This window comes from Macaca nemestrina, chromosome 9 (assembly GCF_043159975.1).
Source record: "Macaca nemestrina isolate mMacNem1 chromosome 9, mMacNem.hap1, whole genome shotgun sequence".
Taxonomy (NCBI): Eukaryota; Metazoa; Chordata; class Mammalia; order Primates; family Cercopithecidae; genus Macaca; species Macaca nemestrina.
In genome coordinates this window covers 15,833,873-15,905,961 of record NC_092133.1, presented here as the reverse complement: position 1 = coordinate 15,905,961, position 72,089 = coordinate 15,833,873, and the positions used below count along the sequence as shown (strand labels likewise).

The window sequence follows — 72,089 nt, the reverse complement described above, 5'->3', positions numbered from 1 at the left end:
CCCAACGACCTCAGAGGGATGTCTTTAACTCCTATGGGAACATGAGGTGAAGAGAAATTAAGGGCTTGTTTAAGGTCATTTGGCCAACAAGTGACCAAGTTCAGATTTGAACCCCGAGCCGTCTGACCCTGAAGTCAGCCTCTCTTCATTATGTTACGCTGCTCCATGAAGCCCCCGTGTGCCAGGCCCTGGCCCTAGTGCCGTGGATTGGAGGGAAAGACATTCAGACAGGGTTTTTATGGGTGACACATGTTTTCTTCTCCTGGTATCTGCAGGCTTTTGTGGGGACTGTCCTCTGTGTCCCTGCCTTGTAGCTGGCCACATGGTGAGCAGGGGTTTACTCGATCCTCTTTCACGGGTGCTATGATGTGCATTTGTCTCTGCAGAGCCGGCCCCTCCCGGCTCTCTGGTCTGGCAGCCCACTGACTGGCCCTTGCAGCTCCACTCAAATACCTGCTGATGGGCTGTGGATTGATCGGGCCTCAGTTGTGAGGGTGTGGAGGGACTTGCTAAGCTGCTCCTGACAACTGCGGGACTCGTTCCCTCTCTAGGCACAGCCTGAAGTCACCGGCTCATAACACACCTCCCCACCCACCGGGAGAAGAGAGAGAGGCAATCATGTCAGAGCCTGAGATGTGAAAACTGCTTGTTTGCCACCCCCCTTTCCCCCCGCTGCCCTTTCCTCTGGCCTCGCTGGATGTGACATTGGCTTTCATGGAAGTCAAGGCTACTCCAGTCATCCACCTGCCTCACAGGACGATGATGATGATTCGCAAAGGTGGCAAATGTCAGAAAAGTTCCCCCTGGGGAAGGAGGAGAGCATTATATTTTAAGTAAATGTTTGTTGGCTTTGGCTGTTGTTAAAATCTGGCTTGAACATACATCTGAGTTTCCCGTGGGTAAAAGGTGTGGTGGTAGCTGAGGCGCCCTTGAGTTTGGGGCTGACACGTGGGCAGACAGAAAGCAGCCCCGTCCCTTCCTAGTGGTGGATGCTGCATATATCCTGGGCTTCAGGGTAGAACTGATGACTCTACCCAAACAACGTTGTTAACCCTTGCTTGTTCACTACTTACCAAATCTCTATGGAGTACCCATGATGCCCCAGGCCCTGGGAGAGCTGCGGAGACTAAAGGACCACTCGCTGCCTTCTTGACTTGTAAAGACTCCTGGGCATGAGAGGTGTGTACTCATCAAATATTCCCATAAATAAGCATTGGAGGAAAAACTGGGCCAAGGGCCATGAAGCAGAAGTCAAGGTTGCAGTGAGCACTGAATGGGCCCCCTATTTGAACCAGGCAGCCAGAAACGGCTTCTCTGTGAAGGGTTTTTTGAGCTGAGCTCTGAAGGATTGAGGTAGAATTAAGTGATGAAGGGAGAGGAGGAAATGCAGCTCGTGTGGAGGGACAGGGACAGGAGCCATCACTTCATTTAAGGCAGTCAAGTAAACTAAATGTGGCCTAAGAAGGACTCCATACTTCCCTATTTGAGTCCTTGTGGATGAACTGTAATCTAGCTTAATAGTCAGACAAGGCTGGGTGCTGTGGCTCACGCCTGTAATCCCAGCACTTTGGGAGGCCGAGGCGGGCAGATCACCCGAGGTCAGGAGTTCAAGATGAGCCTGGACAACACAGTGAAACCCTGTGACTACTAAAAATACAAAAAATTAGCCAGGTGTGGTGGCACAGGTGCCTGTGGTCCTGGCTACTCAGGAGGTTGAGGCAGGTGAATTGCCTGAACCCGGGAGGCAGAGATTGCAGTGAGCCAAGATCACTCCACTGCACTCCAGCCTGGGCAACAGAGCGAGAATCCATCTCAAAAAGAAAAAAGACAAAATTGAAAACGTAACTTAGGAGTACGCACCTATAACAATAACTGAGTTGGCCACACTTCAACCACTCATAGACTGCTAGGTGTTCAAACTGTTCAAATAAGGCCAACGCCAAGCTGTAACCAATCCAGCTGTTCTGTACCTCACTTCCAATTTCTGTACGTCATTTCCCTTTTTGTGTCTATAAATCTTCTTCCACCACGTGGCTGCGCTGGAGTCTCTGTGAATCTGCTGTGACTCTGGGGACTGCCTGATTTGCAAATTGTTCATTGCTCAATTAAACTCCTTTACATTTTATTTGGCTGAAGTTTTTCTTTTATCAGAAGGTTTGGGAGAAGGGATAAGGTGAGGGCAGAGCCCCCCAGCGTGAGGCAGATAGAATATTCCAGAACTTGACAAGATGGCAAAGGCTGGCTTTCCACAGAACTGTGAGGCGGCCTCTTTTCAGCCTTCTCCACCATGTCTGTCTCCTCCACCTTTTCTCTACCATCCCTGCTCTCAAGAAATGATCACAGGTCCTTGGCTTAAATTTAGAAAAAAGTTCCTACTGTGTACCTGTGAGGGATAGAGATGAGTAAGATGTAGTCTCTATCCCAGGATGCTCACAGCCTCCTTCAACTGCCCCTCAGAACCATCTGCATGACCCCAGCTGTAAGGCCCACGAGGGGAATTATGGGAAGTCAAGGAAGAGCCCATGGGAGCCAAGGGGGGGTGGCTTTCTGCGGATGGGGGCCTGGGGATAGGCTAAGGGAACCATCTGGGACAGGCAGTCCCTTACCCCTTTCCAGAGAGGCTTGTCTTTCAAGCCTGATGTCTGGCAGGAGGACAAAAGGAATTTTAGGAAGCAGGCAAGAGAAGGTTTTTGGAAGGCCAGGGCCTTTCAGGTGGAAGAAGAGCCTGTGCTGTCTGTAAACAGAGAAGCCTCTTCCCTCTGGTTAGGTATTTTTTTTCCCTCCTGGGAGACCTGCACTGTGCTTTGAGGAAACCTGTTAGTACAGGACTCGCCTTTCGGCGGACAAAACCGGAATGGATCCCCAGGTCTGGTCTCTAAAGACTTTTTGAAGTAGGTGGGACAGAAATGTCACCAAAGCGCTCATTGCTTCCTTCTAATGTCTTTGAAATGCCTCTCAAATCTCCTTCTTTGGCCTTTAAGGAAGACAGACCTACCAGTCACTCAGTCTGCCTATGCCTCAGTTGCCTTCTCTTATAACGAATCCACTAATCCCCGCCCCATTGTATGCTGTGGGAGCGAGGATCGCACACGATCATACGTGTGAATGTAATCATAATCCCACCAGCGAGCGTTGAGAAGCGGCCGATGCAGAGACAGGGACCCTCCCGACAGCCCTACAGTTGAGTTATCTTATCCTCCTGTTCTTCCAGATGAGGAAACAAAAGTTAGAGAGATTAATCCCTCGACAAGTCACACAGCTCATATCGGTGACTTTGCAGAGCCTGCCCCCTTAGGCTCTGTGCTATCCTAGGTTGTATTTCCAAGTGTTATTCTAATGCTGTGAGTTTTTGCTCATGCGTGGTGTGTCCAGGAAATTGATTGCTCCAGTCACTGGGGGCATTCTAAGAAGAGTTCCTAAACCCCACCCCCCACCAATCCCCAAGCCTCCTAGGTTCCATTTTACAGATGGGAAGGACATCACTGAGGGCAGGGGTGCAGAGAGCAGTGGGTAAGTGAATTACTCCAGCCCAGAAGGAGTGCTGGTAGCTTGGAATAGTTGCAGTGCAGACCGGGTTTCCACTCGGCTGCCTCAGCCACACTCCTAGAGCCCAGCTGATAATTGCTCATTATGTGCTTAATCTGGGCACAGCCAGGCCTGGCAGCAGAATTGCATCACATCAAAGAGAGCTCTTCAAAGCAGCAGAAAGCTGGCCCCTGGGGTAATTAGCAGAGGGCCTATTCTTTCCTGCTTGGGACAGTTGGAAGGTTTCGGGCAAGGTCCAAATGGCATGAAGCGAAACTCTGAGTCGTCAACTCTCTGGTGAACTCGGACAGGCAAGGCTGATGACTCAAATCATGCCGTTTATTTATTTCTTCTTTTATAAACTGCTGAGACTTTTTTTTTCTGCCAGCCTGGCCCAGATGCCCTGATCAACTGATTGTCCTCTGCCTCCTGGAACACCATGTACCCTCTCTCTAGGTCGCCGTGTTCTAGGAGGAACCGAAAGAAAATACATTCACGCACGTACACACATCACCACCATGACTCAAGAGGAAAACCTGGAAGAATGTGACAGAACCTCGCTTGTGCATAGAGGTGCTCTGAATCACGTCACCATGACTCAGTTTCCCCAGTTACCTGAGCTGAGGGGCCCCAGGTGGCAGTCCTGGCTTGAGAAGTGTTGGTTCATCCATCAAAGTGGAACTTAAGGGGCAACAGGCCAGCTACAAGCCCCCTGAGAAAATCAAAGAACGTGACTGGTTGCTTGGCATGACCTGCCTTCTCCCTCGCCCGGCTGGAGGGAGAGGCAAGATGATGTTATGTCTCTAATCCCATTTGCAGTCCTCTTTCGCACAGCCAGGTATCCCACTGGCATGGCGTGGAAGTACAGAAAGTGCTAAGAGACGTTATAATGGAGTTTGGTACCTCTTTTTGATGGCCTGTGGGGCACTCAGGCTAACAGCCTGAGTGAGTTTGACATACAAGCTGAACAGTGCTGAACTGGCCAGTGGTGTTCCAGAAAGCCACGGCGAGTCTGTGGCCTGGTGAACACTGATTCCACGGCTGCTTGGTGCAGACGGATGTGGATGGTTTCTCAGCCCGGCTTTAATAAATGACGAAGTTTTCACTTGCTTGCAAGTTTGGATGAGAATTACTCTTACCCATCTGTTAGCCATATTTAAAAAATGGGCATCTTAAATAATGAGGTTATTGGAGTGGCAGCATTTCTCTGAGCCGGTGAGAGAGACATTCTCAGATGTAGAACAAAACCCATGAGACTGGGGGAGTTGAGTGGAGGCCATGGTAAACAGGGTTTTTGTTTCGTGGAAATAATACCATGTACTTTATATTGGCTGATAACACAGACTTTAACATTGCCCTCATGCATAATTTCTGAGCATGGAATTTTTGGTATCGGTTATTTTGTCAATAGTGGGAAACAAATGATTAAGCAGACACTTCAAGATTTGATAGAGAGAGTGACCATTATTATTCCCCAAAGAGGGGCCCCTAGGACCCCAGGAACAGATCCAGACACAATTACTTCTAAGACAATTAAAATTAACCAGAGCCAATGTGGATTCATCTTTAGGAAGCACTTCCCCTGGTTTCAGGTTCTCTATCCCACACTCGGCTCTGCACTCATGTGCCTCTCCTACCTGGTGGATTTGGGAACCCCATTCTGAAAATGGAATCCTTTAAAGTTGCCTTACAAAGCACCTGCAGCCCTGGCTAATGCTCAGATGTGAATATATTACGCTCAATATTCCCTGGGTATTTGTGTTAACGCTATGAGAGATCATATAGAGTGCTTCTGGGAGTGGCATGGCATCGTGGAAAGAGATGTATGAGTGGGCTTCGAGCCTGTCACTGACCAGCTGGCAGAACTTGGGCAGCTTGGCCTGTTTCCTTATCTTTAGAATGGATATGGGGTGGGATATGTGATTGAGGCTGGTGTGAAGCCATCTGAATTGAGGGTGCCCCTTCCTTGGTACCCCCATGGCTTCTGCCTCCTCCATTTGTAGGCACCATCTACAAGACTTTTTCTTTCTCTTCAGGTCAGGTCCCCAGAGGGCAAGATCTGAGCCTAACTCTTTTCTGTGTCTCAGAGCAAAGTGTCTGGCACACAGCAGGTACTCAATAAATACTTAGTAAATAAATGAGTATCTATTTGCTCTACCTTGGAGAATGGAGACATGCATAGAAGAACGGATACAGTCAGGACCGACTAAATAACTTATTGGCCAAGTGCAACAGCAGAGCATTGAGAATATGCAGGGCCGTTCTGAGCGCTGGGCTTTGCATAGCTGCATGGGTTGCCCCTTCATCAACCCCACCATGAGCCCACTGAACTCTGTGACCGAAGCATTTCCTAGGGCTGCTCTCACCAAGTCCAACACACACGGAGTGGCTTGAGCAACAGAAATGGATTGTCTCGCAGTTCTGGAGGCTGCAGGTCCAAGATGAAGGCATTGATGGGACTAGTTTCTTCGGAGGGCCTTGAGGGAGAATTTGCTACAGGCCTCTCTTCTTGGCTTGTAGACAGACAGACCCTGTCTCCTGTGTCTTCACACCATCTTCCCTTCTCTGCATGGCTATGTCCACATATCCTCTTCTTAAAAGGACACTGGGCATGTTTGATTAGTGCTCACCCTAGTTACTTCATTTTAATTCAATTACCTTTTGAAAGATCCTATCTCCAAATAAGGTCACAGACTAAGGTATTGTGGGTTAGGACCTCAACATATGGATTTGAAGCGGGGGTTACAGTTCAGCTCTTAACAGGCAGCATCAAACATAGACACACCTAGCATTATTATTCCAAATTTGTCTTCGACCATAGAGCTATGGGAAACATCTAGTTTTTTCATTATAAAAATAAAATAAAGAAGTAAAGCTCACCATTCAACCCACCCCTCCGCAGTTAACATTTGGATGCCTGTTGTTTGTTTAGCCTTGCTTCGACATGTGTGTACCTTGATGGTACTATCTGAGATTATGCCATTTATGATTTACTTTTTTTTTTCAGTTTAAGAATGTACGCCCCTCTCTCATCCCACTGCGTATTTTGAATCTCTCTTTTAAAAAAAGTTCTAAAGAGGCCATATCATATTCCAAACGCATTCATGGTTCTCAAGTGAAGTCACTTCCCAGTAACTTTTCTGCCTGGGTTGTCACACAGATGTGGCTACCTCTGGAGCTCACCTTGGGGCACTCCTTCAGACCATAGGGCCATGAGCCCACCCAGCCCTTGCCAGTCAAGGCATTTCTTGACACTCAGTTGAGTCAGCCATGTGAAGCAGAAGGGAAAGCTTGGCGAATAGGATTCTGTCTTTGAGAAGGAGTTTCCGTGTGTCCGCAGTGGCTGAAAGCTGATTACTATGGATGCAATGGCTCAGCACTCATTTCTTAATATAGTTCCCTCAAGAAATAGCCATTTAGTCCACCAATTATTTTCTCTCTTTTAGGGATACTTCCTTAATTGCAGAAGTATCTAAAAATACAGTTGGCATAGTTGGTAGTCCTGTGTCTTGTTTAGAAAGACTGGTAGAAAGGATGCAATTAAACTGTCAAAATGTAATTGTTGCTCATATTTAATTGAAAGTGGCTTATTCCCATTTACTTTTCATGGTTTTAGAGTTACAAGCAAAGAAAGTTGCTAGGACAACTGGTAGTTACAAAATGAAGACTGGAGGCTCTGAGTGCATGGGAACAGCTGAGAAGCTGCTACTCTCAAATTACTTTGCTTTAATAACACGATATGTTCCTCAATTTTCCTAGATACCTGAAGCACAGAATTAGCCAGTTTGGGGCACAATGGGCCATTTTGATTTAAAAAATACACCCTGAACTGGATAGTAACTCCATATCCCCCCAGAACGTGTGTGTGTGTGTGTGTGCGTGTGTGTGTGTGTGTGTGTGTGTATGTGTATGGGTTTCTGCTGTTTGTGTGGCTGTCTGCCTCTTCATAATTTAAAGATCTATCTAAACAGAATGAACATTCTCAGACAATTCTTTCTAAGAGAAAAGTCACCTCTCCACACTGAATGGTTATCTAAATGCCATTTATTCTGGAAATGAGTACTAAACACTGATTTGGTACATTGGGGAAGGTTCCCTGGAGCCAGAGACAGATGCAACATGGTTTTTCTCCTCAGGCAGCTCAGACACAAGTCAGGGAGACAAGAAAACAGATTGTTTTAACTGTATGTCCTAAGTCCTGAGACAGAGGTAGGAAGTAATAGCTGTGTAGCCACCAAAGAGGGAAAAACACCCCAGACGACTGCACAGATTTGCTAGGATGAGGCAGGAACCTGTCATTCAACCCAGTGAATCTTTGATGGCCTGTCATGCTCAGAGCACACAGTCCAGGCCCAGGATCAGCACAGAGCTTCTGCAGTCGAAAGGTTCAGCAAATGAAGGAGGTAAAATGAGAAAAAAGATGACTACTATGCACACAAAGCACATCAAAATGAGTAAAACATGGCCGTGGTGCCTGCCCTAAAAGGAGGTAGGGAGTGGAGATTAGTGAGTGGGAAAGAGGGCTAGATTCATTGATCAAGCCATTTCTTTTTTCATAGTTTTTTCCTTTTTATTTAAGAAAATAGTGCATCTTAGAAGGACACAATGTTACCTGTGTGGTATTATTGCCCCCAAATGCATAATCTGTGTCTAATCATGAGGAAACATCAAACAAACCCAAAATGAGGGACATTCTGCAAAATAACTGGCATATAATTTTCAAAAATGTCAAGATCAAGAAATGCAAAAAATGTCAAGTTACGGTTTCACGTAAAAGGGAACTATGAATGTTGAATTTCTTGATTTGGATAAGTATATAATTCACATATTTAGGGGTAAAGAGGTGCAATGTCTCCAATTACTCTAAATGGGAGGAGGAAGGAGAAAATAACAGAGCACATGGGGTCTAATGTACTGAATTGATGAATCTGGATACAGGGTGAGGGTTTATGGGAGTTTCTTGTACTATCTTAGCACCTTCTCTGCAAGTTTAAAATTACATTAAAATACAAAGTTAAAAAATACAGACTCATTTCAGTAATTGTGGAAAATAACTGCTTTGGAAATGCACGTGGCAGCTGATATGGTTTGGCTGTGTCCCCAACCAAATCTGATCTTGAATTGTAGCTCCCATAATTCCAACATGTTGTGGGAAGGACCCGGTGGGAGGTAATTGAATCATGGGGGTGGGTCTTTCCCGTGCTGTTCTTGCGATAGTAAGTCTCATGAGATCTGATGGTTTTATAAAGGGGAGTTCCCCTGCACACAGTCTCTTGCCTGCTGCCATGTAAAACATGACTTTGCTCCTCATTCACCTTTCACCATCATTGTGAGCCTCCTCAGCCATGTGGAACTGGGAGTCCATTAAACCCCTTTTTCTTTATAAATTACCTAGTCTCAGGTATGTCTTTATTAGCAGCTTGAGAACAGACTAATACAGCAGCCAAAATAAAAGAAAATCACTTGTATTGTCACCCTTGAGAAACAACCACGTTGAACAATTGGTTTCCTCCCAGTCTTCTGTCTGTGCATCTTTACACAGCTACTGTGCCCTGTACAACCTGCTCACTGTGAGTCGCATGACATATTTTGAGAAATTCTGTGGCTATGGATACATCTCATCAAAGAGGTCTGGCTTGCTTTCTAACATGTTTGGTTTGGCAATAGGGATTATAATCCTGATGTGTGGGCGTTTGACACAGAGTTTTGGCAGCAGCCGCCAACTGCTTTTACCATAACAGCCAGGTGCTGATCATGTCCTGACACTCACAGACTCTGGAAACAGTCCCCACACCATCCTCTGACTACAGACGTCTCTTTTGGTCTTTGCTTTTCTTTGAAAATCAATTGGAATGTGAAACTATTTTAAGTTCCTCCTCTCTCAGAGCTATTCTTAAAGCAAGATTTGTCAGTACTATTGATGCTTTGGGTTGGACCGTTCTTGCTGGGGTGCCCTGTCATTGTAAGATGTTTAGCAGCACCTCTGGCCTCTCCCCACCAGATGTGAGGAGCATCCCCCCTGTTTTTCCCCCAGATATTGCCAAGTGTCCCAGTTTGAGAACCATTGCTCTAAAGGTGGTAAAAGAGAGGGGATGGGACCCCCTCCATGGCCTCCTTTCCTCATTGGAATGGGTGGGGTTGGATCAAAGGGGAAAAAGAGTCCCGAGACTACGTCTTAACTTCTGACTCAGCTTCCTCAATGGTACAATGGGGTTAGTATTAATATATGTCCTGTCTACTTCTTAGGAGTTTTAAATGATGAATTATCTGCAATGAATCTACATAGGGCTTGTACAGAGTTGGTAATGAAAAACATTTTAGGGCTCTCCTGGCATGAGAATAAAACATATAGCAAGGTCACTTTGTAAACTTGAAAGAATACTTAAATGAACTCAAGGGCTTATTATTCTAATCTCCAAGTTGCTTGCTGGCTCTAAGTTGTCTAGATCTAGAAAATTGTGGCAGGGACAGAGAATACCATGTGTTCACCAAGCCCATTTTATTTTTCTTCTGGATGCACAGAAGGCTTACTTCCCAGCCTCCCTTGCAGCTAGGTGGGGCCATGTGACTGAGTTCTGACCAGGGAAATGTCCATGGAAGTGAAGTTACTACCTCCAGGTCTGGCCCCTAAAACCTCCTGTGCAGCTTTCACACACTCTTTTCATCCATTAGCCAGATGCGATCCAGTGGAATCCTCAGGGTCCTGAGACGATGAAGTCATCAGACAGCAGGAGCCTTGGCCCCTGCCCACAAACTGAGACAGAAACAAGAAATAGAACTTAGTTGTATTAGGTAAGCTACTGTTTGTGAGGCTGTTACACAGTGATTTACCTATCCTGACTAATACAGGTGTACCAGATATCAGTATTGAGGAAAACCCCATGGAGAAGGCAGAATACATCAGATTCTCTGAATAGTCACTTGTGGGCAGAATCCCTGGACTTCTCTGAGTAACCAGGGGATTCCTGCCTCTGTGCCTTTGGTCATCTCATTCCCACTCCTGGAAATCCTCCCTTCACTACAGCCTCCATTCATGGTAATCTTGTTTATTCTTTCCAGTCAACTGAAAGACCACCTCTTCCAGGAAGCCTTCCCTAACTGCCTGGTGAAGAAGTTATCTTTCCCTCCCAAGAATCACACTTCCACTCTTTAATGCTCTCATTTTTATAGCTATTTGTCAAGCTTTTCTTTTTATCAGAATTGACCATTTTAAGGGCATATTCCATCTGCTATTCACCTTGGCAGCTATGCCCCCTTAAACATAACAGCATAATGAAATCAAAACATGAGCATACTGTTCAGTGTACAGCCTTGGTCAACAGCACACCAAAACCATCAAGAAGCAAATTATAATGACTCTACTCACACTTACACCATTTGTGGACCAAGCAACCAGTGCAGGGCACTGTGACAGACCCTTACCCTAGATCATCTCATAGACCCCTCAGTGGCCCTGTGGGGTTGGAATCTTTATTTATTTTTTCACTTTTCGAGACAGGGTGATGCTCTATTGCCCAGACTGGAGTTCAGTAGTGCAATCTGGGTTCACTGCAACCTCTACCTCCTGGGCTCAAGCAATCCTCCCACCTCAGCCTTCCAAGTAGCTGGGACTACAGGCGCATGCCAACATGCCCAGCTAATTTCTGTATGTTTTGTAGAAATGGAGCTTCTCCATGTTTCCCAGGCAGGTCTTGAATTTCTGGGCTCAAGCAATCCTTCTACCTTGGCCTCTCAAAGTGCTGGGATTACAGGTATGAGTCACAGCGCCCAGCCTGGTATTTTTATTATCTTCATTTCTCAGTTTGCCTAAAGCCACACCATAAAGCCAATGCTCAGTGCACTACGGAAGCTCTGCCTCGCAACCTACCAGGTGCCAATTATTCCCCCTGCCCTACTGCCTATGAGGATTATCACAGGGCCCCGAGGAGATGGTTGAACAGTGAGACTTGACCCTCATCTGGGAAGTGGGGAAGAGGATGGAATGAGCTAATCTACGGAGAGCACTTAGCACAGCTGATCCTTTGCATGTGCTTTAAAACACTCATGATCATCATGATTTGGGATCCAACCCATTCATGCTTCACCCCAACCAAGAGACACAAGAAAATGCCAGACATTGATGGAGATGGAAGGTGGAGATTATGAAAGAATGAACAACCATCAGCAGGTGCAATTGGAATTTGATTTGGAATGAAAAAGCTGTGATTTTCCAAGATTTCATCAGACAATTTCCTGCTATCTAACACTGGGCTTCAAATAGCCCTTTTTATAGCCCTCAGAGTAGGATAGCTCCTGTAAACACCTCCTTTGAAGCCCTTTCAGAAAAAGTAGGATTGCATTATTAAAACATGTTGGTTTTTTTTTTTTTGCCTTTATGCTTAACAGGTATGACTACATTTGTACTAAAATATTTATTGCCAGCAGCTTCCAAGACAGACAGATGGACAGCCTGCAAACTTGTTGCTGTCTTCACTCTTTAATGACCAAAGAGCAGCCTTGGACCTGATTGCTGTCCTTATCCATTGAATGGTCTGAGGATGTCAGTGTGACACATGGAGTTGACTCACTTTCAGACCCTGGAACCCCATGGGGATGAGCAGAACATTGGCCCTAACTTGCAAAACCCTAGCCAGCCCGGTTACCTCTTGTGTTCACCAGCTCTATTTCTTTTCCAACTAAGACATTATTTCAAAAGAATGTCACCTAAAGGGAGTTTAGACTCCTGGCTAAGTATCTGTCACCTGGAATGTTTTTTAATAATGATACCAGCTATTTGGCCAGTCAGAACTAGTATTGAACTCTGGCACTACCTCTTACATCTGTGTGAACTTGAGCACATAGCTTAAGCTCCCTGTGCCTCAATTCCAATCCCTAGTATGGAAAAATAATAGTTTCAACTCCACCTAGTTATTGTGAAGCTTGAGATGATGCATTTAAGGCTTACTGCAGAGGGACTAGCACATAATAAGTGGTTAGTAATGATAGTTATCATCGTTGCTGCTGTTATTATTATCACTGATACTTGTTGTGCGCAAAAGCTCAAGATGCTTTTGTACCCCTGAGGTTATATGCATTGGGTCCTTTGGTTGAGGACTGCCTGGGTACACATGCACACTTAAATGTGTGCTTGGGAATGTGCCGGCACACACACATGGGCATGCACATGCACGCAACAGAGTCTTCACAGGACGTCTTGTCCTGATTCTCAGGCTTATCAGTTGGACCACACCGGCCAGCAAAGCTTGGATTTCTCTCACATGCTCTCCACCCATCTGCACTCCCCTTGGCACTTCATTACCTTTGATCCATCTGGTTATTGCAGCAAAGTGCTTACCTCTCCTTCCACACCGTCTGTCTCCTCACTGTCCACTCCAGCTCTCAGCAGCCCATAATCTTCCATCACACTTCATATGTCCACTCCTGTCTCCACACATCACTCCAACTCTCTTTCTGGAGCTCCCTCTTTTCCCCCTTCTTATTTTCTCATCCACTCCATCATTTTGATGTGGTCTCTGTAAGCCTCTCCCTTCTACACCCCTGAAAGATGCAGGCATCTTCCTGCCAGCTCTCCCAAATGTGTTTTCCCTCCCTGGACTCAGCTGGTCTGATGGGTCCCACAGTTTTGCTGGCAGAAGTCCACTGTTTGCGTCCCACCCAGTCTGTTTAAAGCCCTAAAGAACTGGCTTGCTGTTCCCAATAAAAGCGGCTTATATGTATTGAGCCTTTATTATGTGACAGCACACTGCCTACATTATCTTATGTAGAGGTATGGCAGGCACTAACATTGTAGGTGACAGCAGGGAGGCTCAGAGGGGCCAAGGTGCTTGGCCAAGGCCACAGGACTAGTAAGCGGTGGAACAGGGATTCCAATGTGGTGTGCCTGACTCCAGGCCCTCATTTTTAACCCCAGGCAAAATCCCATGGCCAAGATGGTGGAACAATCAGGAGTTTGGCTCTCCTTGTGATATAGTTTGGATGCCCCACCAAATCTCATGTTGAGATGTAATCTCCAGTGTTGAAGATAGGGCCAGGTGCAAGGTGTTTGGGTCATGGGGCAGATCCCTCATGGCTTGGTGCTATCCTCGAGATAGTGAGCTCTCTTGAGATCTGGTTGTTTAAGTGTAACACTCCCCCAACCCACCACCTTGTTCCTGCTCTGCCATGTGAGATACCAGCTCCCCTTCTGCCATGATTGTAAGTTTCGTGAGGCCTCCCCAGAAGCCAAGCAGATGCCAATGTCATGCTCCCTGCACAGCCTGCAGAACCATAAGCCAGTTAAGCCTCTTTTCTCTATAAATGACCCAGTCTCAGGTATTTCTTTATAACAATGCAATAACAGCCTAACACACCTCATTCCCTGTGCATGAATCACAACTCCCCCTCAACAACTCCACTGTGCATGGAAGTAGGGCAAGAAAAGAACTGATGCAACCTCAGAGATGGCTTCTCCAGGAGCTCTTTCTAATGTCTTGCCTGCTCCCTACCCTATTAGCTAAATCATTCCCACTTGTCTACATGATTGCAATTATTATTATTATTATTATTATTATTATTATTATTATTATTGAGATGGACTTTTGCTCTTGTTGCCCAGGCTGGAGTGCAATGGCGTGATCTTTGCTCACTGCAACCTCCGCCTTCCAGGTTCAAGCGATTCTCCTGCCTCAGCCTCCCAAGTAGCTGGGATTACAGGCATGCACCACCACACCCAGCTAATTTTGTATTTTTAGTAGAGATGGGGTTTCTTCATGTTGGTCAGGCTGGTCTCAAACTCCCGACTTCAGGTGATCCACCCACCTTGGTCTCCCAAAGTGCTGGGATTACAGGTGTGAGCCACCACGTCTGGCAGATTGTAATTATTTCTTTACCTACCTTTCTTCCCTTCCAAACTGGGGGATACTTGGCATTCAGCCTATAGTAGGTGCTTGAGAAAGGCTTGTGATATGAATGAATGAATCTGCTGGAGATGGTGTCAAAATAACCCAGGAACAGGGTTCAGCCTCCTCCTCACCCTCAGTCTGGTTTGCTTTGCAGTTTAGCCCCAACTCCCAACCCCCCATCACAAAAATGTCAGCCCAGAATTTACTCTTGGGGATTTCCCCAGGACAGGTGCCACAGGTGGGTATGTCATTCAGGCCACCTTCTCTTCCAAATCCCACAGCCCAGAGCTGGCAGCAGCCTCTCTCCAAGGCATGGGGGGCAGCCTCACTCCTGCCCTGGGAGTCATCTAGGCCTGGCAAGGTGGGTGGCAGCCATTGCTATGGGCTACAGGATTTCAAGGCAGTTCTGTGTGCATTGGGTCAGGTTTCCTGGTGGCGGGGTGGCAGCCCATTAAATTTTCCTAGGGACAAGGTGGTTGTGTGGCTCCACTGGCAAATATATCAACTGCTGAGACCTATGAGCCAGCAGCTGTTCTTGCTTTGTATACACTGCCTTACCTCATCTTCACAACACCTATGAGACACATTTCATTAGGCCTGTTTTGCAGATCAAGAAACTGAGCAGCAAAAGGTAAATGACCTGTCTGAAGCCAATAAGCCAAGAAGGGGCAGAGTGGGGTCCAAGACTAGCTTGGCCAGATGCAAAGCCTATACCGTATGGCTCCAGAGAAGAAACAGACAGCCTGGGACTGAAGGACACACATGGTATTCACTAAGCCACGGGTGCTCAGGTTCCCAACTGACAGCATCATGACAAGGTAACAACTTCGCATGGCTGGATAGCAAAATGGCAGCCACTTTCTCTGTGGCTTCTGTGCCTGAATCCCTTCCTGAGCTCATCCTCACAGAAGTCATTTTCTTTGCACCCATATGGGCCACAGGGTATGCAGGGCACATCAAAGTGAAAACCACCAGATTGTGGGCCGGAGTAGGAGATGACAGAGAAAGATGAATAAAATGTAGCAAGTGATCACCTCCTTTGGGCCCAGAGGAGAGAGGAGTTAATGCCAGCAGCGGCTCTGGGAAATCTTCCAGGAACAGGTGGCGGCTGAGGTGGGTCCTAGAGGATGGCAAGGTTTGGGATTGTTTGCTTCAAGTGTTGCTCGTGGCCTGGTACCGTTGGCTCCTGGACATCATGTGTCGGAGGCCCCATCCCTAAGCACTTAGGCAACAAACAACAATTTTCAGTGTCACAAGCATTTCTTCCAACAACTCCCCTGAAGCAGTGTGGGGTAGTGACATAGGGCTCCCACTATGGGTACACTGAGTAAGTCCTAAGCCTTCCTAGCTATGTGATTTTCTGTGCCTCAGTTTCGCATCTGAAAAATGGGGCCAGTATTAGTAGTCCCTACTTCTAGGGCTTAGCACATAGTGAGTGTTGATGACATCAAAAGATTATAATCATTACTCATCATTATCATTTCTGCAGCCAGCTTCCTGGTGGAATAGGGAGGCTAAGTTGCCATAGAACAAATCCCAGCCTCGATTTCCTCCACTGGGCATCTTTAATCTTCACAGCCCCTTTGTGTCTGAGTCTTCTCTTAGCTCCCTTCTGGAATTGTAGGGTGGATTGTGTGTGCTCCATAAAAGGCTGTGTGTACAAAAGCAGAGCTAAGAGGACAGAGACAGATGCAAACCGTTGTGTTGGCTTCTCAGCCAGGAGGGACTTGACTTTTTAAAAATTGCATTATCTTAAATAAATCTGATCTCAGCTCTGATTTAGTAACTGGGTGATTTCAGGCACCTTATTTCTATTAACCTCAGTTTCCTCTTAACTCTTATGGGGTTAGGGAACATATAGGAAATATATATGTCAATTTCTGGCATGGTAAACTGTGCATAGATGCACTTGGTGTGCTAGCTACTGTCTTTTTACTCCTCATTCCTGGCCCTCCTTCCATTTTCTCTTCCTCTTCCTCCTCCTCCATCTTCTCTTTCTCCTTGCTGGAAGCCTCCATTCTGTGTTTTTTGTCCTGGATAGGTTAAAAGTTTCAATAGGCCCCCAAAGTGTCCTTCCTTAGGCATTATGAGCAGCAAGCATGACATCAGGTGGCTTTCCATGGCTGACCATCTGATTATGGGAAGAAGGTGATAGAAGACGCTTGGGCCCATGGCTGGGCACAGAGCTCTTCAGATCTAAAAGTAGGAAGTTGAGACTAAACAGAGGCTGCATCTTGGGTACTGAGACTCTGTAACCCCCATCATAGGGAAATTGCAGCTGTCAGGGCCACGGAGCTCCCATCCCAGGGAGAGATGGGAGAGCCAGAGCCTGCAGTGATGCAAAAAGGTGATATAACTCAACTTGGAATGATTTGCAGTTACACCCATGGAGAGGAGAGCAATCACTCCCAGGAAAAGTCCACTTGTTCTCTGGTGCTGGTTGCTCTCCTTATCCTATTGCAACGTCTGTGTGTCTGTTCTTTTTCATTCATTCAGCAAATGTTTATTGGGTGTCTGCTATGTATCCTAGGTAACAAAAATAAACCAGGGATTAAAATAGATACAGATTCTGCTCCTATTGGAGGTTTCTATCTAGTGGGGACACACACACACACACACACACACACACAAGTATACAAACATAACTATATAATTGCAAATAGTAACAAATGCTGCAAGGGAAACAGACAAAGTGAAACACCCTAAGACCAGGGGCACCTATTGAAGAAGTCAGGGAAGGACTCTGGGACTCGGTGACATTGATGCCAAGAGCTAAAGTATGAGGAGGGACGCACGGTGGGAAGAAAGGATGAACGGAGCTGAGGGAGCAGAACCGCCAAGCCCAGCCCTGGGTCAGGGAAGGGGTCGATGTCCTGGGGAGACTGAGAGACAGAGGGCGGAGGCAGAAACAGGAGCTGTCAAGCAGAGCCCTAGAGGCCACGGCAAAGCGCCTGCATGTCATTCTCAGCGGGGATTGGGGCAGCCACAGCAGGATTTTAAGTAAGGGATGACATGGATGTCAATGAGCAGGTACAGCGGCTCACAGGCGATGGGAACTGAATTTCGCTGCTCTCTGGAGGTGGTTTTCAGAACCTACTTCACATTTGTAAGATGTGAAGGGCACTGGACTAGGCTGTGGTAAGAATATCATAAAAACATTTGATCTCATCCATCAGAGAGCAAGGGGCTGCAAGGAGTGGGGCAAGTGGGCTATCTAACCCAGATGAAGACTCGCAGTGCTGAAATTCCAGGTGCGTCTGCTAATTGAACACTTGAGTAGCACTTACTATGGGCTAGCACGTCCCTGTGGGGCAGGTAGAGTTGCTAGAGAATGCTGTCATTTTTCTAGAGGACGTAGAAACCTTATTTATGAGCCTTACCCATTTGGAACTTAGAATCTACTTCTCAGAGGTTCTGTGAGGCTAATAGGAAGTGATGAGCGCTACATGCCAGTATCATTCTTAAGAAATAGCCATTTTCCATCCCTGCTTTTTTTTGTCTATAGAAAACAGTTTTCCAAGCAGAAAAAAACCAAACCAAACAAAACAAAAACACATGTAATTAGAATTATAGGCAATTTCAAACTTAGTTTAGGCACACATTTCAATCCTGCTGCAAACACCCATTCAACACAATTGTCAGACTAATTATAAATCATTCCTTTTTATTCATTAAGCCAGAGTCCCTGAGGGCCTCCACAGAGGTGTGCTCTATTGGATGGATTCAAGGCCCTCTCTGTTTGGCGGACCTCCTTTGTCGTCTGGTGTTGGGGGACAGGCCTAACAGGTGTTTTACAGCTCAGTCAGGCCATATCAGGTTCTTATTGAAAATGCTTAAATTTCAGAAAACACGCTTGGCCTCACACCATAGCCAAAACCATGAGGCAAAGAGATGTTGTCACAGCACTCTTCTGAACTCAAAAGGATAAAATGTATCTTTCTTTAATATCAGTTCAAATTGGAAAGGTTTGAATGTTTAATGATTTTTAAAAACTGTTATTTCTTTGTGCTTGACAAGATTTCCCCTTTGGAATGGGTCTGTTTGAGTGAAAGCTCTTAACCACTGACTGGATTTTGAGGTCTGAGATTATATTTTCAATACCTACCAGAAGTTAGCTGGTGCAGCTGCTTTGCATGAAAAAATATGAATATGGGGTTTTGGCTAAATTGTAGAATTTTAAAACACCGTAATACTTTTAGAAAAAAAACAACTATGTCTAAAATATTATTTTAAAAATGTGAGCATATAATGAACTTCAATGCTTCGATACGTGGTTCAGCCAGACTAATTCAAATGAATTTACATTGGTCACAATATTTACATTTAAAAGGCATGATTTTCTGAATGCAATAATGATATCAAAAGGAGTTTGAGGTCCTTGGGGGTATTTTTTCCAACACTATCATCGTGAAGTTTTGCTCAAGAGTCTTTCTTGATAGTTACAAAAGAAATGGTATAACCCTCACAGGGTCACAGCGCTGACATCCCTGTTTCACTGGAGGGAGAACATGTGGCCTCTGCCTTTAGGGTGTTTAAAGGGCAGGAGAGGAAAGCCAGAGGAAACAGACACTCCAGGCTCCACTCTGCTCCATTATGGGACCACATTCTCAAAAACACTCGTGTGTGTGTGTGTGTGTGTGTCTGTGTGTTGTGTTGTTGTTGTTTTTAACCTATATTTTTTGGAATTTCATGATGAGATTGCTTAGTTTAACTGAAACTTAGAATGATTTCCTCACTGGCCAAGAACGATAAAACGAGATTCAGTTGTGAGTTCTGGCTTTCAAATGGAAGCTGGCTTGCTTAGAGATAGATAGGTTTGCTTATCTGTCAATGGGCCAGTGAACCTGGCCCAAATGCAAATGAGGCAACGCAAAACAAAACAAAAACAATGATAGAGAAAGGACAGAGATGTAGATCAATTGGACAGAATATAGAGTGCAGAAACAGACCCGCACATACATGGTTGATTGATTTTTTTGACAAAGGTGCAAAGGCAATTCCATGGTGAGAGGATGGTCTCTTCAATGAATGGTGCTAGAGCAATTCAATATCCTTGTACTAAAAATGAAGCTGAATCCAGGCCTCACTTCCCAGGCAAAACTGACTCAAAACAAATTACAGACTTAAATACAAAATATACAACTATAAGGCTGTTAAAAGACATCAAAAGAACATCACTTTGCCATAAAGTCATCAAGGTTTTATTCATTGGGCAGAAAATATTTTTTAGGTACAACACCAAAAGGATGATCCGTTAAAAAAAATAAATTTGATCTCATCAAAATAAAAACTTATGTTTTTCAAAAGACAGTTAAGAAAATGAAAAATAAAACCTCCACACATCAGGAAAAAAATATTCACAAATGACATATCTAATAAAATACTTGTATGCAGAGAATATACATAAGGAACTCTCACATCTCAATGAGAACACAAAAGCCTATTTTTAAAAAATGGGGCCAGGCACGGTGGCTCACACCTGAAATCCTAGCACTTTGGGAGGTCGAGGCAGGCAGATCACGAGGTCAGGAGTTCGAGACCAGTCTGGCAAACATGGTGAAACCCTGTCTTTACTAAAAATACAAAGTTAGCTGGGGGTGGTGGCATGTGCCTGTAGTTCCAACTACTCGGGAGGCTAAGGCAGAAGAATCACTTGAACCTGGAGGCGGAGGTTGCAGTGAGCTTAGATTGTGCCACAGCACTCCAGCCTGGGTGACAGAATGAAACTCCATCTCAAAAAAAAAAAAAAAAAAAAAAAAAAGAACAAAATATTTGAATAGAAACATCAACAAAGAAGATACACAATGCAAATAAAGTTATAACAATATGTATTAGCCATTAGGGAAATGTAAATTAAAACTATAATTTAGATACCTCTCCACACTTCTTAAAATGGCTAAAAAAGAAAAAAAAAAACTGACATACCAAATTTTGGTAGAGATATGTAGAACTGGAACCCTCATACATTGCTAGTTGGCATACAAAATGGTACATCCACTTTGGAAAGCGGTTTGGTGGTTCCTTGTTATGTTAAACACACACTTGTCAGATGACTCAACGATCTTACCTACTCCTAGGTATTTACCCAAGTGAGAGGAAAATTTATGTTCGCACAACAACTCTGTGTAAATGTTTATAGAGGCTTTATTTACAATCACAAACAGCTGAAAACCACTTAGCTATTCCTCTACTGTGGCATAGATAATGGAAGATCCATACAATGGGTCATGACATTAAAGGCAGGCCAGATAACATCACTCATCATGTCCCGTGAATATCAGGAGGTACCCACTGATGCAATGGGGGCACCTCACCTCCGTGGCGTTCTCCCTGCCAAACCCTTACTCTAAATGAGGAAAATGTCAAACAAATGCAGATTGAGAGACATTCTACAAAACACTGACCAGTGCGCCTCAAAACTGTCAAGGCCATGAAAAACAAAAGACTGAGAGATGGTCACAGTTTTTCTGGGACAGAGAAAGGACATTCATGAAAAAAAAAAAAAAAAAAGAAACTGGCAGAATTCAAATACGATCTGGAATTTAGGTGAGAGTAATATATCAATACCAGTTTCATAGTTTAGACAAATGCATCACGGTAACATACGATAGTAACATTAATAGAACATGAAGCCATGTGAAGGGTCTATAGGAACTCTGTATTCTTTGCAAATTTTGTAAATCTATAATTATTTCTTTTTTTGTTGTTTTGAGACAGGGTCTCAACTCTGTTACTCATGCTGGAGTGCAGTGGTATGATCACAACTCACTTCAATCTTGACCTCCTGGGCTCAAGCGATCCCCCCATCTCAGATTTCCAAGTAGCTGGGACCACTGGTGCACACCACCACATGCAGCTAATTTGTTTTGATATTTTGTAGAGACGAGGTCTCACTATGTTGCCCAGGCTGGTCTTGAACTCATAGGCTCAAGCACTCCTTCTACCTCAGCCTCCCAAAGTGCTGGGATTACAGGAGTGAGCCACTGCACCTGGCTGCTATAATCATTTCAAACTTAAAAATTATTTAAAAATAAGTATGCCAGGTGCATAGCAGGCACTCAACTGATGATGAGTATTACTATTCTTTTGAGGAGAAAGCATTGGTAGGAAAAGCAAATTATAAAATTGCCATCTTACATTGCATAGCAATTCAAAGATGCTAAATGGCTCCTACCAACATTATTTCACATATTGAGTCTTAGAAAAGATGAAAGTATTATCTGACCCAATCCTCTCATTTTTTAGATAAAGAAACAGAAGGCCAAGAAAAAGATCCAAGAAGAGGAAAGGTAACAGTAATGTTGCAATAACAGAAATAATAGTAAGAGTTTTTAAAAAGTTACAGTGACAACAGCAAATAACACCTCTATCTCAGTCACTGTCCTAGGAACTTTGTGCCCATTTATAACAACCCTACAAGATACATTTTATATAGTCTTTATTTTACAAAGGGGGAAGCTGAGGGTCAGAGAGGTTAAGTAACATGCACAGGATCACACAGCTAGCAAGGCCTAAGGCTGGGCTTTGAACCAAGGAAAAGAAAGGGAACTAACACTCACTGGGCACCTACCACATAGCACAGGGGTCCCCAACCCAGGTCATGGACCAGTATTGGTCCATGGCCTGTCAGGGACCTGACCACACAGTGGGAGGTAAGCAGTGGTTGAGTGAGTGAAGTTTCATCTGTATTTACAGTTACTCCCCGTTGTTCATGTTACTGCCTAAGCTCTGCCTCCTGTCAAGATCAGTGGCAGCATCAGATTCTCATTAGAATGCGAACCCTATTATAACTGCCTATGTGAGGGATCTAGGTTGTGTGCTCCTTATGAAAATCTAATGCCTGATGATCTGTCTCCCATCACCCCTAGATGGGACCGTCTAGTTGCAGGAAAACAAGCCCAGGGCTCCTGCTGGTTCTACATTATGGTGAGGTGTAAAATCATTTCATTATAGATTACAATGCAATAATAATAGAAATAAAGTGCATAAAAAATGTAATGCTCCTGAATCATCCCCAAACCATCCCCCCACAGCCTGGTCCATGGAAAAATTGTCTTCCACAAAACCAGTCTCTGGTGCCAAAAAGTTTGGGCACCACTGACATAGCAGTCCAGGTGCCAAATATCTCCTCAATCTTAACTCATTGAACTCCTTACAGATCAGTACCTTTATCCCAAATTCACCCATGAGGAACTCAAGGTTTTTGTGATTGTTCTGCCACAAAGCTGCCAGATGGCGGAGCTGGGACTTGAACTTGGCTCCTAGTGCCCTCAACTGTAATTGGCTTAAGACTGGTAGAACAGGCAAGCAAGAGCAGACTGGAGGCCTTGCCTTTTCATTCACTTTTTGTTCTGCATTCAGGACAGCTTAGCTAACCTAGCTGTGCAGCTTTTATAGTTTTCTGTTTTACATGCAGAAAAGACATCTTCTGTCTATAATTCCCTAAGACTCAGGGAAATGACCTAGGGCTTTTAAGATCTCCAGGACACAGAATGACAAGCATATTCATTTTCCAAATTTCCAAACTCACCCAATACCTGTATTAACAGAGTCAGTAAGATGTTAACGTACAACAATATTAGCTGAGGCTGATGTCCGATGTTCTGGCCAAGCCCTTACTGTCCGCGGCTGAGAGGGTATGAAAAGTGTAACATGTATTTAGACATATTGGGAAAAAGTACAAAGCAATCATCTGTTTGTATCCCCCTCCCATATGTGGCCACAAATGGAACACATTGAAAAGGTCATGAGAGATCAGGAGATTTAGTGAACTGGGCACAATACGGCTTTGTGGTCCAGTTTATTTTCTCATGACAATGTAAAATATAGATTGAGATCAACTAAAATCCCTCATATTTGGTTTTATAGCTTAAATTCATAAATTCTCCACATTCATTAGAAAGTGATGTATTATCTGCACCCACTTGAAAAGATAGTATCCCAAGGGATGGATACAAGAATATTAAAAAAAATTCCTGATCAAAGAAATATTGCTTCTTTCTTCCTTTCATTGAGCAGATGTGCAATGTGTCCAGAGAAAGAAATAGAGGAATTCCTGAGTGATTTATTTGATGAACCTAGTTTTAACTGAGGTTATTGCATGCCTGATATCATGACGGGGGTTATTAGTTTCTAGTTGAAAATGACCAGAGAGAGTCCCGTTCACTTCATCAATATGGTCCATTTATAGGTTGTCAGGGAGGCGACATCGTGCAGCCACGGCACTTTGTCTTGGAGTTATTTCTCTATTAGATGCTTGCTTGTCTTCATCACGAAGACTTCTGGCTATTTAAGAAAACCCAGATCCAGGAAGATATGTCTGTTCTATCCCAGCATTTAAGACATTAAAAGCAGATGCATCACTTAGGAAAACGAGTCTTTTATTCAAAGAGGCATCACAAAAGCCCTTTTTGCCACAGAAAAATAAAAACAGATCAAAAAATGAACTGTTTCCTAGGGTGAGAGTTGACTTTGCTTTTGCTAAAAGAGGTACTTCATATATCCAGTGGTTCCCAGATTTTGTGAAGCAACAAAATTATTTTTAAAAATTGGTGTACGGGGCTCTATGTAGGATTGACAATTCTTTATTTTGCCAAATCAAATCATTCAAATCTTTTCAGAAATTTACATATGGCCTTCATCATTCTGTAAAGAAAGGACATGTTAACACACACATGAAATTTTAAAAGCACATAAAAATTTTAAAAAAGAACAAAATCTCAGGGAAAAAAGCATTACTTTCTAGTAGAGACAGCATAAAGGTCTCTCTCTATAGACTCAAGAAGCTGCAATCACTTATCTGTGCTGCTCTGCAGACAATCTTTGAGAACCCCTGGAAACTCTGGTAAAATCTGCAAGGAGCGAGATTGATGTTAGAGATGAAAACGTCATGTTCTGAATTTTTTTTGTAATTCTAAAATACTTGACTAAATGGTTACAGCATGAACAGTAATAATGAGTAGGTAATGCCATTTATTAAGAACATACTAGATGTCAGCTCCTTACTACGTGGGTGACATGTGGGTGTCTTTTAATCCTTGCAGCAACTGGTAAAATCAGTATTATTATTGCCACTTTATGGATTAGGCACCCAAGGCCTGGAGAAGTCACACATTTTGCCCAAGGAAATTCAACAGAAGTAATGGAGATGGGATCCCAATTCAAGTTCCTCTCAATCAGAAGTCAGGGCACTAGCCACTCAGTACCCTGCCTCCTTCTGATTGTGTTCTACTCTACTGGCTTATGGGCTTATTTTCCCACACATACTCAGTGTCTTTTTTGCCTTCAAATCCTCAATACTCATTGCAGACCCTGACCAACAGGAGACACTTAATACATGCTTATTTTTAAAGAAATGAGTAAATGAAGACTTCTTGTTTTGGAAATTTGTTTTGCACATAGGGTGGTGTGAGGATTAAATCAGATCATATAACAAAGCACTTAAAACCATGCCTGACATAACACAGGAAGTCCCTGATATATATAAGTGACTGACTTTCATTATGGGTGTTGAGAAAATCAGCTCACCTTTCAGAAAGCTCTCCTGGCTTGGTCTGCTGGAGAAGTACTAGCAGCCTCACAGAGGAATCTTCTAGTAGAATATCTTCTACGTAAAGATATTAGAAAAAAATTCAGAAATGATAATTTATAAAACACCCATGTGTCCTTTTTTGTTCTTCTTTTGCTATACTATTATCATTATAACCTGTCATGACATTTTATATATATTTATCATAAATATTATTCTGTAATATATACTATGCATACTTGTATTATATAATTTTATAATATATAATTATATGAAATAGATTCTATAGAACATATATAGATTATATATAGATGAGAATATATATATTCTACATATGATATACATAGAATATTGATATATATAGATGGGAATATATATATTCAATATACATCACATATATTGAATACTGATTCTCTGGATAGGTCATAGATCATATATAATATAAAGTCCCTTCTCTTGTGGATAAAGGATTTGCAACTTAACAATAAATAAAAGCAGTCCTGAAGGTCTTCTTGATGAAAGGATTTTTAAAACAAACCTTGCTTTGTTAGGCCCCAAAGGAAACTTACAAGTGTTTGAGCATTGCGGTTCTTTTCCATAGAAGATTGGAAGTACAAACTCTTCCTTATTTGAAAAAGCAGAGTTGATTACTGGTATTTAGAAAGAACTCCCTGACCTTCTCTGTGGATATTCTTTATGGATACAGTCTTAAACTCAAGCTTAGAAATTTGTTTTCATTTATGTGTACGGTCCCATGGAAGCTGGAATTGCAAGTCAGACTATATTACTAGCATCAGGGCATCCTGTTATTTTCCCAGAACTTTGCTGGAAATTTTCCAAGATGGTAATGAGAAAACTATTACAACAAGACCCTTTTGACTCTGATTTCTCTACCCTAAATTACAAGAGGTCCAAGGACAATCCTTCCCAAGGCACAGTCCAGGAACAGATTGAGAAGGCGATGTCCTTGCTGTATTTTATTTCAGTTACTGATACTCCCCTGATTTGTCTGCCTTCTTGGACAGATGTTTCTCTGAGCAAAGCAGCCCTGGCTGATGAAATGATTTCTAAGTCTCTTCTATCAGCAGGATCAGGGGACAGGAGACTGGTTACTCTTCAGCCCTTCAGATGAGTAAAAGTGTTGAAAGTCAGGGTTACCGTGAAGCAGAACTTACAAAAGCCTTCAGTCTACGAAGTTGCACTGTGGATAAAGACCTCATTGCATTTTGCCTTATAAAATAATTAGGGGTTACCTCAAAATAAAAAGGACAAAAGGGAACATTTAGGGAAAATAAATTTCATGCCAGTTTATTTTTCCCCAGTCAGAAACAGGCTAATTTCTGGCACATGGCACCCTGTGTTCATGCTCGGTGTGGTTTCAGTGTAGTAAGCTTTAGACTCTGGTGCTGGGAGGTAAACAACCATTTTCCAACCTTACCTGTAGATGGAAAAATATAAGTGGCTTCAAAATAATGAATGATTAAATATTGCTTCTAACATGCTAGCAGATACATAATGTCTACATTGAGTTTCTCAAAAATAGTTTTATAGGTATACATTTTAAAAAGAACTATAGGTCAATTCATAGATAGACATATATTTTTCATAGATAGATATATTAAAAAGAGTATTTTTTCATAGATAGATGCTTTCCAAAGAATTATGGGTTAAATAAAAGCATCTTTTTTACATCCTCGTTGGGAGAAAATTATGCAGAAAAATCCTTCAGCAGCATACATTTTTACCTCTACAGGCCACTTCCTTTCTTTCAGGAACAATATATTTGAGTGCCCCAGAGTATGTCTGCCATTTGCATGCAGAATGTTCCTTCCAACAGGAGCAATTGGATGTTATACCTGAAACCATGTTCAAACAGGAATGATGTTAAGGGCACAGAACACAAAGATGACTTTGCTTTGTTGTTTTCAACACAGATTCTCAAAGACCTATGGCTCACAGGCCCCAGCCTTTTTGCAGCAAATTAAAAACAAAACTTAAAAACAAAACCAAAAACCCATCTTTTCTATACTAGATCAGGCCCTAACAGTTATTTTTTATTTAGACAAAAACTTGATTCAGAACCAGCTTCTCTCCTCCTCCCTCTCACCGCCTCCCTTTCAGTTTGCTTTAAAGGTTTTTGTTTTTGTTGCTTTTTCAGCCAATTCCCTTTGCACTTGTGAAGGATAATGAATTGGTGCTCTTAGAGGAACTTGAACTTCTCCGATAAAAGATGTTTAAAGTCGTTAACATTGACATGATTATCTTCAGAGTTTGGCCCTATTAACTTGATTATTGAACCACTGTTTATTGTCATTGTCACAGTGCTTAACTGCGAAAGGTCAGATCAGAACGAAAGAACCCAAGATAGAATGACTGATCTTTAAATAAAATAGCTGCTGTCATATGCTCCCATTTCACGACAGAAGACACAAAACGCTTCTGAATTCCACACCGGGAAATCGCCAAGTTATGTTGAGAATCTGCAAAGGTGAGCAGGTATCAGTGTCCTTAAAAACGCCCATGCTCTTTGAGCCAGAAATTCTACTTCTAATTCCAACTCTGCCAAGGAAGCAGTAAAACACATAAAGAGTTATGTTCAAAGCCGGTCATTTTAGCTTTGAATAGCAAAAAATTGGCAACAATCTGAATGTCCAACTGTTGCAGATGACTTAGGTAAATTATATTATCAAACGTAATGCTACAACTCAAAATCATAACTTCAAATAATATATCCTAAATATGGGAGAAAATTCATGGTTTATTAAATAAATTGTGCATTTCAAAAAATTACAAGGACTGAACCCGATTTCATGAGAAATTACGTATTTGTGTTTGTGTAATGACAAAATCTGAGGGCTTTACCAGTGCTAACCACTGGGTGGAGGGGGGTATTCTTTTTATTCATTCTAAATATTTTGCTGGAGTTCCTAAATTTTCTGCCACCATCACCTATTTCTTTGATAACTAAAACAATAAAAAACCAAAAACCAACCCAAAAGCCAGAAAATGTGATTTTTAAAAACCAGTAAGGATGCAAGCCCTTGAGCTGATGTAGTTATCTGAAGCACAGATCCATAGTCCACACACAGGCAAGCAGAACTGCAAACCTGTCTCACAGCTCCACTATTCCAGGACCTGTCATAGAGTTGTCAAAAGGAAGTCCCATAACATGCTTTGACAGCTCCGCATCCTTTATTAATGCCACACGTACTCCTGTAAGGTTATTAAGTGATGTACAATAATTGTCTGTATTCCAAAGTGGACATTTCACTCCGCTCCTGTGGCTCTAGTTCGGTGTCATTCCTCACAACTGCATTTTAGGAATCATCTCAGTGGTCTGTTTCTCTCGCCCCTCTCTTTTAATGCAAGTCGACCTAAATTGGCCCCGGTAAGAAATTAAATATAATTACCTAAGGAATCGCACAGGGCAAAATGAGATCGCACGGTCTTCCTAAGTGGAACAAGGCGTGGAGGCCCCTCATCCCCGGTCCTCCCCAGAGTTAATTTGCCTGTATTTCCTCCCTCACTGAGTGCGCTCACAGGCAGCCTCACAATGACCTGTTTAGTTGGCAGTGGAAAATTATGTCATTTGCAAGCTAGCTTTCAGCTGTGATATTTTATAATTGTTAAGATGAAAACCCGATAATCCTCTCCCCCTTCATATAAACTGCAATCCATCTTTAAACCTGTGATAATTCCTAAAACCTGCCGCTTAATAAACTAACAAACCCCAGGCCTATGTGATTTTGCGGGGAGTCAATCTTTGATCAGCCAAGCTGAAATGGGTCTGATAAGGGGACGCCCTTCCACTCTGGAGTCGCCACTTGAGTGGGTTATTGCTGTTTCCTGCCATCCTCAAGTGCCAAATAAGCAGAAGTCTTCCGAGCTTCTTATCTCTTTCACTTTCTTCTCGAGATCTCTGTCGCTTTAATCCGGCGTGTCTGCTGCTGGTTAACAAGGAAATCCTATGTCAATTATCGCCAACAACTTCCTGCTGCGAAGCAGCGGGGAATCAAAGCGTTTGAGAGCCTTTTCACACCGGAGAGTGGTGCAGGGCCTAATTAAATGGCCCTCATATCCTGCAGCCTGGTGGAGGCCGCATGATAGATAGCTAATGAAAGATAGCCTAATTTTTCGCAGAACTGTTTGGAGGCTGGTGGGCTGTCCTCTGGGCTGTGCAGGTGCTTCCCGAAGTAGGGCTGCGTGGGGTGTTTTTTTTTTTTTTCCACTTCCGCCAAATGTAGTGGGCCTGTGGTCCGCATTGGACAACAGGGAGCCCGCCATCCGGAAGGTGCATCTGATTAGAGCTGCTCTGGGAATCAGAGGCCCAGATGGAGTGGGAGAAGGACGGGACGTCCAGGGAGATACCGAAAGACATGAAGTTCAGGCCTCAAAGGAGACCACTGCCCCGTGGGATTATTCACCTGCCTCCAACACAAGACATTCCCTTTCCCATCCAGGATTTCTCAGCTAATATGGTGCTGTGTTTAAAAAAAATCTGATTTTATAAAAATCACTGCAAATCATTCTCTTCAAGTGGCTTATTCCTGCTGAAGGTACACATACTCTATAGACAAACTAAACGAAAAACAGACTTTTTTGTTGTTGCAAGAAATGCATTTTCTCTAGCAATTTCTCTCTATCTAAAGCAGTGGTTCTCACCATGTGGTCCTGAACAAGCAACATCAGCTTTACCTGGGAGCTGGTTAGAAACGCACATTTCTCGGGCCCCACCCCAGACCCAGTGAATCAAACCCTCAAGTGGTAAGACGGTCATCTAGGGTTTAACAAGCCTTCCAGGTGATTCTGAGACATGCCAACATTTGGGAATCATGCATGTCCAAGAAACTCCTTTGTAGATGGCCAATGTAGGTTAATCATGAATATCACCATTTGTTTAAAAAATTCAGCATGTTACATAATGGGACACCCTGTGTTATTTAACCTGACTCCATGTCTTTCTACCTTTTATCACATGCTTGTGTCCAAGGCTGGAATCATTTCCTGAGTTCTGACCCATGATGTAGTACTTTGCTGAGTGAGGAGACTTTTGTTTAATTTGAGGAGGTGGGAGTTGGGATAGAGAAGGGGGGTGGAGATTGTATCCACAGAAATATTTGAATCTATTTTCTAGAGTTATGATTCTTAGACTTTGGATTTTTCAAAAATTCAGGGCTGGGTGTGGTGGCTGAGGTGGAAGGATTGCTGGGACTACAGGTGCACAGAGCATGGTGGTGCATGCCTATAGTCCCAGCTATTTGGGAGGCTAAGGTGGGAGGATCCCTTGGGCCCAGGAGGTCAAGGTTACAGTGAGCCCGGATTGCACCACTGCACTCCAGCCTGGGCAACAGGGCAAGACTCTATCTCTTGGGGGGGAAAAAAAAAAATATATATATATATATATATATATATGGTATTAAATAGGGTTTGTTGCTCTTTATTTTGTTATGAATAACATTCAACACCCCCCTCAACATTTCATAAAAGAAGGAACATTTTAAAATATCCAATAGAAAACAGTAAGGACATAATTTCCACAGAAAAGCCAATCCTTTAAGTGGAATCAGTTTATGTTTATAAAAAACATACTGTCCTTCATTTACTCTTTTCATTGAAGATTCACCTGCCAACTGTTGTCTAGAAATGGCTAGTGCAGCTTTTGGTTGGAGGGAGAGGGTGCAAAGAATGTGAAATCAGTGGTTCTTAACCTAGGCTGCACCTTAAAATCACCTGGGGAGCGTTACAAACTACCTAAGCCTGGGCATCCCCCCTAGGGATTTTGATCTAATTGGTCTAGCTTGGGGCACAGACATCAGACTGTTTCAATGTTGATAAATCGCCTGGTACTCCAGAGCGTCTGAACGTTCCCCCGGGGGACCTTACTCAAACACCGACTCTGGTTCTATAAGTTCTGAGGTTCTGGTTCTGAGGTTCTTCATGTCTAACCAGCTCGCTGGCGATACTGTTGCTGTTGGTCTTTGTACCACATTTTGAGCAGCAATGCCTAAAGCCTCTTACCTGTAAAGGATTTCCAGGTACTTAGCAGAAAGCCCAGCTTCTCTCCCAGTACTAGCTGAGGGGCCTGTGCCCTGATTTTCTGGAGGGGAGTGACCATCTTTTCAAGGTCAAACTGAAAGCAGAGGCAGGGCTGTGGCTGCCCCAGCTCCAAGGCTGCCTGGATCCCCACCCCGGAGGCAGCTGCCGACTTGCTGGTGTGACCTCAGGCCCCCTCCTGGCTCACCATCAGTATACTGCGGTTACCCTGGCCATTATGTGGTAAACCAGAAGGCCTAAATTTGGCAAAGGGATGCATGTGATATTGGAAGGCAAAGAAACAAAGTAAGGAGGACTAGAAAGTTATGTAGCCAAGTCCCTGGTCAAATTCTGTTGCCTTCACAATCACTCCAAATTTGCCTTACTTTGCCATAGAGACCAGGCCTCAGGACTTCCTGAGGAGAAACCGACATGACCAGGGTGAGATGCTCCACACTGTTGGACGTCCACAGTGGAGAGCTGGGTGGAGACTTCCACCAGCCTCAGGGGCATGGACTCAAGTTCCTGTTCCTTCATCATAACCCACATCATCTGTGAAATTAGGGCTGTTTCTCCCAGCCTTTTCATTTATCTCAAGCTTTGTGATACACTTCCCTTTTCTTTGTTCTTGCTATATCTGTGGTCTTGGTCAATTTACTTAACTTTCTGCCATCTCCAGTGTTCTTATCTGTAAAATGAGGGTAATAGTAGCCACCTCGTTCTGAGGAATTCTCAAGGGTTAAATGAAGTAATAGTTAGCAGAGAGTCTTCCACATAAGCTCTCTGGAAGTTATTTTATCATACAAAGGATCATTCCCTTGGTTGCGTGGGACATTTTGAAAAGCATATGGATTAGGGGTAGAAGAGACCTCAGAAGGTGTCTGGACCATTCCACTCTATTTTACAGATGAGGAAACTGAGGTTCATAGAGGTCACATGACTGTCCCAAGGATACTCTTGGATAGTAAAAGCCCAAGCATGGCCTGCCCCAGATCTGTTTTGGATTTTCATACATATGTATTGCATATATTTGTAAGTTGTCTTAAATCCTCTTTGAACCAAGATCAGTTAAAAAGAGACTGCTGATTTGACAGCCTTTCCACACCATGCCTCCTTCCTCTGAGATAAGGGTCCTCAGGAATGGTAAGTCCTGGCCCTCACTGGGCTCTTCCCCACTCCTGGGCCCACAGTAGACACTAGACCAGTCACGTCTGTTTTGCCTCTGAACCCACAACCTCACCATATTCAGCATGGGCTTCTAGAAAGCCTTTACGAGCTGGCCGATCGTGATCCACGTGTAAACCCTTCCCAGACCCCGTTTCCCCTTTTCTGATTTCTATAACCACAGGCCTTGGGAGCAAGCTTTCAGAATGCACCTAATTGGTTTACCTGCCACCAGGTAGAATCAGGTAGAATCTAGGCCTTCTGCCTAGACCACTTGGTGACCACTTGGTCACCTGGCCACTCCTGGCTGCCAGGAGGCTAGGAAACACAGTTTTGTTGACATGAAAAGAGAAACAGTGAATATTTGGTGAATCCCCACAGTCTCTGCCCTGAGGAATGACATTGTTGTTCATTCTAAAAAAGCATTCCATTAATTAATTCCCATGGTGGCTGAAGAATCCTTTACCCATCAGCCTGGCTTTTTGCCTTCTAGTTCCTTCCCTGGGACACAGTGTATGTGCTATAGTGAGGGGCGTATTTCTTACTCCTGTAGGACTAGGAGCGATAATTTATAAAATGGCCATAAACCTGGTTACATGATTGAGTTATCACAAGAAGATGAACACAAGGATGTGTTTGTCTTCCCCTAAATGGAAGAGGGAATTTAGCATATGGTATCCCAGTGGTTGAAAGTGGTCCAAAGACAAATGTCTGATAATACATGAATTTGCAACAGCAACGGGGTATTTGGTGATCTCAGATTCTTCATTAGGCTTTTTGTCAGCTGAAGCGATTTTATTTGTTTATTTTGTTTTATTTTATTGAGACGAAGTCTCACTCTGTTGCCCAGGATGGAGTGCAATGGCATGATCTCGGCTCATTGCACCCTCCGCTTCCCAGATTCAAGTGATTTCCGGCTAATTTTTGTATTTTTAGTAGCCGTGTTGGCCAGACTGGTCTCAAACTCCTGACCTCAAGTGACCTACCCACCTCAGCTTCCCAAAGTGCTGGGATTATAGGTGTGAGCCACTGTGCCCAGCAAGCTGAAGGGATTTTAAATGAATAATAATAGTCATTTGATATTTCTGGTTATATCCAAATAAGTAGAAAAGTAGACTCCTGCTCAATAATGGTTTTAATGCAGTTTAACTCGGGAAGGTTCATTAAGGCCTTACAGTTTTTGCAGAGAATATTTCCATAGCAAATCACATACCCGCCGTTTCCTTGAAGATGGATGGAATACACAGCAGTTTCAAACTTGGGAGCAAATTATAGTCCTCTATTTTGAAACCAAAGATGACTTAAATAATACTTTTTTTCTTGTTAATGCCAAGAACCCAAGTAATTTGATGTCTCAGTCAGTTGCAGTTGCTGCACTTGGAATTTGAAAATATTTCAGAATCTTGAAGTAAGTTAGGAGCCAACTACAGTTTCAAAAAAATGACTGTGTCTGTGCTTATGCTGAAAGTGCAGGAAAACCCTGCTTTAGGAAGTTTTGCCAACAGTCAAGCGCAGAGCACCCTACAAAGGAATATCTAGGACAAAGTGTGGTAGAAACTCCTACTTGTGGCTTAATCAACCCCTGAAGAGCAGAGTCATTTAGATAAAAACTCCCACCCCATTAAACCATTTCAGTAAGTGTTACTGAGGACATCAAATTAATTTCTGAGCAAATAAGCATCCTTCTCATTTAATGCCCTTTACCCTTCAATATAACAGTCAGTATCAAGAGAAGTTAATTCCATCTCTAACCTTGAATCTATCCAAGGCTTTCCTATAACTTGTATAGAGTCATGTCTTTCTCCTTTTTAAGATTATTCAACATGTTCTTTTCATGGAATAAAATCCAAACTCTTCATAATAGCATTTTAAGTGCTATTTTAAGTTTGGCCCTCAGCTCACTTTATTATTATAATTGTTACTACTGAGAAAATTACCCCGACTACCATTATCACCTCTATTTCTGGTACTTCTACAAAATGCACCTGTCTTTGACCAAACTTTCACTATACACAATCATTCTGCAAGGACCTCTATGTGGATAAACTTATCCATGACCAGGTACTATTGTTATCTGTACTTGACAGGTGAGGACATTGAGGCACAGCACAGTGAGGTTAATTGCTCAACTCATAAGTGAAGGAACTTGGGCTGAGATTCAAAACACTTGTGTATGAAATAATTGCAAATTGGCTGCTGTAGTTCCAACCATCACATCTGCATTCCAAGAGGAAGGAGAAGAGCAAAAGACCTTCTGCTTAGATACCACTTAGTCACCTGGCTATTTCTGGCTGCCAGGAGGCTGGGAAATACAGTTCTGTTGATACAAAAAGAGAAAGGGTGAATATTTGGTGAATCCCTGCAGTCTCTGCCCTGAGGAATGATATTGTTGTTCATTCTGGAAAGGAATTCCATTAATTAATTCCCATGGTGGCTGAAGAATTCTTTACCCATCAGTGTGGCTTTTTGCCTTCCAATTCCTTCCCTGGCACACAGTGTATGTGGTATAGTGAGAAAGGTATTTCTCACTCCTCTAGGAATGGCAGTGATAATTTAGAAAATGACCATAAACCTAGTTACATGATTGAATTATCACAAGAAGATGAACACAAGGATGTAAATTTCACCTTTTAGCTATGATTCCATTTGATCCGTGGCAGTATAAAAATCACTGGATTTTTTTTCAGGATGGAAGATAAACACATTCAAGTCATCCGTGCCCCCTTCCCAAACATTTCACCCGTGCCACATCTGCCTTCCTGGTAAAGGTACGCAGCAGTGCCGCAGATTCATGTCTTTAATGGGATTCTGCCTACTAATTAATGTGAATATGTTGATGTCAACTCACTCACATGTTCATGACCCTTACCCTTGGCCCTTACCTGGAAAAAAAGAAAAAGTATCATGGTGTTGTAGGACTAGCAATTATTAAGAACCTTTAAGATTTTCTTTCCTTTTATTATTTTACTCAGCAACATTCAATTGACTTCTGCCCAGCATTCTAAGCAACAAGCCTATTTCACAGATTGGGGTCTCCAACCCCCAGACCATGGACCAGTACCGGAATCAGCTTCTCATACGAGTGCAAATGCTCTCATGAACTGTGCATGCGAGGGATCTAGGTTGCATGCTCCTCCTTATGAGAATCTTTTTTTTTCTTCTTCTTTCTTTCTTTTTTTTTTTTTTTTTTTTGAGATGGAGTCTTGCTTGGATGCCTAGGCTGGAGTGCAATGGCGTGATCTTGGCTCACTACAACCTCCATCTCTCGGGTTCACACAATTCTTCTGCCCCAGCCTACCAAGTAGCTGAGATTACAGTCACGCGCCACCACACCCAGCTAATTTTTGTATTTTTAGTAGAGACGAGGTTTCACCATATTGGCCAGGCTGGTCTCGAACTCCTGACCTCAAGTGATCTGCCTGCCTCGGCCTCTCGAAGTGCTGGGATTACAGGTGTGAGCCACCGCACCCAGCCTCCTTATGAGAATCTAATACCTAATGATCTGCCACTTTCTCTCATCACCCCCAGACAGGACCATCTAGTTGCAGGAAAACAAGCTCAGGGCTCCCACTAATTCTACATTATGGCGAAGTGTATAATTATTTCATTACATATTACAACGTAATAATAATAGAAACGAAGTGCACAATACATGTAATGCACTTGAATCATCCTGAAACCATCCCCACTACCTCCAGTCTGTGGAAAAATTGTCTTCCACAAAATGGTTTCCTGGTGCCACAATGGTTGGGGACTGCTGCCATAGATAACCATACTGGAGACTGTTCCTGCATTGAGATGTGAACCAGTTGCTATTAGAATATTTTAACAAATAAGAATTTGAAGACAACTCGGAGTATCCTTCCAAACTCTAATTTGAGTGTTTTCATTTTAAGCAATTAATTGAAAATGTCAAATACTTTTCTTTGTGTGTGAATATATATACATACATAAATATCTGTGTTATCAACTTTTATTTAAAGGTTTGTTACAGATTCAAAGGAGAAGAGGGGTAGAGTGAGAACCATTTTCCTATTTGAATTCTGGTGACTTCATTTAGCATTTGGGTGTACCAATGACTTGAGGACAGAGCAAACAGAAAGAAATTTTCCCACAAGAATAACTCACAGCTTTAGAAGCAGACAGTGTTTGAAACCAGACTCAGCTGTTTACTGATGTATTTCCTAAACTTTTCTAAACCTCAGTTTTCTCATTTGTAGAATGGGATGAATAAGAGGAGGATGACAATGATAATAGACATTTATGGAGGATTTCTTCTGTACTAGGTGCTAAATGTGTTATATATAATCTCACTAATTCTCATCATAATCCAATTATGTAATTACTATATTAGTATTTTCGTGGTATTATCTGTATCAGTTATCTATGGCTGCACAACAGCCCCTAAAAACTTAGTAATTTTAAACAACCACCATTTATTTAGCTTACTGGGTGTTTTTGTGTTTTTAGTAGAGACGGGGTTCACCATGTGGGCCAGGCTGGTCTTGAACTCCTGGCCTCATGTGAACTGCCCGCCTCAGCCTCCTAAAGAGCTGAAATTACAGGTGCAAGTCACCATGCCTGGCCATGTTTAATAAACATTCGCTTCCTCCGCTGAAAGCCCATTATCCATTTAAATGAGCAAGGAGACTCTCTAATTCCTAATTCAGTATAAGAATTGGCACTATCTGAAACCACCTAGGAAATGAGCACTCAGACCTGGCTGGGAGGAGTCTGGGATGTGTGAGGGGCCCCCGTGGGCCTCCCACTAGGGCAAGTTCTGCAGTTACAGAGCAAAAGGAGATGTGTTTCAGGATTTCTGCTTTTCTACGATTACTTTATGGAAAATCTTTTTCAGATCTCACAGATCCCTGAGGAGTCTCCGTTTGGACCTGGGAAAGCTGTTAGGAAGTCTAATTAAAAGAGAACAATCATGATATGGGGATTAGTCTAACTGGATAGGGTCAAGCTGGGCACTGTTTCTTCCTTTTCTAAGTTAGTAGGGAAAATTTCTTTAACAGGAAAAAAAAATACATTAGCAAATGATAGGCTCCAAGTAGACCTAGTTAGGTAGGATTTTCACAAAGAGTAAGATACCAGCTTTGAAAAAAAATATAAAGGAAAATAAATAACCATGTGTTAAAGTTATGGGACTGGCAGGACAATAATAATAATAATAGTAACCATAATAAGTACTAGAAAGCAGGTGCTACTGGGCATAAATGCAGTCATGACCCACCCTGGTTTAACTGTCTCTGTCAGGGCCAGTGCCTGTGTATTAATGATTAGAGGAGAAACACTTCATGCGCTTAATGTTGTGGGGGGATGTTTTCTGGTAATAGCCAGTTGATTTTACTTGCTAGCTGAACAGAGGAGAACAGAAACTATATTAATGACAATAATAAAACTAATAATAGCTAGCACTTACCAGGTGCTTACTATGTGCCAAGAACTGTTTTGAGTGTATTACCTTTGTCTTCTCTTTGAGTCTTCACAGTCTTTTATGGGTGAGGAAATTGAGGTCTGGAGATGTCAAGTCACTTTCCAAGGCACGCAAAGCTTAATTTTGGCAAGCTGGGATCAAACCATGCATTGTCCCCGGGTGGGGACAAGCTCATTTTGGAAAAGTGCTTTGGGGCACAGGGCCTGTTCCCTTCATCATCCCAGTCATTGGCCAGGGAAACTTTCAAGTTCAAGCTTTTAAGTTCAAAGCTTGAAGCAATGAGGCTCTCGTTACTCCCTGCCTGAGGATAGAGCCCAGCACACCTATTTCTCATGTGGGTAGCACTGAACTTTCTCCAAACTCATAGTTTTCGAGTATTTCATCTGGAATTTATTTTTGTTTATGATGTGAGTTTTGAGATAGAGCATTCCATCCAGCCCTGATAGCCAGCCAGTTATTCCTGCATCATTCATTTATGAATGGTCCTCTTCACATGGAATTAAAATGCCACCTTTGTATGTATTTTGCTGCCATATAGACTGCAATCTATTTCTGAACCTATTTTGTTCTTGATCTTTCTTTTTTCCTCTGTCAGTGGTGCATTAGATTATAGTGTAGTTCAGTATTTTGTGTATATATATATATACATAAAATATATACATGTGTGGTATATATATATAATATATGTGTGTATGTGTATTTATGCATAAACTTAAAATAGTATAGTGAGTTGCATAATTTTGTAAGAGGACCTCCCAAATATTTTTCCCTTTTAAACTTCTCTTGGTCATTCTCAGATAGGTATTACTCCATACAAACTTTAAAATAGTTTCATGCACTCCCAACGTCCACGAAAGAAGCATTGGATGCTGGTTTGAATTGCGTTTCATTTCTAAGTTAATTTGAGGACTGATGTTTTTATGGTATAAAGTTTTCCAATACCAGGAACATACTATGTCTCTCCAGTTTTGGGGGTCTTATTTTAGGATCTTCAATAAGATTTTATGGTTTTATTTATATAGGTTCTGTGCCTTTATTATTAAATTTATTCCTGGTTAATATGGTGAATAGGATTTTTAAAAGATTTCCATTTCATAACTGCTTTTGTCTAGTGTGGCAGGCACTGTTGTGCTGGCCCACATTCCTACAACCTCCCTGCTTAAGTGTTCCCAGGTTTACATTCTCATTGAGGTGCCGAGAATTAAGATGTTCTAGGAGACTGTTGGGAGATGAGGAAATAATCCCCCAGCTACCTCACCTCTTTCCGGGTTCATGATTATGCACACGGGGGAGGTTTCCAAGGACCAGCTTACTGAGGAGGAAAAACCCAGTTTGGGGCTCACAGAGAAGTCAGCCCAATATATCATGGCATGCTAAAATGAATGCTGTCACTCAGGGGATGACCTGAAATTAATAAGGGCAGAAATTCAAGAAGCATACCTTGCCACAAACTTGATGTGGAGGGAGAAGTGACTTGAAGTAAGGATATACGTAGATTCCTGGGAAGTGGTATATGGTCTGCCTGGTTGGTCAAATATCTGACAAGAACAAAATTAGAAAATCAGAAACAAAGAGGTCTTGGGAAGAAGCATGTGGATGGGCCAAGGGTGTAGGCACAAAACATGCGGATCTTTGTGATCCACGTCAGTGCCCAACAGGGGGGATCCACCACAGAGAAGGTGTGAAACATTAATGTGGCTAACAAACATATGGAAAAAAGCTCATTATCACTGGTCATTAGAGAAACACAAATCAAAACCACAATGAGATACCATCTCACGCCAGTTAGAATGGCCATCATTAAAAAGTCAGGAAACAACAGACACTGGAGAGGATGTGGAGAAGTTAGGAATGCTTTTATATTGTTAGTGGGAGTGTAAATTAGTTCAACCATTGTGGAAGAAAATGTGGCGATTCCTCAAGGATCTAGAACCAGAAATACCACTTGACCCAGCGATCCCATTACTGGGTATATGCCCAAAGGATTATAAATCATTCTACTATAAAGACACATGCACATGTATGTTTATTGCAGCACTATTGACAATAGCAAAGACTTGGAACCAACCCAAATGCCCATCAATGATAGACTGGATAAAGAAAATGTGGCACATATACATCATGGAAAACTATGCAACCATAAAAAAGGATGAGTTCATGTCCTTTGCAGAGACAAGGATGAAGCTGGAAACCATCATTCTCAGCAAACTAACACAAGAACAGAAAACCAAACACTGCATGTTCTGTCTCATAAGTGGGAGCTGAACAATGAGAACACATGGACACAGGGAGGGGAACATCTCACACCAGGGCCTGTCAGGGGCCGGGGGGCTAGATGAGGGATAGCATTAGGAGAAATACCTAATGTCGATGATGGATTGATGGGTGCAGCAAACCACCATGGCATGTGTATACCTATGTAACAAACCTGCACATTCTGCACATATATCCCAAAACTTAAAGTATAAGAAAGAAAGAAAGAAAGAAAGAAAGAAAGAAAGAAAGAAAGAAAGAAAGAAAGAAAGAAAGAGAGAGAGAGAGAGAGAGAGAGAAAGAGAGAGAGAGAGAAAGAAAGAAAGAAAGAAAGAGAGAGAGAAAGAAAGAGAGAGAGAAAGAAAGAAAGAAAGAAAGAAAGAAAGAAAGAAAGAAAGAAAGAAGGAAGAAAGAAAAGAAAGAAAGGAAGGAAGGAAGGAAGGAGAGCAAAGGGTACAAGGCAGGTGGTGGGGTGGTGAAAACTGAGGTCAGTTAATTTGGATATTATAGGAACAATATGCAAATCACATGCCAAACAGCACCCATTGTTTTGAGTCAAGAACTCAAGCAGTATTTGAAAAAACATTGAGTTACTGTTTATGCAATTTAACAAAACCCCCAATAACCAGAAGGTTTACCATATGGGGCATTTTTGTTGAAGAACTTGTGACAAATCTTTGGAAAATGTATTAATCACTTCTCTTACCTTAGAAATACAGGAAAACAAACATCACAGGCTCAGTCTCTGACAGTTGGAATATCGATCATAAGATTTTAAATGGCCTTGGTATAGAAAATGAGATTTGGTTTTTAGAAACAGATTCTGATTTACAAAGGTGTTTTCTCCATTTGACCAGACTATTAAAAGTGGATATACTAGATTATAAATTGTTTTGTTTACCTCTGTATTCCTAGTGCCTCTCACAGGGTCTGATGTGGGAGGGGAGGGGACAAATAGATATTTGTTGAATGAATAAATGATATCCAAGTTAATCAAGCATTTTAGTTAGTTGAGGCTAGTTATGTAGCTTGATGAAATCTGCCATTTGTTAAGGAATGAGGGTAGACCATATGAAATTCCAAGCCTGTGACTTGGTAGAATATTTTCCTATATTTTCTTGATAGAATATCATCTGAATTCCACCCGGTGTGAACTTCTTGATGATACAGCACAGTGATTCAGGGTTCAAGACTTGCAGAAACAAACCTGTGTTCAAATCTTGGCTCTACCTCCTGCTAGCTGTGTGATCTTCGGTAAATTACATAATTTTTCTGGGCTGAAATGTCCTCACCTATTAAACGGGGATAATGTATTCCTAATAGTGTTGATATGAAGATAAACTATGATGACAAAAGAAAGCACTTGGCTTAATGCCTGCACATGGTAAATGATCAATAAATGGTTTTTATTACCATCATTATTATTAGTGAATGTATTTATTTTGGTTGCCTCTCTCTAGAATATTTAACTTTCTGTCATTTTGAAGTCAATTTTCAGTGACAGATGACACAATGTTTTGCTTCTGAGTGGGACTATTTATGAGGAAGACGCATAAGGGAAACTTTCAGGGGTTGAACATGTTCTATGTCACAATCTGAAATGTCTGAAATGTCATCAAGATGAACATTTATTATTAGTGCACTTCTGTTTGTATATGATAACTCAATATAATCTTCCCTGTTTAGGGTTGGTGTAAAGATGAGGGAGAAGCTGTTGAAATACCTGGCACCATAAAGAAAAGGGACGAAGCATTGCATTTTCTCTTAGAGGAGCCCCCATATCTTCATATAAATGCCTCTCCATCTACCCCACCCTCTCATTGTGCCCCCCCCCACCATCTAATCTTTCTGCCTTTGGAATTAGGAGAACACCCACACAACCTAGCCGGCCAGGTAGATGTGGTCTTGGAAAATGGGAAAAAGGAAAGTTGATGGGTCATTTTATGAGCCGCAAAGTATAGCGTTCTACTTTATACAGATATAGTGTGCATGGAGCTGGGTTGGGGAGGTCAGCACCTGCTTTGGGCTGTGAACTTCTTGTTGTTGCCAAATGAGTTGGTCAAGATAGGATGTTAATTTAGTAGAATGATTGTCATTGCTGCTCATGAAAAGGTCCGGGAGTCCATACTGGTGCACGGTCTACCACAGTCTCTCTTCCCTCTCTCTCTTTCCCTCTCTCTCTCACACACAGACACACATTCTGATATTTGGGATATTCATTTTCTTTAAATCCTCCTACTATAAACAGGGATCTCACTCACCAAGTTCTCTGTAGCATCTTTGTCCCTCGGTAGAAATTCATACATGTTCCCTATGCCGGCTGCATCTGTGGAGGTCATGTATACCCGCAGAATGAGCCTGGACTTTTTCTATGGAAGCCACTGAAATAAATGCCAACCTTGGCACAAATGAATATGTTTAAAGGCTCCAGTTTCCACATGCCTACCACATTTCTTAGTGGGGGGAGGAAATTGGGACACTTTCCCTTGGATATATGATTGAATTTTTAAAAATCTATCAACTTGGTCCTTATGGCCATTGCATGGATATTACCATGGTTTAAACTTTCTGGAACCTCTTTTAGCGTCATGGAGCATAATGGAAGATGGTCTTTAATCACAACTCTGGCCCCACCGCCACCTCCTCCACACCTATCAAAAGCAGCACCAGCAGTGTGAGGATCAATCACCCCAAACTGTTTTTAGACCTGTCTCTTCCTCAGAAGAAAAGGCATATTTGCTTCGATTCACGCCATACAACACTTTATGAATATGCTTTCCTGTCTGCCTATGTAAAGGAAAGAGTGGAAATAAAGGACAAAACCAATAAAGACCCAAACCAAAAGCACATGTCTTGAAGGGGAGCACACCAGGCCAGCAATGGCTGTTAAACAGATGAATCCACTGAAATGTAAAATATTCTGCAAAGTTTTGGCAGCTTTGAAATGCTACACTTTTTAGCTCTCATCTGTTAATCATCTGAGGGGACTTTCACAGCTTGCCAGAAGGGACCATCTTCTTTCTCTTCATTCCCACAACTGGAAGTGCACACGATTCAGCAACTGAAGTGATAGATAGGATGGAAATACAGCCATCAAAGCACTAAATGAAAAAAAAATAACTGCAGGAAGAGAGAGAGAGAGCGAGCTATTTTTACCCACCTTAACGTCTTCTTTTTTATTATTATTATTATACTTTAAGTTTTAGGGTACATGTGTGCAACGTGCAGGTTTGTTACATATGTATACATGTGCCATGTTGGTGTGCTGCACCCATTAACTCGTCATTTACATTAGGTATAGATTTGCCCACCTTCACTTCTAACTGAATCTCACTGTATATATTTTTCAGCATATAAGCTTTTGAGTTAGTTTCAAGGTAAGTCAGAAAGCTCTAGTCATATCGATGATATAATGCTAGGAAAGCAAAATGACATAATGAGAAGAATTAAAGTTCTACACAAAAATATTTGAAGATTCTCTCAGGAAATTGATCTCCTTTATGTAGTATTTTTTAAAAGCAAAAGAAATCATCAACAGCACTAAATTTAAAACCAAGATAAAAAGCCTCCCCACCATTATTCTAATTAGTTCCCTTAGGACAGGGCCATTCCAGATGCCTAGGAATGGCCCAGAGACCACTGTTTTCCAAGAGAAAATAGTAACTCCAACCAGAGAGATCATCCGCTGTAAATACAATATGATGCATTTAAGGCACATCACATAGGATAAACTAGACCAATGCACACCTGTGTCAGGCGTGCAGTTTTGTCATCAGCAACTGAGTCTGCAGTGACATGGACCAAATGACTAGGAAGTCAGCCAGAGAACTCTGGATGGTTAGATTACCTCTGAGAAAGACCTTTCTACTATTGGAGGAAGAACTTCTAACTGTCCAAAGATGGACCAGGCTGGTGGACCAGTATGGACATGACTAGATCGGTAGTTCTCAAATTGTGCTGCCCATTAGACTCTCCTGGTGGAGCTTTAAAACAATCCCTATTTCCTGGCTGTGCCTGTCTGGGGTGAGGCTCAGGCATCAGTATTTTTGAAGATTTCCAGGTGACTGCAGCCACCTGTGGGCTAGGTAAATGTTTGAGAGCTCCAGTGGACCTGCTCAGTGCTTCTCAGACTTTAAGATGCACACACAGCACCAGGGCATGTGGTGAAAATGTGGATTCTAGGCTGGGCGCAGTGGCTCATGCCTGTAATCCCAGCACTTTGGGAGGCTGAAGCAGGAGAATTGCTTGAGCCCAGGAGCTCAAGACCAGTCTCAGCCACATGGCACAACCCTATAAAAAATGCAAAAATTAGCTGAGTGTGGTGGGCTGCACCTATAGTCTCAGCTACTTGGGAGGCTGAGGTGGGAGGATCACTTGAGCCCTGGGACATAGAGGCTGCCGTGAGCCATGATCACACCACTGCAGTCCAGCCTGGGTAACAGAGTGAGACCCTGTCTCAAAAAAAAAAAAAAAAAAAAAAAAAAAAGCAGATTCTGGTTCAGTGAGTCTGGGGTGGGGCCTGAGATTCTACATTTCTAAACAGCTCCAGAGTGAGGCCGCTGCTGCTGGCCCAGGAACCACACTTCGAGTAGAGAGGCCAGGATGACTCAAGATCCTCTTCACCCCGGGGTTTCTATAGGATTCAGCATCATTCTGAAGGAAGAGATAGTGGGCTATGAGCAAACACAGAGCAGCCTGCCACCTTCGCTGGCTACAAGCTGGAGGCAACTCCCTTCTCATTCATGTGCCTCAGTTTCTCCATTTAAACAAAAGAGGAATTTTTTTAAAGCTCTGCACAGCCCCCTCTAACCTTCCCTCTCTGAGGCACCATTAAAATAATCAAAGCCCCTAACAAGGGAGAGCTCACAATTTTTAGAGTCCCACAGAGAAGCTGACCAGCAGGGAAGGCTTGCAGGGAAACAACAGTCGGCATTCTCTCTTAGCTATTTGGGCTCCTGAATTATACCTGCATCCTGGACCTATCGTGCCCTGCATTTGTGCTAATACTCATTTATCCCAGACGAGTTTGAAAAGGGAACAGGTCAGCTTTGAGGGGGACTCACGCATTCCTTGACTGACACATTTGTATTGAGTGCCTAGAATGGCAGGGCCTGGTGAAAAAGGTAAGAAGATTTCGTCCTTGCCTAGAGGTAGAGGTCACAGAAGACTCTGAAAGCTGTGATGGAAGTCTTGGCAGGGGACAGGGGCACAGAAGCGGTGGTGGATAGTTCTTTCAGACGGGCATGTCAGGAAGGCTTCAAGGAGGAGGTGACTGAACTGAAAGGTGAGTGTACAGCTCAGTGGACAGGGCAGCCTGGGTAGGAGTTCAGTGTGAGCTGCAGTGGCCTCCTGAGGCCTAGGGTTGGGAGGCACTAGAAGAGAAGTGTTTGAGCCCCATGGAGAGATGGGGATAGGGCTGATGGAGACAGATGGACAAGATGAAATTTTATTTCTTCCAAATCAATGACTTTTAGGATCTATTCAGCGTTCATCTGGATTAGAGGTTGAATGGTGCAGAGGGAAAGGTAGAGAATAAGGGACCCACCCCCAGGCCTGAGTAGCATTCTTTTATTGTTCCAGTCATTCAGTGCTGGCCCCAGCTCACAAAAGGAAGCCCTGCAGATAAGCGGACTCATTCTTGTTAGAAAACAATTTCACAGGTGCTCACTGGGCCGGGGACATGTCTCTCTCTGGGTATGCTTATTCCCTTCAGTAGACACCATTGGCTCCTGTGTCACTAGATTGGCCAACAGTCTCAGTTTTCTCACAACCAAGGGGTTTCCTGGATGTGAAGCTTTCCATGCTAACACTGGGAAAGTCCTGGGCAAACCAGGAGGAGTTGGTCACCCTGCTCATCACATCCCCTGGGGGCGACTCTGACTTCAGCTGTGGCAGACAGGAACTGGGTGTGCTGACAGGGTCCCTCCTCAAGGGTTTCTGCCCCTCTCTTTTCTGTAGCAAGACTTTCTCCAAAACCCCAGGAGCCAAGCTTCACAAACCGCTGCTTTATTCACATGGGAAAACCAAGGTTCAGGCATAAAGCAGGAGGAATATGTCACCCACCTGCTACTTTTGCCCCACATGACCCTGGGGATGTGATCAAGGACATCCTATCGAGATGGAAGAGTTTTCCTGCCATCAGCCATCATTGCCATTTATAAACACAAGTGGAAGACGGCTTTTGGAGGGTAGCTTTATTTCTCCACTTTGCCCACAGAGCTTGGCAGCATTTAAAATTCAGTCACTGTCATCGGCAAACCCCTTTGAGCAGAAACAATTCCATCATTCTCTTCCTACTTGCAAAGATGTTTAAGATTAAGATCTAAATATTTTAAAGGTATCTATGAAGATTGGATTCTTTTCTTAGTGATGACTTGATGAATAAATGATGCCCTAATTTCAGTTTAATTATTGTCTAATGCTCTCTAATTCATTTCAGATTGGTGTTTAACTTCTTTCTCAACTTGACAACCTTTCAGGCAAAACTGATCAAAAAAAGCCAAGACTCCTTTTACACAGGCACGGATTAGTTGTCTCTAGATATCAAATAAAGAAAAATAGCTGTTCAAATCCCTAATAGTTTTGGCACTCTGTAAATTTAAACTCATCCAAAACACATCTTTAAAAAATATTTTAAAGTAAGGGAAGGATTTTGAGCTCAGAGTCTGAGATTTTGTTCTGCCAAGTTTGAGCATGGAGCAGATTTTTACGGTTGAATTATAAGCCCCTGAAAATAGGTTTATTATGGAAGTGTGAACACACAACTATAGCCTACAGCAACATGAATGGCCCCCTTATCATAATGCTCCGATCCTCTCTTTGTGCTGAATTGGCAAAGCAAGATACCTGCTTTGGCCTTTTTGCTAATACATGTCAATGTCAGTTAAGAGCTTGTGCCCCTCTTTAGGGAGATGCCTCAAAGTTTTTAGTAATCTTGAATTGCTAGGGGCTCCTATGTCCCCATGTCAGGAATTAATCTACCATTTATGATAGAATAGTTGATGACCTCAGAAACATTTTCTTGTGGAAGGAGAAACGGGGGCTTTTGGAGGAGAGTGTGATAGCTGTGGTTGCGTTGATTGCCTGGGTCTTTAATGGCCAGCTATGGAGCAAGTTTCTCAGCAGACAGAAAGGACAGGTGCACGTCCCCGGGGCATGTTCCTGGGCCTGGGAAAGAGAGTATGGGACACACAGGGGGAAACTATTGTTTGCCCAAACTTTAAATGCTCTGCATTCTTTTGCCTCTGAAGTTTTCCCTAAAAAGCCTACATGTTTATTTTCTGGCACTAGTTTTTTCTCTACTACAAAGTAAAACATTTGGAATTCTATTGCATGGTACTCATACAATTTTCATAACAGAATTAAATTAGCCTCAGCTGCAGAGTGAACCTCCATTGTGATTGGCTCCAAAAGGCAGTCTCTGTCAAGGGAGTCCATTCTCCAAGGCTGGTCACTGGGTAAAAATCATCAACACCAGAGCTGCCTTAAACACGTGCCGAGTTAAACCTGATAGGGGGATTTTTGACTTTCACCAACTCAGTGCAGGCATACCTCAGTGATATTGTGGGTTCAGTTCCAGACCACCATAGTAAAGCAACTTGCAAATTTTCTTTTGGTTTCTCAGTGTGTATAATAGTTATGTTTACACTATACTGTAGTCTATTAAGCGTGCAATAGAATTATGTCTGAAAAACAGTCTACATATCTTAATCTAAAAATACTTCACTTTGCTAAAAAATGCTAAGGATCATCTGAGCCTTTAGCAAGCTGTAATCTTTTGCTGGCAAAGGGTCTCGCCTCAATTTTCTCAATGATGATGGCAGCTGACTGATAAGGATGGTGGCTGGTGAAGGTTGGGGTGGCTGTGGCAATTTCTTAAAATAAGATAACAATGAAGTTTGCCCCATTTATTGACCCTTTCATGAAATATTTTTTTAGTATGCAGTGCTGTCTGATAGCATTTTACTCACGAGTAGAACTTCTTTCAATATTGGAGTCAATCCTCTGAAACCCTTTTGCCGCTTTATCAATTAAGTTTGTAAATATTCTAAATCCTTTGTTGTCATTTCAGCAATGTTCACAACATTTTCAGCAGGAATAGATTCCATCTGAAGAAACCACTTCCTTTGCTCATACATGAGAAGCAACTCCTCATCTGATCAAATTTTCTCCTGAGATTACAGCAATTCAGTCACGTCTTCAGGCTCCATTTCTAGTTCTAGTTCTTTTGCTGTTTCCACCACATCTGCAGTGACTTCCTCCACTGAAGTCTTCAACACCTCCAAGTCATCCACAAAGGTTGGAATCATTTTTTTTCCAAACTCCTGTTAATGTTGATATTTTGACCTCCTCCCATGAATCACAAATGTTCTTAATGGCATATAGAGTGGTGAACTCTTCCTAGAATGTTTTCAACTTACTTTTCCCAGATCCATCAGAGGAATCACTATCAATGGTAGCTAGAGCTTTATGAAATGTATTTCCTGAAAAACAAGACTTGAATGTCAAAATTACTATTTGATCCAGGGGCTGCAGAAAGGATATTGCGTTAATGAAAACATTAATCTCCCTGTACCTCTCCATCAGAGCTCTTGAGTAACAAGGTGCATTGTTAATAAGCAGTAATCTTTTGAAAAGAATTTTTTTTTGGATAGTAAGTCTCAACAGTGGACTTAAAATATTCAGTAAACCATCCTGAAAACAGATGTGCTGTCATCTAGGCTTTGTTGTTCCATTTATAGAGCATAGGCAGAGTAGATTTAGCATAATTCCTAAGTGTCATAGAATTTCTGGAATGGTAAGTGAGCACTGGTTTCAACTGAGTCACCAACTGTGTTAGCCCCTAATGACGCATTAGTCAGCGTATCCTCTGGAGCTTTGAAGCCAGGCATTGACTTCTCCTCCATGGCTATGAAGGTCCTAGATGACATCTTCTTCCAATAAAAGGCTGTTGAGTATAGCCACCTCCATCAATGATCTCAGCATGATCTTCTGGATAACTTGCTGCTGCTTCTACATCACCACTGTGGCTTCACCTTGCACTTTTATATTATGGAGATGGCTTATTTCCTTAAACCTTACAATCCAACATCTGCTAGCTTCAAACTTTTCTTGGGCAGTTTCCTCCCCTCTCTTAGCCTTCATAAAATTGAAGAGAGTTAGGGCCTTGATCTGGATTAGGCTTTGGCTTAAGGGAATGTTCTGGCTGGTTTGATCTTCTATCCAGACCACTAAAACTTTCTCCATCTCAGCAAGAAGGCTATTTTGCTTTCTTATCATTCTTGTGTTCCCTGGAGTGGCAGTTTTAATTTCCTTCAAGGACTTTTATTTTGCATTCACAGTTTGGCTGATTGGAACAAGAGGCCTAGCTTTCAGCCTATCTTGGTTTTTGACATGCCTTCCTCACCAAACTTAATCATTTCTAGCTTTTAATTAAGTAAGAGACATGTGACTCTTCCTTTCACTTAAACACTTAGAGGCCATTGTAGGGTTATTAATTGGCCTAATTTCAATATTATTATGTCTCAAAGAGTAAGGAGGCTCAAAGACAGAGAGAGAAAGATGAGGTCATAGCTGGTTGGTGGAGCAATTAGAAGGCATTTGACACTTATGGATTAAGTTTGCTGTGTTATATGGGTATGGCTTATGGTGCCCCAAAACAATTAAAATAGCAACAACAAAAGTCATTGATCACAGATCACCATAACAGACATCATAATTATGACAAAGTTTGAAATGTTAAGAGAATTACTAAAATGTGACCCAGAGATCTAAGGTGAGCATATACTGTTGGAAAAATGATGCCAGTAGATTTTCTTATTGCAGAGTGGCTGCAAACCTTCAACTTGTAAAAGACACAAAATCTGTGAAACACAATAAAACAGAGCACAATAAAATGGAGTATGGCTGTGTAGTCTAATATCAGTGAGCCAGAAATGTACTAAGTAGACTCTAAGAGAATTAGGTTTTGGTTACACATCTCTTCGACCTCTCTGCAATCCTCAGCCCAGGGAAGCAAATGAGGGCATGAGACACTTGGCATTTGTTGAGTGCTTACTATGTGCTCAGCACTATTAAAAGAATTTTCTGTGTATTAATTCATAAAATTTCTCCCAACAACCCTAGAGGTAGTTACTATTATCTCCATTTTACACATGAGGAAATACTCTTAGCAGAGGGGAAGAAAGGTTATAGGAGCTTCAGCTTTGCATACCAGCCTCCCCAGGTTTGCACTGCAGCTCTGCCACGTAATAGCTGTGTGCCCCTAGGCTAGTTACTTGGGCTCTCTGGGCTTCAATTACCACTAAAATGTTATTTCTCTAAAACGGGAAAAACAATATGAAATTACAGTTAAAGGTGCTTGAGATAGAAATTTCTCTTTGATTACGTGGGAAAATTCTATATTTTGATTGTTGAACACATTTTAAGATGATCTTTTTCAGTTTATTGCTCATAAGTTTATGCTGCCATACTTGTCTCCAAACATCACGTTATACTTATGAAGGGACTGTGGTGTGTTTAGGATGGAAGTGAGGAGTGGAGGAGGGGAACGGAGGAAGAAAGGAACCAGCAGCAAGTGCTGGAATGACCATGTAAACCCGAAAATGCTTGAGAGTGAAGCCAGTGTGGAGGGACGCAGAGGCAAAAAAGAAAAAAAGAGCAACAACCTAGCCCCACAAGGATGTCATCCCAGCATATTGATCCAGCCCTGCTTGAAGCAGGATCTATTTTTTGGGCCTTTCAGTTATATGATCCATACATTTTTATTTTTGGCTGTGGCAGTTTGAACGGATTGTATACAAAATCAAAATAATACCATCTAAAATAATATCCTACTTCATTTCCTTTCACCTCTACTCTTCAACAGTTCAAACCTAATTGGAGAGACAGCATGCTATCTAGCCATTCATGATTATTCTTGCCTTTTATCCATCATCCATTCATCCATCCATCCATCCATCCATCCATCCAGCCATCCATCCATGTATCCACCCAGTATCTATTGAGCACTCACTTGGAACCAGATGTGAAAAGAACAAAGATGAATGAGAGAATGCATCTTTTCCTTAAAGAGCTGCAGGCACATTCACAAAACTGCATATCTGGTAAAACAGCTACTATTCAATAGCAATGTACAGTTAGAGGGGCGGCCTTACAAATGGGATGGTGTGACTTTGGGAGAAGTTTCTCAACATTTCCATGTATTGATTATTTAAGTTTACTTAAAATATTGTACAGGTTATATGGTACATTCTAATACAATCCCCACCTTTTTCTTCAGCTCTCTGAATTGAATGATGCACATTTTTGAATGAATGAATTCTCAAACTTCAAGCCCTCTCCATGTGCATACATCTTCACTGCCTCAAAAGACTCCAGCATGAGGCCGGGGAAGAAAAGTGTCAAGTATGTTTAATATTTAAACAGTTTAGAACCTCCCTATATCTTCTGCCATAGAGACATGGATTTATTTCCTGGTGAGAAGGAGAGATCCTTTCTCAAGAGCTCCTAATAGAAATCCTTCAATCACTCTCAGTGAGTGGCCTTTAAACACAGGTAGAGACCTATCATCAAATGGATGTTATTTAGAAGATATGTTTAAAAGACTAAAGAAGAGACTGGCCTGTCCAGCTGATAAATTATTTTTCAGCCAATTTCTCCCTGCTAAGGGTACCTAAATCTTATCACAAAAATGATCAAACATAAGGCAACTTTATTAGGAATGCATCCTTGATTTGTACCATTTGAGATGATTGTGGGCTTATTATTTATTTTGCAAATGAACTCTGAAAACCTTTCATGTGCAGTGTTATTTGGTAACAAGATTTGATTTAGAATTCACATTGAGCATAATAGGCTATCAAAGGAAATGTTGCATCAGAATCTTTTGTGCTGTGTGTGTGAAATATTCAAAGTAATTACGAATATGACAACATTTAAATCATACATTTAAGAGGAAAATGGTGCAAAAAATTCTTGCTTGATATTCAGATAATATGAGCAGCTTATAAGCCTTTGTGTTTTACTTATCTGCATTGTAAATAATATTAGGAGCATCCCAAAATCATGGATTATTTATAAAACACAGATCAAAAGTCAATGAGTTTAAAAAACAGAAAGTTAGACTTTTTAGTCTTTTTCCATAAGGCAGCAATACTTTTTCATATGCTCGTCATCTTTGGACAAATATGTTCATAGCAACATCATTAAACATGTGATCACATCATTAAACATGTGATCACATTAAACAGTGGTGTCATTTGCAAGTTTTGGATGGGTGAGGGTGGGTCATTTTAGTGGTGCCCAAACATATCAGGGAAGGGAGAGAAGGGAGAACTGTCAGTTTTTAGAGAGTCATTTTTAGAAAGACTTGGGGTTAAATTTGGGGGCTACGAAAAAAAGAAAAGCTATACTCCTGGATTATTATCTCCCCTCATATCATTATTTTCCTCTCTCACAGTCTACAATTCAGTACCTAAATCCTGCAACTGGGTACCTGTCTCCAGCCTCTCAACCTCTTTGTAAGCCACAGAAGAAACTTCTCCTTTGGATCTTAGATTCCAGCTGTGTGCTAAAGGGGGACAGCGTGGGAGCCAAAATAGGGAAGAGATGTCACCTGGTAGCACTTTCCATAGGACGTGTGTTGGTGGTGGTGTTTTGACACTGAGCCGCCTGGCGTTGGAGGCCTCTAAAGCAGTACTTCTGAGGCTCGAATGTGTAAGAGTCCCCCGGGGCTTGAGAAATGCAGATTCTAATTCGGATGGTCTGAGATGGGACCAATTCAAACAAGCTCCCAGGTGATACCGATGCTGCCAGTCGTCAGCCTGCACTCTGGATAGCAAGCCTCTGAAGAATAATGAGTTGGCATTCAAGATAGGGAAGCGCTGGGACATTAGGAATAGTGTGTCTGTATGTGCCTGCGTGTGTATGTGTGTGTGCATGTGTGCGTGCATGTGTGCATGTGGTGGCAATGGCCTCCTAAGACGTGGCCTGTTCTTTGCCAACTCAGCTCACTTGCACTGACGAGTAATCCAAGCAGTGTAAACATGTTTGACTCCTTGGACTGTGAGCTATTATTTGAGTCTCACACTACGAGATATTATTATTGCAAACCCTATTTTACAGAAGAGGTACACAGAAGTTCAATGTCCTAGCCAGTGTCACAGGGCTAATAATAGAGATAGGACCTTTTGGGCCCACCCTGCCAGGATCTGCACAACATGCCTTTAACCCCTAGGCGATCCTTCCTCTGAGAATGTGTTTCAAGCTCTTTCCATTCTCAGGACCTTTGCACATGCCGTTCCCTCTGCTAAGAGTGTCCCCCGCCGCCTCCGCCCCCACCCCGACCTTTGCTCGATGACTCCACCTTCAGATTTCAGCTCAAACATCACTTCTTAGAGAGCCTTCATGGACTCCTGTCTTCCTTCAAATTAAATATGCCCTGCTTTTCTCTCAAAGCACCGTGCTGCCTTCCCTCATAGGTCTAATCACATTTTTCAATGCTTCGATTCCTACTGTTAGCTTGGTTTCATACCCATCTCCCTCACAAAACTGTAAGCTCCATGAAGCCAGGGACTACCACTGTTTATTCTGTTTATTTCACTAGCCTTCAACACTGCATCTGGAACAAAATAAGGGCTCTAGACTATCTTGACTGACTGACTGAATGAATGAAGTGGATTTACATTCTGCAAATAACCACTAAGCCACTAGAGGGCAAATATACTCATCGCATGGATTTACATTTCTCCACTGTACTACATATGGTTGACATACCTAAGAAAATGAATTCAAACAGCATTTCAGCTCTCACATGTGCCATTGGCCATACAATAGGTAGAATCAAATATTCATCTCAACTACATTAAAAAATGAGGATATGAATTGCTAAAGTCCATTCATTTCTAACTTCCTGATGCAGTCCTCACCAGACACTGAAAAAAAAAAATAATAATCCAAACGAAGTCTGAGATGATTTTCAGGTTTTCAGAGTATGCTTCTCCTTTTATTCTTTTTTGCTCAGGTTCTGTCCCAGACTTAATGATATTTCTCTTTCTCCCGGTGTGCAGGGAACTTGGGGGGAAACTGAGCCTGAGAGAGGCATAGATACAGGTTTTTATAGACTTGGTCCATGCATGGTGGCTCTGCAGTGAGTCATCAGGGCATCAAGGATGATGTCCGAGAGGATGTATTAGGCCGTTCTTGCATTGCTATAAATAAATACTGAGACTGGGTAATTTATAAAGAAAATGGGTGAATTAGTTCACGGTTCTGCAGGCTGTATAAGAAGCATGATGCTGGCATCTGCTCAGCTTCTGAGGAGGCCTCGGGCAGCTGACAATCAAGGCAGAAGGCAAAGGGCAACTACGCACATCACATGGCCAGAACAGGAGCGAGAGAGAGAGAGTTGGGAGAGGTGCCACACACTTTTAAACAATCAGATCTCCCAAGAACTTCCTCACTGTCTGAAGATAGTACCAAGGGGGATGGAGCTAAACCTTTAGCTCATGAGAAATCTGCACCCGTGATCCAGTCACCTCCCATCAGTCCCTGCCTCCCACACTAGAGATTACATTTCAACATGAGATTTGGGTGGGGACACACAAGCAAACTTTATCAGAAGACAGTTGTCATAGCTTGAGTTCTCCCAGAAACAGAACCGGAGACCAGAATTCTGGGCAGGCTGTCTGCTGGGAAATAAGATGGGCATGGGAAGGCCACTGTGAAGTGTGTGTTATCTAGCCAGTGACCACTGGAAGCCTGGAATTTAATCCCATGGGAAGACCCTGAGAAGCATTAGGGCCACCCACCATTTCACCTCTTTACCAGCTACTGTTCCACCCACTGAGAAGCACAGACATTCACACACTACTCCAGTCGGGGGGATGTTAATACTCAGGCACTCTGGCCTGCTTGAAGTGGGCAAGACACTTTTCTTCCAGGACTGGAGAGAAAGCTCTCTGGCAAAGATACAGAGAGTGGCAGTCTGAAGGATGAAGGCTGGAGAGAGCCAGGGAGAGATAACATCTACTCCAACAGCCATGCTGATTCAATCATTATTTCCTAGTTGGGAGGAAGAATCTGGGAGCTGACAAGCCACAGGTTTGACTCACAATGACATTTCTTATGCCCTTACGTCCTCAAATCTTCCTCTGATCCCCCAAAACTGCCAAAACAAAGGGAAATTTATGGCCATAGAGCTGTCATGATCCCAAACTCCAGTGTTACTGTAGTCACTTGCCTTCAGGAAGGAGGAGGCCTGCTCCAAAGACCAGTGCCACTGTCCCATCATGTCCAGATTCTTGAGGTGACTTCTCTCCTAAGTGCAGAGATGGTCCTGGCTTCTTGTCTGCCATACTGTGTGGTCTTGGACTTGGGTCTGAAATTTTCTGACCCTTTATTGCCCTGCCTGTGGAAGACAAGAGGACACCCTGACACCTTCACCATGCCTATTTCACAAAGATGTTATGAGAACAGACGAGATACTATCTGAAGTCTACTTTAAGCTCGAAGGAAAAGTGCTCTCATGAGCTGTATAAATATAAGTTATTACACAGTATTATTTTAACCTGGCCCAAGTTTAGATTAGTTGTATGAATCATTCATCAACCTTTACTTTATATAATTAAAAACGTGTGGTTCTTGGAATCTTTGTTTGGGAGGCAAGTTAATGTGGCAGGACTAGGATTGGCAAGCTCTTAGCAGTCAGTGACTTCTGGTCTAAGGACAGATGCCTTGACTGATGGGGGAAATCCTATTGTCAGTTCTCATTTGGAGATATTCTTCCTCAGTTTTTGGAAGATCCATGATGCGTGCTTTCTCTTATTCATATTGGTCTTTTTCATGGTTTTGGCACTCCCATGGTGTTTCAGAAGGTACCTCGAGGATGCCTCCAGCTTTCATTTTATTTTCATTTTGTTTTATATTTTCCCAAGTAAATCCACATAATGTATGTGTTGCTAAGGTCTCCTTGCATGAAGATGTCAGTATTGATGGGTTCTTGGAGACTAACAGATTTGGAAGACAAAGTCTGTCTCCTCATTTGGGCTTCTCTCCAATTGTAGAAGTGCCCAGTTTAAAATGCACCCTCTATAATGCATGTTGCATTGGCCACAGCAGTGCATGAAGGACAGCACCAAGATGGTAACATAAGCCCTTGGGACCCTTGAGAGCAGTGGATATAGTTCCTTCACATTTGCATCTCCTCCAAAATGCCCAGCGCAGCACCTGACATTCAGAGGACACTCCACGATTGTTAATTGAGCAAGTGAATGCTAATAAAGAGGGAGAAAAAAGGAAATAAAAACACAATGAACCACTGAACCCAGGGACATCATTAGCTATGGTCTCCCCATGTGTTAGTTATTAGCTATTAGTAGCGTGGGTGGTCTGCGAAAGATGGACTAATTCTTCTGTTGGCCACAGTGGTGTCAAACAGTATATTAACTATTGGGAATGAGGGTGTTGACTGGATTTCTGCTGTGCACTAAATTTCTCCTAGTGACTCCAATGAATTAGATGCATGCCCCAGGGGCCTGAGCTGTTCCCAGCTTGTAACTTACGCAGTGAAAGGATCTGGTGGAACAAAGGGATATCAGGTAAGGTCTGTGGGGAGCAGCAGATTGTAAACAAATCCCGCCCAAGTGTCACGGAGGATTGGGTTATGGAGTAATGGACAGAGGGACAATTGGCAGATTATAAGGAATTTTGAGAAAGCTGTGCACCTACCATTCTGCTATTTCCCTTCGCTTTAAAGCCTTGTCATGATCCATCTGCCACAGCATAATGGTCATATGTACTTATAGCTAAGGAGTTATTGACAAAACACGTTCAGACTCTATCACAAATGAACCTAAGTGAACAGATGAATCGGTATCTGTAATCATCCTTGTAATAATTTGTATTGCTGATGAACCAAAATCTGTAATTATTTCTAGTTTTATTTTTATTGATTGATCAAGTAAAATTTATTCACTTTTTAAATAATTGCATTTTTTTTAACTTTAACCATTTTTTCTTTGTTTCAGCATGAGAAACATATCACCCACTTCCTAGCTACAAATTCAAATCAACGTGCACTATTTTTTTTCTTTAACTTCAAGATTTAGGGCTTTTTGACCTTCCCCCACCTCTATCCTGGCCAAAATTTTAAGTGGCTTCTTGCTTGAAAGCAACCAGCAAACTACAAAAGGTCCTTTAAATGTCCAGGACATCAGTTCACTTTTTCAGGAGAACATTTTGAAGAGATGAAGTAAATGAAGTAGAAACATTCAGATTAAATTTCCTTTGAAATCCATGAGTTTTTAAAATTAAGGGAAAGTGATTGGCAAAACATGTTTTGGTTTTTGCCGAAACTGAAATGTCTGAAAAATAGTTCAAGATGTTCTTCCACACCCCAACCACATCCATCTGTGACCATCCATCTCTAGTTTAAATCTATTTGTGTATATCCGCTGTGCAGAGAACACAGCTCCTCACAGCAGCCAGCGAGCCATCATATTTTCCTAAAGAAGAAGAACATGTTTAAGTCTAAAATCTATATACTTCTATTTCTAGAAGAAAGTTCTAGATTAGATGACTTTGAAAAGATAGTGATTTCCACTTGATTCTGAATCATGCCAGGCCACTAGTAAATGGAATGAGAGATTAGTGCCTTCATTTCTTCCCCTTCCCTTTTTCCCCATACCTACCTTCCCTCCCTCCCTCCCTCCCTCCCTCCCTTCCTTCCTTCTTTCCTTCCTTCTTTCCTTCCTTCCTTCCATCAAATACTTACTAAGTGCCTCCCATGTGCCATGGTTGTGTGAACACAAAGGCAAGTCCTAGACAGCTCCTAGCCTTAGGGAGCTGAGCATCTTGTAGGGGAGATAGGCATCTCTGTAAAGTGTACTATGTGGGAGGTGCCATATTGGGGCAGGCAGGGGTATAGGAGAAGGAATGGTCAGTCTTCCTTCAGAATTGCAAAGGGGAAACTTTATGGAGGAACCTTTAGAAGCGAGAACAAATAAAGATGAAAAGTGGTTCAAAGGCTGTGGAAGCCTAAGGAGAAGTAAGTTGGAGCATCTATTGAGAAATTCTTGATTCCAACAGACAGGCAAAGGGGAGGTTGGCAAAAGCCAGGTGAGAACCATCCTGATACTCATGGGCAGAGGAGGATTTGGAGGAGCTGTTCTAGGGAGAACCATTCCCTTCCCTGTCTTTTCCAGATTTGTTCACTGACTCTCAACCTGTCTTGGCAGCCCCAGGTTGATGCTCTAAGTCCAGAGCCATGGCAGAGGCTGAGCTCTGCCGGGCCGTATGTGAGCACTCTTGCCTCTCTGGGTTTTGGCTAGACTAGATGACCTGTAGGGCCCATCAGAGAGTGACTACGTAGTCCTGGCTCTGAAAATGACACAAATGGTTGATTTCTCCCCCCCAACTTTCCAGAGTTGGCATAATTTGATTGAGAAAGTCTGTACTTCCTTAATTTTGCAATCTTGGAATTTTGATGCCTGTGGGTCCCTGTTCGCCTCTTGACTAAATGAAGAACCATGAGGGTTTTCCTCCTTCAGGGCACAGCCAGGGGCCCTGGAGACACATTTACCTTGCTGATTGACAAGTATGCTTGGATGACACTCAGCTTTCAGTATGGCTGTTTGGTTATGGTTTTCTTTGGAATGTGATAAGAATGGTTTTTTCCTCATATTGCGCTGAAATTGCCAGTTAATTTGTAGCTGTGCTTTCATCTAATCGCGGAGCTGAAAAGCTAGCTGTCCTTTGCATACATGAAAATGGTGGTATTAGTAATTGGGTTGTCACGTGTGGTGTAATATGTGGTTTGGAAGCCATTATAGGATTAGAGGCAATTTGGAGATTATCATCTCCATGACATCACCTATGGGGGTTGAGACCACTGGCAGTTCCATGCTTTCTGTGATTCAGATGCAGTGGTTTGAAATACACACGGGATAGGTTTTCTGCTTTATTGACCAAGACATTATATACATTATGAGAGAGAGAGAGAGAGAGAGAGAGAGAGAGAGAGAGAGAGAGAGAGAGAATGTGTGTGTGTGTGTGTGTGTGTGTGTGTGTGTGTGTATATATATATAGAGAGAGAGAGAGAGAGAATCTGGATGACTCTATGCCAAACTGTTATCAGCGGTTATTTCTGAGGTGGAAGGTGTATTCTAGAGGTCTTTTACTTTCTTCACATTACTGCATTGTTGACATCTTTCTGATGAGCAGCATGATTATTTCTAAAGTCAGAAGATTAAAAACAATAAAGAGTATATGTGGGTAGGCTGATCCAACCCAAGACCTCATCCTTCTCTTTTTCCATTTCTAGTTCTAAATAATGTTGAGGAATTTGTCATTACTGTTTCTACAATTTCATCTGAAGTGGCATCCCACAGAACTTCAGTTCCAATTATGGGTTTTTAGGATTCTCAGCCTCTTTCTGATTTTCAAGGTGAGAAGGGAGGGGGTGTGTGAATCCTTGGGCTCAGCCCTGCATCAGTTCTTCCTCCAGCTCCCCCTTGTCACTCACCCTTTGTTTTCTCTCCTCTTGGGGCTATTTCTTCCTTCCTGTGTCCCGCCTCTATGCTCTGCTAATGGGTTGGGGAAAGCTGGAAGAGGATGACGTTTTCCAAGAGTTAGGTGGCACACAGAGAAGGAGCAAGCCAAAGCTGCCCTGGTGCCAGGCTGGTCAATTCTTTAGGTGTTCCTCAACAGGAAATAGTTCAACTCACCAGGGCACAGGCACCTAGAGCCATCCAGGCAAGCAGAGGCTCCTGCATCTCAAATACAGGGGCCCCTAGTAGCCCCAAGACTTATTCAGATGGGGACACTAAGCTCCAAGGCTGTCATTTGTAAACGTCTTGAAATGAAAATAAGTAAACTGACATATCAGCTCTATAATAGAGTACTACACTGCAATGAGACCGAATGGTTTACAAATACTTGCAAAATATGGTTGACTCTCACAAACATAATAGAGTGAAAGAAGCCAGATGCAAAAAACGAATCGCTTAGTCAATGATTCCATTTCTATAAAGTAGAAAGACAGCTAAACCCGATGAGGAAGACAGTTACACTGTCAAAGTCAAGAGAGTGTTTCCCCTTGCAGGATGCACAGTGATTGGGCCAGAGAATGAGGGGCATTTCTGGGGAGGTGGTTATGTCTGTTTCTTGTTCTGAATGCTGGTTACAGGAGTGTGTTTGAGCGCATGCCTAGTTGTACTTTTAAATGTAATATATATCATAATTCAACAGAAAGTTAAAAAAAGCTAAAGAGTCATGAAGAAAGACCATAGGAGCATCCAGGAATGTATAGTACACAGGCAACATTGTTTTTAGAAATGCCAGTGAAGTAATTGAATTTAAAAGGATGTGACCCTATAGCATTAATGAGTTAGGAAGCCCTATGAGACTGGATGTTTTGCTTTCATTTATGGCCATTCAAACTTATCTATTAATGATGATTTTTTAAATGCTAATGTTTATTGAGTGCTTACTATAGCTATTATTCTTCCATTGTACACATGGGAAATTGAGATTTAAAGAGTTTACGTAACAGGCAGGGCTTCTTTCTGTGGCAGCAGGGACTGAGGCCCACTTCCTGGCAATGTCTCTTGGAAGACAGCAAGACCCCAGAGAGAAGCGGCTATAGGGTGTATCTAGGCACAGAGGACCAAAGTCAACCTGGCAAAACTTACCATGTTCCAAGTGTGGTATCTCAGGCTTGAGGGAACCACCCTGGGAGGGACAGTTGATGTCTCAGCTGTAATCTTTGTAGACTGATAACAGGTAGACCAGATGCTCCACATCTCCCCTCTCACTACATAAGATCCTGAAATGGTAACATAACCCAGGAATGGGGAAGGCTAAAGGTCAAATGGGGGTATGCTAAAATCAGAAATTATATATAAAATGGATGTTTAAAATACATGAAACATAAACATAGCAATTATATTTCTACATGCTTGAATTTGTGGACTGAGATTTTTACCTGCCTTTATTATGTTGGCATTTGAGATGTCTGAGGGCTGAAGCCATCCTTTGATAGGGCTCATACCATTGCATCTTCAGAGGCCATCTCCAAGCTCTTGAATTATGTATGTGTGTGTGTGTTTGTGTGTGCGCACCTACGCACGGGTGCACATGAGCTTCCAGCAGGGTCCTCTCCAAGTGGATACAGTGGGAAAGTCCATGTGTTTTCACTTTGAGACCATGTATCCCACAGTTCCCCAAAGTCTGTTTTCAGATGCTTTTAGCATGACCAGTTCTTGAATTTTCTTAAGAACCACATTTCATGTGATTCTCTAAATGTTAGAACTTCTTTCACCCCCAGACCCAGCAGAACATTTTCATAGGGTTTCCATTAAATGACCACAATGAAATGTGCATCATACTATATTTGAGAACTCTCACTTTACCAGTGGCATACTCTTCTGCTGTCTATGAGGCTTTGGAATCACTTAAGTATGCCTCTAATTTGTGCTGCTCTTGGGAGAGGTATCAATAGTAAGAGATCACTTTCATAAGCGATATCATATCCTGATTGAACATTGCCAGGGAATCTTAGGCCACTTGGTGGTTGCATTTGCCTTAGATCCAATTACAGCTGTAAAAGTGGTTTACATTAGAAGTTCTGACTGCAGGATTTGATCATTATAAGGAGGATAAACCACCAAAAGAATGTGAATTGCCTTCACTAAAAGGATGTAATAGCGCAGAGAATATTTTTTATATTTCAAATTAGGAAAACTAGGCTCTGTGTTTTTCCAGGTAACTGCCCTTTAACTCACTAGTCAAAGCAGTATAATGTCCTCCATTTGGTGGGCCTATTGGGACCCTCCAGCCGAAAAGGTTTTAGTTCTCAAATAACCAAAACGGCCTTCCTAAGAGGGCCTCTTGCAGCCCAGACCCTGCGACCTGAGGTCCTCAGGTACTGTATCTAAAGGCAGTTTTACTATGCTTGTTCTGAGTACCCAGAAACTTGACAATGATCCCCCACCCACCTTCCCCTCCAATGGAACTCTTTACATGTGCTGTAATTTTTCTGCCCAAAGCTTTGCAACAGAAGCATCTGTGGCCTAGATGCCCCAGTAAGGAGGTCCATATGCAGCACTTGGATGTCGAATATTGAAGACATGACTCTCTCTAAAGGCTTTGAAAAGTCATTGTCTTGGCTGGCAGCCAGGAAAGGGTCCTCACTACTTCACCACTTCACTCACAGAGCCTGCAGACAAATGTGACCTTCAGTGCACCAACCACTTCTCCCCATTTCTGAGCAATTTAACCCATAACAACACATTTCCTTGTTCTTTGACCTGGAACCTACAACTAAGCAAGGATGTGAACTACTCAGAAGGAAGGGTGGAAACCCCAGCTTTCCTTAGAAGCCTCTGGTTACCCAATCACACCAGCTACCCAAGCTCTTAGGCAACCACTCATCCAAACTCACTCTCCTGCCGCTGCAGAGGGGATGTAAAGAAGAGCAAGCAAGAAGAAAGGGAAGGAGGACAGACACAGCTAGTCGCCTCCCCCACCATCTTCTCCACCTCCCTAGTCTTGTACGGGCAGCAGATGAGTCATCGCGGGACCTTGCAGATGGGCCACTCAGTGTGGACCAGGGTAAACTGTAGGGATGCATCTTTGGTAGGAAAAGCCATGTGTGTTTTTTTGTTGTTTATTTGTTTTTGGGTTTTTTGTTTGTTTGTTTTTTGTTGGTGGTGGTTTTTTTTTAAGCAAACAAACATTCTTTTCTAACCAGTTCATACTGGAAAGTATTTTGGGGGCATAGGATTATATATATATCAACATATAGACCAGCAAAATGGTTTGAAGACATTCACAGTAATGCCTTGCCTCTTTGAAAGAGATTTTATCAGACATATTTGTGGCAGGTTTTGGTATTTTACAAAAAGAACAAGAGGTCCCATTTAGTTGATTTTCCACAATACCACAATTGCTCTTTTCTTCCTTCCTCCCTCCCTTCCTTCCATCTCTTCCTCTAACTCTCCTTCCTCTCTTCTTTTTTAAATGATGATAGAAATTACATTTTATCACCTGCCTTCTAAATAATGACTTTTTTTTTTTTAGAAATCCAGAGTCGAGCTGCAAATGAGTATTCTTAGTTGCATTCTATATATGGGAACTTTAATGACTCTCCAATGCTAATTTAACTAAAAACATTTTAATTGCCAATTACTTTTCTTAAAACTGCAGAATATCAATTGTTAGGAGGTGGCCAATTTCAGTGAGACAGAGTCCTTTCCAATTTGCTAACAGAATTTTCAATTCTAAAGTTTCACCTTCTGATTCATACATAGGATAATGCCAAGATTCTGAACCCAGCCCATTTAGAGCTTCACTCCTAACCAGAAATGTAGCAGCAAATAAACGGTTGAGTGTGCACCTTCCAGTCTACATCCAGAGTGATAAGGGACTTCCCCTGCTTGCTGAGCACAGGGAATTTTCATCCTGAGATGAGCCCTGGGGGAACCACTCCTGCCATCCACAACGACAATGCCCAAACTCAGAAGAAAGCCAAGGAGCCTCTCGCACTTACCAGCTGTAATGCTGAGCGCATTACACAGACAAATCAGGTCCCCCAAAGTAATATGTTTTCACCTCACAGTGAGCAGCGTTTGAATTCAGGGAGAAGGAATGTGTATTAAGAGAGCAGGTTAAAAATCGACATTATCCCAGACTTTCATGAAATCAAAATGATGGCCATGATGCTAAATTATTATAATGTATTTATTACCAGGATTGCTTTCATATTTAACCAATTTGGCCCATCTCGAGACCTGTTTTAAAATGCACCACCTTGCCCACCTTTCCCATTTTCATATGAAAAACAGGAAAGCAAAAACTAATTTACTCAGAGAGACACGGCGCCTGTTTGCCCGTTTATCTCTTACGGACCACCCCTCAGTCCAATGTTGACAGTACATGATATTCCATTAATCTGCCTAATGAAAATTTAACCAGTGTTATAAACAAATAATTGGCTATTATCCTCTCAAAGATCCCGAATAAATTACTTCTGCTTATTTCCCCCCTCTCTCAGTTCTCAAAAGCTAGCCCTTTCTGATGGATGTCACAGGGAGCGGGGGCGTGGGGGAAGATCAGCCTCATCCCACTCTGGCTTTCTCAGCACTGTTGTCATTGTCACCAACAGACTCCACTCTGGGAACACCCCGTAATAGGAGATGGGGGTAGCAATGGGACACAGCCCCCACCTGTGGGTCACAACTTGGCCCCCCTTTAAAAACTATTCCCGACATATCTCTGTCTTCCCACCCTCCTTTGTTTCTGTTATTGTCTTTCATTCTGTCTCTCATCATCTTTCTTCTCTTTTCTGTTCTCACTCTCTGAATTCTTGGTCTTCACCTCCCATCACCAGCCCAGCCACATGCCCGATACCCCATCCACATACTTGTCTTACCGCTTCATTGTCATAATTGTAAGCTTTAAACACAGGGACTGCTTTAAAATGAAACACTTACTGCCAAAATGGTTGGCATATGCTGTATTCAATGACTCAACTAAACTATTTGGATAAGGTACAGGCCCTATTTGTAGCATTATGTTGAATCAGGCAAATTGAAGAATCTATTTCAAGTCATTATTGCTATAAATGGGTCCTGTCCCACAGTTCCACACAAAGGCTGGAACAGTTTGGCTAGATGGCAGGATATTTGGAGGAAAAATTTGAGACAGTGCTTGGAGTACTGCGTTGCCTTTTTTGACGTAGTCATCTCTCTTCTCTAGTAGATAAACACTTTTTTGAGGTGGGGATTGTGTCTTGTTCATCTATTTCATTAGCACCTGACACAAAAAAGTAAGACGTAAATGAATGAATGAAAGTAAACAGTGTGGGCTCTTTTAAGGAAAATTTCTTTTAGAAGCAAAGGCAATAAAATGATCATAGATTTGAAGATTTTATTTTTTCATAATGGTCAGCCTTTCTCATAACCCTTCAATTTTCTAATGCCTTCAAGTCCCACAATTTATGCTGCAAGTTGAAAAATTGAATTTAAATACCAATTTACCTTCTCTTATAAATGTTTAGTGAAAATATCAGTACTGTTCATTATGAAACAGTGCAGAAGAGAAGAGGGTGGTGATTTTAAGACTGTGGCTCTCAACTCTTAAGAAAATTAACAGATAAATAATTAGACCTATTAAAAATGTTCAAGAATATAGCAACTGTTACAGACTAAATTTTGTCCTCCCCAAATTCATACACTGAAGCTCTAACCTCCAAGGTGACTGTATTTGAGCCTATCTTTATAGGGCTGCTGTCTGAACAAGGAGAGGAAGCAACACCACAGATTTGTCTGTCTCCATGTGTACATAGAAAAGAGGCCATTAAAGAAATCACCTAAGAATCTTCTTTAATGCAAGTGCCTAGGTCCATGCTTAGATTCTGACTTGATGGACTTAAGAATCTGCTGCTGTGTCAAACACCCCTGGAGATTCTGATACAGGCAGTTGGGGGACAACTCATTAAGAACTATTGCTGTATCGAGAGCTAAGCACCTATTTTGTAATCATCAAGAGCTTCTTCTTAGGCTGGGACTTCCATGTGTGATCAGCAAGAGATTAACATCTTCAGAGAAGACCCTTGGGCTCAGTCTTGGACTGGAGAAGGGGAAAGAGGAAGCTTTCATGTCCTGTTTCCTGTTCAGGATAACTGGGGCCACCACTTCAGTTAGTCCTTCTTCAACATGAAACTTCATTGCCAATGTCGTTCATTCCATTCAGGGGCCATTCCACCTTGCAGTTGAATATTTGAGTCTGGAGCTTATGAGAAAGGTGAGGACTGGAAATCTTGAATTAGAAGAATTCAAGCAGTAGTTTCAGTGATGTGTTATTTTCTTCCAGCGTGGAAGTTTCCACAAAATAGTTGTTCAGGTGTAAGCCTGAGAGGGTATCTGTCCCACTGGGAAGATAATACCAATAACTGCATTGGTGCTGGTGCTCCTCACACTCATGATCTAATTTGATCTTTACAATAACCCTCTGAATATGCTGGGCAGGAACTCAACATTCCCATTCTACAGATGTGAGAGCTGAGGCCCAGGGCAGGCCATTGAGAAGCTGTGTCACAGTCTTCAGACAAGAGTACCCTGACAGAGTTTCTGATGGAGATTCTGAGGGGTGGAGGATGGGGGCAACAGGACTTTAGGATATCAGGGTAACCCTGAGGAGATTAAGAAATTGTGTGATTGGTTCTCTTGGCAGACACTAAGGCCCAATGTGGATGGACATAAATGAGCCCATCAAGTTGAGTTAGACTTTCCCATTAATGCAAATGGCGCGTTACTCAGGGATAGGACCTCAGCCTTTCATCTCAGCATTCCATTTTTACTAACACAAATATGCAAAGCTACCTCCCAGGATGCAGTTGAGATAGCATATGTAAAGCATATGGCCTGACCCATAGAAAGGGCTGGATTACTGATAGCTGCTATTATGGTAATTATCATTCTGACCCCAGAAACATGTATACTGCCCTCTGGGATAGTCCAGCCAGGCCAGTGTGAGGCAAAATTGCAAAGCAAGTGTGATCGTTGCAGGGCAGAGGGCCTTTTGGTGCCCTCAGACACCACAGCTGGGGTTATGGTCCCAGCAAGGCTGCATGCAGCCCTCCCCTAATCAACAAGGGCACTGTGGGAACTGAGCTTCTCAAATGGGAAAAAAGCCTGAGAGAGAGATTCGAGGTTGGTTTATAAACATCTGAAGGTGTTCTATGGTCTGAAGAACAGCTAATGAACAGAAGTGGATATTTTGATTAGTCCAGGCTCAGTAGGAAAAGTCTGGAGACCATTTTTTCCAGTGACCCAAAAAGCAATAAAAAAGACTGAGTAATTTGATCTCTGAGAACTGGTAGAAAAATTTTTTGAATAAAATCTAGCTTAATTCTGAAAAACAATAAACTAATTTCCTTCACAGGAGCAATCATTCCCATTGGTATGGGCAAGGAAGGCAGTGTTAACTCATTGGTGAATCTTTTGTGTTTATAGGAAAACCTTCTGGGATTCAGTATCCAGCCTCAGGTGCAAACCTCATCATCAGCAGCTGGCTGAATGTGAACTGTCTGGCTGTGTTGGAACAAAGACGGAGCTTGGCTGGGCATTAAGTTCTCCTGCCTCCTCTTGTCCCATCCTTGGCCTGATTAGAATTGGGAGAGCCACCTATTATTAGTGATCTTCTCCACATAACCTGTCAGCCAGACCAGCCCACTGGGGCCTAGGATGCAATGCTGATCATCTGCGGGCCATGTCTTAGATCTGTGATTTGAATATTGGTAAAGGGCATGATCTTCGGGAATGTTTCTTCTGTCATCCCAGGGCTTCCAAGACTGGTTTGAGCATCACTGGTCAAGAGTTAGAGAGAGTATGTAGGAAGATATATGGCCTTGGAAAATGATTTTTCCAACATGTCAAGTGACCACCTAACAGCAATATGAACAGAGCTAATATGTATTACCCATTTTCCCTATGCCAGGCACTATTCTAGGTTCTTTCATGAGCTTAATTCATTTCATTATGAAAACAAACTTTCGAGGTTGTTACTGGTACTATTCCCAGTTTACAGATGAGAAAATTGAGCCACAGATTAGGTGACTTGTCCTAAACTTCACATTGATTTAATGATGGTCAGGATTTGAACTCAGGCAATCTGACTCTAGTGGTCATGAGTTTAGTCACTACCCGAAACTGAGTTTTCAATCATTTAAAACATCAGCTCATTCCAAAAGTCTGTTCCATAGCTTCCCTAGGAAGCTGTCTCATTCCTTTGACCAGCCTTCAGAAATGCATGAGCTGGAGTTTCCTCCTTCTTCTGGTAACAAAATGCCAAGCATGCATCAGGAACCTGTGGGTATTGCCCAGAAACCACATGGCCTATCATATGCTATCCCTCATGATTTATTTTTATGAGTCTAGTAAGTGGTATCAGCATTGTATATGCATGTATTTATATTTGTTAATTTAATTTATGCAAATGCCTCATTTATGTAAATCATATACAGATCCACCTTCAGAATATCTTTAGCAAAATAACATGATCAAGATATTTAGGAACCTGACATATATAATCAAAGAATGCAAATGATTTTTACTACATGTTCATTATGCCATAAAGTTTGTAAGATGTTAACAGTCTGGTTTCACTAGAGCTTGCTTTGCAGTGTTTTGGTTGGCCTGTCTTTCCCTCCTGCCCCATCTCATCGCTCCTTGGATGGCCAATGCAAGCCAGGGTGCTGCTGGGAGAGAGGAACTCTGAGCTGCAGCAACATTTGAAGCCTTGCTTTTTTATTCACTTCTGAGGGATGAGGTTACAGTGTGTAAACACAATACTGTATTTCATAGCTATCCCGGGGCTTTGGGCTTGATCCCTCCATGATAGTGGCGTCCTCATTACCAATTCATGATGCTGCCAGGCAGTCATCATGAATAATCAGCTTCCCCCTAAATCTAGACCATCCGTTCTGAGTTTCTGGCATGTTGCTTCAATGGGAAGTGAGAGATTTTTATCTCATTTCAGGGAGGAAACTCTGTGTATGACTTTATATCCAACTCTGGGACTAGATAAATGCATTTAATACTGTGGCCCTAAGAATAAAAGGTGGTGAAGAGTTCTAGAGGTTGGTGTTTGTACTTACACATTCAGAAGGCCAGGAAAAGGGGTGATGGGAAGACCTAACGTGATCTGTCAATCATACCTCAGGACCCAGAACATTCTATACAGCTACTCCAATCATGTAGCCTGAAGGAGCAACATTGCTACTTACGATGAAAGCTAAAAATATTATCTTCCATAGTAAAGTTAAAACTTCTTATAGTAGCCGGCCGTCTTCCCCACCCACTGTTTGCTTAGGAGAACCACTGACCATCACTAAATACATCAAGAAATCCTTGTTTCTCTGTGCCCTGGAAGCTGCTACAGAAAGAACTGCCCATATGAGAAGCTGTGAATTTCCACCTACAGAGCATGCATCCTCAGGACCTTCTGTTTTCAGCTCATATTTGAACCCTGTTGGTTTTTTTATCCATGGCATCTTAACGTGTCTGATATGGCTCTACGGGTCACCCAGACACCCTGGCGTAGATGGACATTTCTGGTGCTCTGGAAGATAAGTTCCTGTGTTTTCATTTGAGGTGCTCCCAGGAACCAGAAAACTTTTTTTTTTTTTTTTTTTTTTTTTGTATACCACAGTGTTTTTATTTATTTATTTATTTATTTTATTATCGTCATTATTATTATTATTATTTGAGACAGAGTTTCACTGTTGCTGCCCAGGCTGGAGTGCAATGGCACTATCTTGGCTCACCACAACCTCCACCTCTAGAATTCAAGTGATTCTCCTGCCTCAGTCTCCTGAGTAGCTGAGATTACAGGCATGCTCCACCACTCCCTGCTAATTTTGTATTTTTTGTAGAGATGGGGTTTCTGCATGTTGGTCAGGCTGGTCTTGAACTCCTGACCTCAGGTGATCCACCCGCCTCGGCCTCCCAAAGTGCTAGGATTACAGGCGTGACCCATCACACCCAGCCATGTTTTTATTTTGTTATCCATCAGTACATGCCTGATATACCCTCCAATTTTGGAGAAAATCTATCTAGCAACTTTTGTATAAATTGCATTATAGACAGGAACGATTTGATTAATGTAGATTATACTGCTAGCAAGTAAACATTTTTAAAAATCACTTGACCACCACTTGAGCTGCTCACAAAGCTCTTTCCAACACCTTGTCTTGCCACTTGGGACAAACAGTGGAGTTCACACAGGCTAGAACTTGAAGCAGGTGAACTAAACCCCCTCAGGAGCTCCTGCAAAGGGGTGAAGGGTGGGCAGGTCAGGGAAATGTACTGATTCTTCACAGAAAGCAGCACAACATTCATGTTTTTCTAAACGGGGAGAAAATCCACTTTTAGTTTAGACTGAAAGAGAAATTCAGCATGGATCTGCCCATCACCATGGCTTGCACGGCACATTAAGACAGCAGACTCTGGGCTATTTGATCACGGCTACTGTAATGGGCAAGTGCTCCAGCCAGGGGACCAGAAAGCAGGCAGCCAGCATTTTCAGCACTTAGTGGGGATGAATGGAGTCTTCCAGATCATACCATCATAGTCTAAGGACAGCCTATAAATTGAGTGTTGAGCATTTAAGAAGTCAGAGGTACAGAACCTGGACTCTGGAGTCAGAAAGGGCCTTGAATCCTGTCCCTACCACTGAGGCCTCTCAAAGTCTGTTTCCTCGTCTTTAAAATGGGTATAGTGGCACATGTCCTGTAGAAGATTAGCTGATTCCATCCCACGGGGTTTGGGTGAAGAGGACCACGGGGCCCATGGAAGAATATCACACAAACTTGCAGAGCACAAGATGAGAAGCCAAGAGCAGGCTGAAACAGAGAGTGTTTCCTTGGCCACAGTAAGTCGTGGTCAACTCTAATTTCTCTCAGTATTTCTCTCAGGTCCAGCCTCTTCCCTATGCCTCAGCTGTCAGCCCAACCTGCTTGTCTTGTAGGCTCCTTACACGAAACCTGTTGAAAACTAAGCTGTCGCTTTGCCAGTGCCTTGGGTCCTGTTTTCGAGATTGACACCATCATCCATTCAGTCACCCAAATTGCAAGCCTAGGAGTCATTGCAGACGCCTCCTCCTTCCATAACCCCATGGAGTTAATCATCGACTAAGTCCTGTGATTTTGCCATTAAGATAGTTCTCAAACATGTCCCTTCCTCTGTCAGCTCCTCTGTTCCTATGACGCTGCCTCTGGCTGCCACCATCTCTTTTCAGCCACTGTCCCACTCCCCATCTATGTCCCTTGTTTCCTCTCTCCATGCTACAGCCAGAATAATCTATTAAAAAACAAATTTCACCACATGACTCCTTTGCTTAACTCTTTAAATAGCTTTCTTTTGCCTGGTTTTTGATCGCTGTCTCATTCCTTTGATCAGCATTATTTATGTATTTATTTTTTAGCATTATTTTTAGCATTATTATTATTTTTTTTTTTCTGGGCAGTGTGGAAGGCCTTGGGTGTATAATGTGAGCATGTGCCTGACCTGTGCTGATAGAGGAGACAAATATTTACCACCAAATCACGGAAATAAAGGCACAATCATACATGTGGTGAGGGCTACCAGGCATCAGGTAGAGTAATAGACCTGAAGACAGCAGGCTCAGGGAGTCTTTAGGGACTGAGGCTTCCCTAGTGCCCCAGAAACATCCTCCCCTTCCCCTGCTTTGCAATTTATGGCTCAAAAATTATGACATGTCTGTTGTACCCTGAGTGCTCGCCACTGGTTCTTTTGTGCTTTCTTTTCCTGCCATTCCTACTACCTGGAGGTCCCTTCCTCCCCTCCCCACCTGGATAACTCTCATTTTCCCTGACCATCTGCCAAATGTCCTATCCTCCAGCAACATGTCACTTCCTCCAAAACATTGAATTCCCTTCCTTGCTTCCTTCTCTGTGCCCCCTGTAATAGACAAGAAACACATCTCTGAGTGCACTAGAATAACCACACTATGGTGTGGTGTGGTTGTTATAACTTGCCTGTCCAGGGAGTAGCACTTTGAAGACATTTAATAAATAAATGTCTAACTGAATAAATAAATCAATATTTATGTATTTGTCTCTGCAACCCATTCGGCTGTAGCTTCCTCAAAAGCAGGAACTATCTTTAGCCAACTGTGTATACCCAGCACCCTGCATGGGTTTTGGGAAGAAAATATGTCTCCATAAATGAATGAGTTCTCTGAAGATAGTAGCCAGTGTCCTCAAATAACGTTCCTCCTTAGTTTGTTTGGACTAAGTGATTTACTTTTAAGGGAGAGAAGTGAAAAACACCAATTTTCTTCCAAGAATTTTGTTTCAAGGACTCTGCAAACCAAGCAACAGTGACACCAGAACTTTAGCAAAATGGTCCATTAAAACAGGTGTGTCTGGGGAGGGGACGGTGACTTTGCCAGAACCCATCCAGCACTTTAGCCATGGTTGTTTGCGTGCAAATAAATGCATGCATCATTTATTTTCAGCCTTTGATAGCCTCCTTTGGGCTCTACCTCCTTGACAAAGGTCAAGAAATAAGAAAATAAATGATATTCTCTTCCCTCAGGTGGCAAATAACATCTTACCTCTCGTCAGTCCCTGCCTCTTAACCTCCCAGTGATTTTATTTTATGGTCCTTTACAAATCAGTGAATCTCAGAAATCATGTCCAGGGCCAGTTATTTCATGGAAAAGTGATTAAATATGACTG

At 42.5% G+C, this 72,089-nt stretch overlaps 2 long non-coding RNA genes across 2 annotated transcripts; one reads left to right on the top strand and one right to left on the bottom strand.

The window, feature by feature from the left end:
• Positions 1-26,235: 26,235 nt before the first annotated feature.
• LOC139356046 (uncharacterized) lies at positions 26,236-28,464 on the bottom strand. The gene is made up of 3 exons (XR_011607419.1): positions 28,344-28,464; positions 26,679-26,789; positions 26,236-26,371 (listed from the first exon to the last, which is right to left on the bottom strand). It is a non-coding gene; the product is annotated as an uncharacterized lncRNA (long non-coding RNA).
• A 2,408-nt stretch (positions 28,465-30,872) lies between these two features.
• Positions 30,873-51,579, top strand: LOC139356045 (uncharacterized). The gene is made up of 3 exons (XR_011607418.1): positions 30,873-30,968; positions 47,898-48,124; positions 51,108-51,579. It is a non-coding gene; the product is annotated as an uncharacterized lncRNA (long non-coding RNA).
• The last annotated feature ends 20,510 nt before the right edge of the window (positions 51,580-72,089 follow it).